A 72,089-nucleotide genomic window follows, 5' to 3' on the forward strand; every position below is an offset into this window, starting at 1 on the left:
CCTTGTCAATTTTTATTATGTAGGATGTATAGTATGATGCGGCACCATGTGGGTTCATGACAAATTGGATGTTCGTGTTTGCTTGCCACATGCTGGAGATTGATATATTGAAATTGTTTGTGTAGGTGTCCTTTGGTTCTCTTCTTAAGAACAAAGTTGGCTCACTGATGTTGCTTTGAAGCGTGAGTATGTAATCCTCCTCCGACAACACAGTCTTTGCCAGAAATTGGTCGAAACTGAGCACCGTTGTTTGCTTGTCAAGTAGAAGTTTTGATAGTCGCTTGAAGTCACTCCTATGGCTAGCTCTGTGCATCGAGGTTTGTAGAGGTTGCAAGATCCACATCGTTCTAATTGATGCATGTGGAAATCCAAAACGGCAATCTTTTTTACTTTTTTTGCAAGTTTTTATGTGGTTGTGGGTCTGTATGTCACTCAGATGGGAGGGTAGAGTGGCACTATTTGTGGTGATATGCAAATCCACAAATTGTTCTACGGCTCCTTCTTCACATTGCTCGTGCACAGGAGCATCAGTTGCCCATAAGAGCCCATGGTCATGCTGGCTTCCTCGATTTTGGAACTCCGTAACGAAGGAAAAATCTTTCGTTTGGCCTAGAATAGTGTCGCCTTGCACCAGCAACGTTTTCATTGCTCGAAACTTGTGAGCGTAGTACTGTCCAGTTGTGACAGGGTCTGACCTATTTTAGTTGGTGTGTTTCTATCCTCGGGTTCTCCTGGGCCACGTGCCAGTTGTTGCAGTGATGAGAGTAGTGGATCCCAACACTTTTTGATGGCTGACAATGTCACAAAGAAAGTTGGAGGCCCTAGTTGTCGCAGCAATGAAAAAATGTTTCATTTCAGCCTTTGTTTGTAGTCTGCAAAGGTGCGAAGGTAGAAAAAGTCTCTGTAGCCCATGTTTGAATGAAGCAGCCTCTCGATGTAAGTGTCCTCTAGTGTAGTTCATGCTCATAAAATTGTCCATTGCAGCTGGCCTTTGCACATCCGTACCCAGCATGAACTTGCTAGACCAACACTTTCATTGTTTTAAAGAAGATGTTCTCAATGTTGAAAGCGAAGCATCTATCCTTGTGTCTTAGCTCCCACTTCACAAGGTTATTGTATGTCATCCCTTCTGTCTTGCCGTACGATCTCCTATGCTTGTAAAATAGTATTGGGAAACCAAGCTCTTCGCAATGCTCATCAAAGAGGATGCTCAAGGGGCTGAAGCCTTCCAATGGGGCCACCACTATTGTTTTGTCTTCAAAGTCAACGACTTGTTGCGCAGTGTATATTCCTAGGGTGCCAACTCCCTTTAGTAAGAAAACCTATCAAAATATTGAGTATGAGATGAATTTAAAAATATGCCATGAGTAGAAATTATTCAAATTAACATGGTTGTGTTCTACACTAAAAGAGCTTTAAATATGTCTTTAATCCTTGAAATTTGGGTAACACATGAAAAAGCTACATTAATTTGAAAGGAGATGGGTTTTCATATTTTAGTGTATTTTTTGTTTGACCCCCCCTCATCCAAAAGAACCCCCCCCCCCCCTTCCCCCCCTTGGGCCTCACATATTATGAAAAATATGTACAAATCTTAAAATCTTGCATTATTTTCAAGGTATACACCTTATACTTTGTGGGAAGGAAGACATGAAACTTTCATATTTTTCCCTTGCTTTTTTAAGAAAATACATGCATATTATGTGTAGACCTTGTCCCCCCATACCTTGGATTTTGGATGAGGGGAGTAACATATTACATATTGAGTTGGTGCCCCAGGTGTATATTCTGTGCACCAAAGTGTCTGTGCCTTCCATGTCGTCGATGTTGCCATTGTTGGGTACATGCGAAGAGGATGGCTCGGTCAATTCATTGTTTGAGAGATTCTATATGCTGAGACCAGAGCGTGTTTACACATACTTTGTTATCTTTGTATAACGGGTTGTCCAGTAGTTCTTGCAGCGCACACATCATCTTCATTGGGCAGACCATCCCTTTGGCATAGCTGTGGTTGTACTGGAGACAACGTTTGATTGCTATGACCACCATTGTGCTGTCGTCGATGAATTGGAGTATCAAATTTTGCGCTTTGTCGGTGTCAGCGAATACGTTGACAACAATTCCATGCAGGCCTAGTTGGCCCTCATAGGTCAGCTCTCTGATTTGTGCAAAGGGTATTATGATGGAAATGATCCATTCCTCTACTTTGGTCAATGTGGATGTGTGCATCGTTGGTGTTGGAAGGGCTACCACATGGCAACAAAATTTAGGTTGGAGCCTCTTCTAATCATGGCACAGGGAGCACAAGAGACAACCTACAATAGACATGTCCCGAACATAGTCTCTCTATTTTTAGCAATTGCTTGTGCTCTTCTTTGCCTAGTCTCATTCTGGACTTGAAAGATAGGCTCCCGAAGCAACAACATTCAAAGGTTGGTGTCTCTTTAATTTTTTGACGGTAACGTGTTTGTGCTTTGTTGCAATCAGGGATGTGTTCTACTTGGGTCTTTTAGATCTACTCATTCTTCGAGGGGTTACCTGGACACTGTTGTTGGATAGGTTGTTGACGCAAGTTATGTTTTTTGGTGGTTGCGTTTGCCAAGCTTTTGAGAAAATTTTGAAGAACTTGTTGCAAACACTCCTAGCATTGTATTTTGCCGGGTAGAATCTCATTGTTGAACATCTCGGCTATTCATCTTGCAGGCTCTTAAGGGAATGCCTCCATCGTTTGGCAGAGTTTGTCCTCGTCCTCGTGTGACCATGCAATGTATTTTTGCTTGGACTCCTTCGCGACGAGTAGTGGGACAATAGTGGCTGGTTTGCCGAATTCGTTCAGGAGCGGCAGAAGTTTTTTTTGCCCATGCGTGTGGCCCACTTGGATAGGCACCAAGCCCCCAGATTCAGTAAGGACCAGTACTTTGAAATAGTCGCCAATTTTTGCATGGAAAATCTTCAAGGTGTTGATCACCATAGGGCGCACGCACGACTGTTCTTGGAAAAGTGCGGCAATTATGGTTCTATGCTCTATCATTGCTTGGGTTTCCTCTGTAATGTTTTGAGGGCGGCCTGGCACCTCTGAATAGCCTAACCCCTCTTGAGTCACATGCTTCTCTACAATGTCGAACATTGTCGTGTACACTATTGTTGGGTAGGAAGCGAGCAAACACCTTAGGATGTTTGTGTTGGAAGTCCATGCGTTGTCAAATGCTGTGTTTAGGTTCGCGATTTGCAACACAAGATCGGGAAATGTGCCCATTGTTGTATCCCAAGCAAAAAGAAACTTTTCCTGGAAAGAACAATTGAAGGCACTTTGTGATCTACCTTCCTATTTAATGTATTTGGCACGAGAGTGGAAACCCCTTCGAAAATGCAAGCAATGCCTAGCTACACGTGTCAAGAGCATGCAGATTCTTTGTAAGTCTAGTGGCACGTAGTAGATAAAGGAAAGTAATGCAAAGCTCTATTGCAACAAAGAATATGTACAACTTTTTTTGTTATTTGTGCAAAAGGGGACGCAAAAGAAACTGGTGGTTGCTAGGAAGAACTACACAATCCGATTGGCGAAAAAACTATGTGCGCTTGTTTTTTTTTTAAAGGGGAGTGGCGAGCTCAAGTAATCGCTGTGATAGTAGCCATAGAGCTGGCATGCAACAAACAATGTGTACAATTTTATTTTATTTTGGGGCAAAGGGAAACATGAAACAAACTGTTGCTTGCCAAGGAGAACTATACAATCCTGTTGGCAGAAAAACTGTTGCTTGTTTTTTATTCTTTTTGGGGAGTGGTGAGCTCAAGCAGTCGCCATGAAAGCAATCACAAAGATGGCACTATTAACAGTGAACTACCCATTCGCTTCCTCTCGAACAACATATTCCGAGTGGCAACAATGTTGCAACTGTGGAACTCGATGAATGGACAACGCAAGCCCAGCATGTCATCAACATGTGTGCTCCAAATTTGAATGGCAACCTAAAGGCCCTCACAATCAATGACACAACCTTTCAGGCAAGGGACGTGCAAGACAACCTGTGCAATGTCGCAACTGTAACAAAAGGGTCACTGAGGGTCCTTGCTAACACGCGCACCACCACATTCACCGTACTGGTACTTGACTAGTGGGTTGTTCAGGTAGGGTTCAAGCCCACAACGTGGAGGACACTGCTAATCTATGAGCAAACAACAAATAAAGGGTGAGGGAAAGCAAAAAGTACTCTTTACAACTCTGTGTTGCACACTGTACCTTTTTCACGTAGCTTAGTTCAAAGACCTGGCTATCAAAAGTAGATTGCAAGGATGCACGGAGGTTGCCTTCAGGGAATGCCGCAAGGATAGTGAAGTCAAATACACCAAGGACATGTCGTGCACGCATGAAAGAAATGTTTTTGGCGACATACATCACGACACCATCATCTACAAACTCTTGGACCAAGCGTGCAAGTGTCGCCTCTCAGCCATAAAAGTCAACTGCATGGCAAGCAAACATAGTTAACGAGGAACGTCAAGTGAGATGTGCGAGGGAAAAGACCAAGGCTTGCAATTTCTTACTGTGGCGCGATCTTCAAGGTTGAGTCCATCGGCAAGTACGATGTGGTCAGATGGTGCACCATCTAGGTTCACTTTGATGACAGCAAATGCACCTGTCTCCATCAATCATACAAAGGACACTTTGGTGGTCTCGTCTTGGCTCCATGCCCATGGTACATACATTCATTGCTTTTTTTGGGATGAAAGAAACCGCACCATCGAATGGTTCACCCTTGATAATGGTTGTTGTCGCATCGACACGCACCGACACAAAGGAGGTACCACCCTCACCTGTAATTTTTTTGGTGATGGCAGATCCCTCAACCCGAAAAGGAGCATTCGCCTATAGGAAATCCTTAAGTTGCAGAAAAAAAGCGTGGGGGACATGAAGTGTGATTGTTTCACAACAACGTGAGTTAGTCGAGTCCACTCGCATGAAGACAATACATGTCGTGTCCCCTGCTTTGAAAGTGCCATACTTGGCCAAAATTTTCCTATCAAATGCAAATCGATAGGGCATGTACTCGGACAAAGATTCTATGGATAGCACTGGAAGGATGTTCGAGTTAACGAACCCAAGCTCCATGGGGGGGATATGGCTTTGCTTTGGCTAATTTTGGCTGCCAAGTTCGAGCTAGCTAAGGGGGGGAAAAAGGCGCGTGGTTAAACTTGGTTTGTGTTGGCTATGTATTAATCAGAATTCATTTCGACATGTTAACTAGGGTATGGTTCTCGCCCTAGTTAGAACCAATTCCCACAATTGGCCACGTTGCGATTGCTAAAGTGTGTTTCAAGCGAAATGCAATTCTTGTTCAAAATTAGGTTCTCATTGGAAGGACCACATTTTAAATTAAGGACATATATGATTTTTGGCGATGATTGCAAGGAGACAGAAGTAAAGTTGTAGAGCTTATTTATTGATACCCACGCTGAGGAAATTTTTTTATAACAGAAAGAATTATGGCACTCGTTGTTTGCATATCTTTTGGAGTGTGGGGAAATTGGCTTTGGAAAGTGAGAAAATAGAAAACGATGTAGCTATTCATTCGCAACCTCTGATTGACTGTCATCTTCTACAAAGGGTGGACCTATGTCCAGCAATGCATCGTTAAGATACAACCTCTTTTCCTTAGTTCTTTCCGATCTGCTCAACAAAAAAAACTTTTTTAATGACAGTGACCAAAAGATGCTTAAAAGCAAATGGACGCGACGAAATCAAATTTCACCTTCAACGTAGGCTTGCTACGTCGCAACACGAAACACAGTTTTGAGAGTTTTTGGCGTGTTCTTGTTTATCTTCAAATTTTTGAGAAGTGCTCCGTCTTTGGAAGTGGATTTCGATGATGCCAGGACAAGCGGAACGTCTGTCAAGTTCGTTGGTCCATGCGCAGTGGTTTTTAGCAACCAAGCAACCACCGGAGACCGAAACATAACCTTGACTGGGAAGAGCATGTACATGTTCTGTAACAATCACTGTAGTGATTTGCAGTGGAAACATGGGAAGCAATGGAGAAGGGGGATGGCTAAATCAAAGCTGCATATTATATGCCTCCAGCAAGGGAAATAGGGGAAGCAAATGGAGAAGGGGGACGGCTGAGCATATTACACGTGCGCAGATTCGGCTACGTGAGCGAGGATGTTTAGAGAAATCGAAAAACCCACGTACCGCGATAACGTGATGTAACTTCTTTAGCGCATCCTGGTCGAGGCTCAGCCATGCTCATCATGTCTGTAAGTCAGCCAAAAAAAAAACGAAACAGAACAAATATGAAAATCGAAACCAAAAATGATTACACAAGTGAAAAGCTGGGTATCAACCTGCACCTTTTTCAAACTGCCCACTAGAAGTGTCCATGGAATTGCCGAATAGCTATTGCTACGAATCCATCGACCCATGCTTTTCATCGCCTTCACCTCCCATAATCATAAACTGATTGAGCAAAGCACTAACGACTCTCAACATACAGCCAGGCTTTGGCCTTGCAAGAAGTAGCGAACACCTTATACAGCAAGGGAGGCACGGCGAACATGACTAGACGAAGGATCGGTAACCGAAATAGTACTTGCAGTATTTGCCCATGCCCTTCTTGCTAACAGAAAGGAGGACTCCGTGTCAATAAGGACCATATTGGACAGGTCACACGTTCCAGAGGTCTTTTGCAAAGACCTGCTACATGTATTCACTCGGAGCTTGGACTGGATGCGGTCTACGCATGGGGGAGCTTCGGTGCTACATTTACGGGTATCTAAGATTATCTTATGAAAAAAAACTTGCAGACGTCTCGCTTAGCAAAATTGCCATTGTCACTAGTAGTGTCCGGAAAAAGACCGAGAACGAGCGACATTACGCACCCACTCTTCGAGTATTTCAAATTCGTGTCTCGAGATGATATCGTGAAGGTTGGTGCTAGTGGCTCCTTTGATCAGGGAGCTAACAAATGACTCTGCCAACACCTATCTAGGTGAAAACCTGGGGAATTTCTCTCCAAAAGCTTCACAGATATCCAAAAAAGTAGTCGACCCAAGGTCCTCTCCGAGGCTATAAGATGATGGCAAAGAGCTACACATGTTTGTTTGAAGGACAAGCGCTTCCCCTGTATCCGAAGGTGGCTTACATGTCTTTGGAGGCACATATTTTGGAATGCCTAACCACAGCAAATGGATATCCTCCATGCACGACACACTACAAAAGATAAGGGCAGTTCACGACGCATGCACAAAACAGGTGGTGGGCAATAGTCAAGCAACCATGTGCAAGAAATCAGGCCAAGCAAATATCTTACGTGGCGGCAATGCATTGGACAAACAAGAAGCCAATTAAATAAAATCCAAAATTTTTAATTTTTGCTTCTTGGCACGGCCTTCAATTAGACCTGCTACTACGGCAGGCCTAAAAGCTAAAAAGAATATACTCAAGATGGTGTGTAGGAAGACTCCAAGAGATAAAGGAAGAGAGAGAGAGAGAAAGAGAGAGAGAGAGAGAGAGAGAGAGAGAGAGGGGGGGGGGGGGGGGGAGAGAGGGTAGAGAAAAAGATGGAGGATTTCAAAGGCAAGAAATAGAAAGTGGGGAATTGGACCAAAATTTAGGACTTTCAAAAAATAAAATTTTGAATTTTGTCTTTTAGTGAACACACACTGGTCACTATACCTTCCAAGATTCCCCCCTTCCCCCTAGGCAGGCCAAATAAGAAATGCACATGGATGCGTCCTCGCTGCTTATTTCAACATCTTGGATTATTGGGGTGCCAAACATGGCACTGACGTGCCATTGTTTGGTGACTGGTAGTAGCCAGTCGAAGGAGATATTTTCACCTCCATAGGGTGTGCAGAGTGCACTGTGCAGTAAGAAGGGGGGTGTAATATGTATGCCAGCAGCAGGCGGACGTCATTTCATCACCCAGGGAAGTTTTCCGTTCCAGGACTCCTCGTTTATTGTTCTAGTGCGCAGATGATGTAACGGCACAACTGTGGATTTCACCTATGGCGCTTACGCACTGTAGAACCAAAAATAAATTTGGGGTAGGCAGAACAGCGAGAGTACTTAGAACTGAAGGGAGAGGATTGCATGCCAGATATCGTGCATCGAGATGGATGTTTCTAACTATGGAGTGCCAAGTCCCAACTATGGGGATGCGTACGGTTGAAGAACTAAGAGTGAGTTCCCACGTTCACCCAGGCTAGCAAAAATGCTGGGAGGGCTGGCAAATCCAAGCATAGCATAGGGACTATTCTCACATATTGTTGACACCATGTCAGGCATAAATTTCGTGAATCGACATAAATGATTCAGACTTTGTGAAGACAAACAGCGAATGAGGGAGCTTCAATTAGCCTTTGCCCGAGTGGAGAACCCTTGAATCCGTCTCCAACAGGGCCAAAGAATGCCAGTTTTTGGTAGCAGAAGTTCAGGGGCTTCAAGTGGGAACGTTGGCCCCAATGGCAAATCCCAGCAAATATGCTGAGTTTGCTATGCGTGGGAACTCGCTCTAAATGTGTCCGTGACAATCGAGAGACAGAAAGAGGAATTAAAGTCGAAGTAGGTCTAGCTATTACTAATAATCAATGGGACGTGTTGCAGCCAAATTCAAGTAATTTGTCCCTAGTTGTCTCTTTAGTCTATAGTCTGTGCACTACGTCCATCATCCAACAACATGGATTTCTACCACCCCCACTCCCCTAGCTTCCATTCATTTCCATCTTGCCTCTAGGCTCCTGCTATGCTCCTTATAGTCCTTATCCTCCTCCTCAAAGTTGCAAAATGGCACATTCCTCCACCTGCCTCCCCGTCCTGGCGCTCTTCTGGGATAGCTTTCACGGACTCCTTGCGCTCATCATTGTTGTCGTCTCCTTCTTCCAACGATGGTCATGCCCTTTGTACCTCATGGATTTTGCATGTTACAAGCCTGGGGACGATCAAAAGTGTAACTATGAACTATCCGAGTTTTTCACGACAAATGATGGGAAGTTCACTATTTCTAGTGTGGAGTTCCAGCGCAAGATATTCCTTCAGTCGGGGCTTTGTGGAGAGACTTATGTGCCACCCTTCATTTTTAATGACCGACCCGTTGCTCTAGCCTAAGGATAGATATAGGGGGCTTACCCTTGTCATTTATACATGTGGTGCAGTGGAGCCATCGTTTTCGTATTTTTTGGCCATGGAGGGTCCAACCTAGAGCTAGCACACCAGCAAAAGTTTCTAGCGTTGAACACCTCTAATGGAAGGATCTTCAAAGGTATGGCCATGCGGATGGAGCCATGGCACCTGACACGCATACAGTTGTCTATCAAGGGCCAAGCTAGGCGGTTGCTTTGTATGTAGGAGCTCTAGGGAGAATAGGACCTTTGAAGATCGTCCCCCCATACCTACGGTTGGAGCCCCAACGAATTGTCCTCATCCTCCGTGTCGATCCACGGCCGACAAGCTCGAGGTATGTTGCAAATCCCAACTCCATGTCAGCATCTATACATCCCAAAGCTTCAAATATCCTTGTATATAGATATCCTGTCAATAGATATCCCATCAAAAATCCGTCGGCTATCCCAACTCCCTCGTCCCTTGTAGCAAGTTCTGCAGAGGGATCTCTACCATCCATTCCATTCCTCTCCAGTCCAAGTCCCCCTGACAGCAACTTTTATCATTGATCAAGCAGCGAGCCTCTGCAACCTTTCGAAGAGCCACATGATAGCAGTGGCTTGCAGGCAAATCTCCATCATCGATCAACCAAAGAGGGTGCGACGTTCCTAAGGCGAAGTGCTAGGTGTGACAGAGAGGTAGCTCCTAAGCCAGCTTCTGATCTAGAGAAATCCGTCTCCCCTCCAGGCCAAGACCGACTCCAAAAAGTGGGGTGTTCATCCATCAACTTACCTCGTATCGATTAACTAACGAGTGGTCGTCTGTGAATATTACTCAACCCTCCGAACAGCCGGAGAAGATTCAAGGCAGCGTAGCAAGAGTGCCCATGAGCCGGTATGCAAGCTCACTGCTTCAGAGGAATCGTGTAGTCACCGGTCGATATTCAAAAATGAGGTTGTTCCACCCAGGTCTCTGTTTCCACCACCATGCACAGGACAAAGCTCCAATCGTGTAGTCCAATCAATTTGAGCCGTTCATCCCCACAACTCCACTGGAATTTCAAATCTGGCATCTTGCTTAGCATCATCTCTCTCTTCGAGGGTGCCTGCAGATGTTAAATTACATGGCGCAGTGGAATAGAAACTGAACAAAGAATAGAGAGTACACAACAACTTGGAGAGGAACAAAATTTTCCTTCAATACTGATGTAGTACAGATGATGGCTCCATCCACCTGTGCCTCCCACAGTGGAGCTTAGATGGCGATCTAGACAGATACTAGGTGAAGAGCTACTAGTTGGAAGATCTGATCTGATTTGAACTGATCTGATACAATGGACTGGGGAGGTCACCTCTTTATAGCTATGAGGGCAGTAGTCAGATCAACCTAGTCGGTGGAGCCGACTAGTCAACCTAGTCGATGGAACCGACTAGTTATCCATAAAATGTTGAAGGAATATTCCCTATACCAAGGGGGCTAGCTGGCCCCCAAGCCCCAACAAGAATAAGGGGCTCCCACACAATCATCTTTCTACCATCAACAGTCTCATTGATAGACCTCATTTGACATGTAAGTCAGGATCCATCCAATGTCCCAGGCTCACACATGGCTTCTCCTCATATGGGTCCTTACAACTTGAGCACCTTGGACCACTGCTAGTGGTTACCAGGAGGGTGGGGCATTGAGCATATCTAACAGCGAACACTTCGTGTACACGAAGCTACAACATTTCAAAGGCTTAACAAGCTCATGATCATGGACAGAACGCGAAGTACTTGCACCCTTACCCGTTTGCGGCCACTGTCCCTCTGGCTCATTTCTTGATGATTCGAGACATATCAACATTGCGAAGAAGTTGGACTCGACTACTTTCCAGCACCATGATGACGATGCCATTATTGTGAGGATTTGGGCAGCGACTAACCTGGATCACGTGTTCATCTATACTGAGCAGGATATTCCAAAAGAAGGGCCGTTCATCATCTTGGGCATCCAGACAGCTTGGCAATTGGATATGTTGAACGCATATGGCAATGGTGGCCTAATCGCAATGGATGCAACGTTCGGCACTAATTGATACAAGGTATCTGTGTACAATTTGACGTGTGTTTCTTCTCAAATCATTACTCTAGAAGCAGATCTATGTCTCATCCAAGCTCCATCCTCGACTGTAGTTCCATCTGTACACCATGATGGTATTTGATAAGCATTGGAACAATTCCAATGGTTCCCATTGCATGGGTGATCACATCCTCAGCTAAAAATAGGTAGATATTCAAACTTGGATGATGGCTTTCAGTGACCGCCTCCTTGATCACAACAAGTCAAAGTGAAGTACAATCCAGATGGAAGTATTCAAAGATACAAAGCTAGACTAGTTGCAAAAGGATTTGCACAGCAATATGGTCAGGATTATGATGAGACTTATGCTCCAGTAGCAAAGATGGATTCCATACAGTTCTTGATATCACTAGCGACACTCAGAAGATGGAATGTGTATTAGCTTGATGTCAAGAATGCATTTCTCAATGGTTATCTAGACGAGGAAGTCTACATGCAACAACCAGTAGGTTATGTTGAACCAAGAAAGGAGAATAAGGTTTGCCATCTCAAGAAAAGTCTCTACGGCTTAAAGCGAGCACCCAGAAGTTTGCTATGGCCTTCTTTCCTAGTGAAAGGTCGCATAATTCCCAAGTATTATTCTTATACAAAGCATCCACTTCTTCATTCATAGTAGCAATTTGCCATTCTGGCTTGTCTACTGCATCTTTCGAAGTACACTGGCTCTTCTGTAACCATGATGGTAGTCATAAGAGCATAGTTGGTGGTTTCCACTTGAATTGCTTTGCCTTTTTGAGCATATGTCAATCTGGCTAGAGGTCTACTTTCCCTAGTAGACCGTCTGAGCTGCTATGGCTTTGCTTGGGGTGTTTCTGGCAATTCTTGCTCTTCTTCATCAACCTGTTCTGTAGATGACTGTGAAGTCGATGCTTCTATCTGTTGTGTATTTGAGGTTTTACATTCTGATTCCTCATCAAAGATTACATCTCTTGAGATAATGACTTTGCGGTTGACAGGATCATATGATTTGTATGCTTTGTTTTCTTCACTGTAGCCAACCATGATGCATTTGCATGACTTTGCATCCAATTTCTTGCGATGATCATCATGTATGTGGGCATATGCTATGCAACCAAATATGCGGAGATGCCCAATGTGTGGCTTGTGTCTAGTGAATGCTTCATAAGGTGTCATACCTTGTATCGGTTTGGTAGAAAGCCGATTAAGCAAATAGCTTGCAGTGGCTATTGCTTCTGCCCAATACTGATTTGGAAGATGCTTCTCACTAAGCATTGCCTTAGCACTGTCTACTAAAGCTCCATTCTTCCTTTCAGCTCTTGCATTCTACTAAGGAGTATCTGCCCAAGTGAATTGTCTTCAAATGGCATGATTTCTGCAAAAGTTCATTAATGCTAAAGACATGTATTCACCTCCTCTCTTTGATCTCATGACTTTGATCTTTCTGCCTGTCTGGTTTTCTACCATGGCTTTGAATTCTTGAAATTTGGAAAACACTTTAGATTTCTCTTTCAGAAAGTAGACCCAACAATATCTGTTGTAGTCGTCGATGAAAGTCAAGTAGTAAAGTGAACCATTTATGATGTGGGTTTGGGCATAACCCCATACATTTGTATGTATCAAATCAAGAATACCTCGTGCATGAGAGGTACTTCTACCGAAGTTGCTTTGCTTTTGTTTGCCGAAGGAGCATGCTTTGCAAACTTTTCCAAGAAACTGTAGCTTCGGAATCCCAATTACCATATTCTGATTCCTGAGATCTAACAAGTACTTGAAATTGACATGACCATATCTCTTGTGCCATTTTGTAGATAGTTGCATTTGTTGCAGTTGAGCCAACATGGCATGCTTTTGTGGTATTGTAGCTAGCATTCTGTATAAGTGTCCTTGACACCTTTTGCTACTAGCTGACATCTTCTAGATTTGTCTCTGATAGTGAATTCATCTTTGTAGAAGATGACTCGATAGTTGTGTTCCATCATTTGACCTACTAAAACAAAAGGTTATTTTGTTGAGTTTCGAAACATAGAGTACATCTTTCACCAATCCTTTCATACCAGTGAAAATTTTCATCGAGATAACACCTGTCCCTTGAACTAGATTTGGTGTATTATCTGTTGTGTAGATGACATTCTTTTGACCTTCTAATGGGTTCATCTCTGTGAACCATTCTTGATGATTTGTCATGTGAGATGATGCACAGCTGTCGATGTTCTCCGATGTCCTCATCATTGACCTCCTAGTACTGAGAGAGGAAGTCAATTTTACTTTGTCTTTCTGAGATCTTCTCTCTTCTTTTGTGCTCCTACTTCTCCTACTATTGCTCCTACTCCTACTTCTTCTTTTTCCATGTGTGTGCGTGTGTTTTCCTACCCTAATCCCCTCATAAGGACAAAAGTTTTGCAATGATTTGCAACTAGCTGTCCTCTTACTCTCCCCCCTAAAAAGAAACAATCTTTTCTTCATCTCTATGAAGGACCAGATGTATGAGAATTCAAATGGGTGCGATGCATGCAAAATTTTGTTGTTGATGGGGTCCTCCAAGGGGGGAAGAGTGCCCTCATGAGAGTACTTGTTTTTGTTTGACTTGTATGCAAGGTGAGAGAGAGATTGCGGATGGATGCAAGGTGGTAGAGAGAATGATACGTATGATCACAATGAAGGGGGAATACCCCTTCATTAATGTCTTTTGAGATCACTCAAGGTCCATCTTCCCATTTAGACCTACCCTTAGCCTATGACCCATGCACATACCATTCAATGCACTCTAATGCACCCTTCTTCTCTTTCCTATTATCCCTAGGACCTAAAAACATGTGCACATCTTTATTAATAAAACAAATGTTACATGTCCGAATTTGGTGCCTCTGAAGCATCTACTCAGATGATGCACTACCATATCAATATTGGTCGGTGTCCATCATAAATGAAAACAAATGTCGCACCATAAATACAAACAACATATGTTGGTGACCATCATAACAAACTTAGCCCAATCAAGTATAGGCTCTCTTCCCATTTGTACCAAAGACCACTACATTAAAGCATCATTTTGTAGATGCAATGTGGCAAGGGTAAGCGCTTTTTGATTGGTCTTGTCTCGATGGACAAAGTACAACTTAAAATGGCAAATCCAAATTTTATTAGCCTCCCTTGCTCCAGCATATTTAGGGAATTTAATTCTCTCTCATGGTGGGAACTTGACTTTTTTTTGAAGGCGTATTCAAATATTTATCTCCAATATTTAGAACTCATTATGGACTGCTCAATCATATTGCTAAGCTGAGAAACCAACTTATCAATGGAAGACCTGTCCTCTCTTCTCCTTGAATTTGGATTATAATCCATGTGTGTGGGATTTTGAGATAAGGGTGTAAAATCATCACCTTGCTCTTGGGTGGAATCATTTGTCTTCTCATTTCCTAAGGAGAACTCTCTATCAAGAGGTTATTGAAGGAAAGAGAGAGATAAATCTATTTGTGGGTTATCATAATCAAGATGTGTATCTGTCTCACCTAATCAATGCTCTGCAGGAGGAAGTGATGGTGTTCTTTTTTGCTCTTCTTCCAACAATGGGGGAAATGTGACAAGTTCATTATCATACATTGCTCCCCTTCCATTCTATTCTTTTATTAAAAATAGAGGAAATGACTTGCTACAATTTCAAAACAAAGGTTTGTTTTACAACAAAAGTTAAGTGTTATAGGGTTGGTGGTACTTATCCAACTCTCACTGTGTTGAAGAACTAACTAAAATGAGCCCTTCTTCCTTATCTTTTGGGTCCTTCTTCTTGTCTTTTGTTGTAAACTCGTACACACACTTGGATTGCCTAATTTGATTGAATCATATGTCTCAACACCTTTATAGGAGGTACTTGGTGTGTAATCACCTCCTTAAAACCTTATTCAGATCCGATTTTCGTTAGTGAGAATGAGAGGGGTCCCTTTTCTTCATGGGTTAAGGGTTTTAAGGATGCATTCACACTAGGGGAGTCACCATGTTAGGACACCCCATTCCCCATCCAAAAATAACAAAAATAACACAGTGAACATTTAGAGAAAGGGATTCCAGGGGATTCCCTAGCAGATTCAAAATTTTGCCTCTTCTTGTTCCCAAATTTTTGCCTCTGTTGCTGATGTAAGTGCTCCTTTTGGGATGAGTTTTGCCTAACGGACCTTCATTTGCTATGCTGACAAATTTGGGTTGGTTTACTTCAAGGCAAACCTCAAATCACCCTTTGCCTCTTGTAGATTCTTTATGTAATATTCCCATATGGTTGTCTGTCCTTGCACATGCCACAAGGTCTGTAATTCTCCACCCATACAGTTGCCAATCCTTGCACACAATTGCAATTTCTATTTAGATAGATTTTCCTCTTTCTCTTTTCCTCCCTAGAGTGGGTCACCATCGTTTTTGATGCCAAATGTGGAGAACTAGACTTATGAGAATAAAAACGGGTACAATGCATGTAGAATTTGATATTGATTGGGCTCTCCAACGGCGAAGAGCACCCTCATGAGAGTACTTGTTTACATTTGACCTATATACAAGGGAGGAGGGAGAGAGAGAGAGAGAGAGAGAGAGAGAGAGAGAGATTGTCAATGCATTCAACATGGTAGAAAGAATGATACATATGAGATCACTCAAGGTCCATCTCCCCATTTAGACCTACCCTTAGCCTACAACCATTCAATGCACTCTAGTGCACCCTTACCTACCTATTACCCCTACGACTCGCACATTGTTATTTAGAAAATAAGAATTACATGTCCAAATTTGTCTTTCTACATTACATGTTAGATTGAAACTGTAACATGTACAACACCATAGGGATTGTGAATCCTTGTAACTACAAGACATCGGCACTATGGAAACTCCCCCTATTTTTATGATCTATGTGCAAACTCAACAAGGTGGATGAGCATATAAATAAATGCATACAATGGAAGAAATGTTTAAAAGAATAAGCCAACAAATCAGTATGGCACGAGATACTACCATGGAATGGATGTCATATTAAGGCTATGAAGCACGCTATTCTTTGCCAAAGTAGTAGCAATCCAAACAATACTAGAATCACTCAATTCTCTCATGTTAGATCAAGGGTATTTGAGAAATTCAAATTTTAAGTGGAACGGGTAGCTCATGAGATGCACGGTGTGGAATTGATAGAATATCCCATTGTAAATCTCTCAAACCCATCTGAAGCTATGAGAGAATATAGCATCGATGAAGGCTACAAAGTGTGTCCTCCGAGGGATAGACTAGAGCCATTGAGCAGGCACCATGAGTAAAAACATACTAGAGGTTACTGAAGAGCATGCAAGTAAGGCATGTCACAATCCCACTTGGCTTCGATGAACATACTTTTCATTCCACATAAGGAAGTCAAAGGCTAAGGTTTTCTTCTATAAGAATGAGGCCCTTGGGACACATCATATACATATATGCAATGATCTTGCACAACACAAGCATTGATGATGATTATAAGATGGTAGATGAAGATTGAATTGTCATGCAAAGCTATTTACAAATGGTTGATTTTATGTTGTTTTCCTCACATTTCATCTTGCAAAATTCACAGCAGTCTCAATGTCGTGTGTAATTGAGTCATGACATTTGCTATTAGGTAGTGTGGTCACCAATATTTGGTAAATGCAAAGAAGAGGGACCAAGACTCGAGGGTGAATTATAGAAAGTGTAAATGAAGGGTACGATCGATGCGATGTCAATGTTACTTGGAATAAGAGTAGGGAGGATAGGAGCGCACCTTGGAACTATAAGTTGTAGCTTGCAAAAGCAACTTCGTGAATAGGGACTTTTGTGCATAAAGAAGTGTACTCCACAAGTAGTTCTTAACATCTTTCTTTTGGTTATTACCACTCATAAGTAACATCACCACAAGAGCAAAGCAAACATGGCAAGAAGCTTGTGTGGAAACAATGATCTACCTCGAGTAGATGATGTACCAGCTAGAAAAAAGATACATGTGGTTATTGACAAATGGACCCATGACTCGACATGGAACTTATGGAAGGTAAAAGGGTGAGCCCATTTGTATCTGCCACAAAGACATGCATAGCTACCCAAATTGCATGGAGCTACAAATCTGCAACCAATAGCAGCACAATAGAGCTAAGTGTGTGAGAAAGATGAAAGAGAGTTAGATGAAAGATGAGGAGTAAGTGTAATTCTCGATGGAAGTCGAACACAAGATGAAAGATGGTGGAACGAGTGTAATTCAATGATGGAAAACGAACACAAGATGAGACGGCATACCACCTCCAAGTTGTGACTGTTGCTGCATATCTAAAGACCACATAGAGCTTTACTAAGAAAATCCTAGCATCACTTACTTTGTAAGTCAAGAAGTGGCTCGCTCTTTTGGCGTCCAAAGAGCGAGCTACCTACCCCTTGAGTTGAGATTACCTAGTTGCTCTTTGTGTGAAGTCTAAATTATCTTTGTGGTCTCCATTTTTTTTGCGAGCTTGCTACCCTATGATAAACATGGTAAGAACAATGAGATAGAAGAGTCTAATTGAGGATGCTTGTAGCAATAAATCTAAATATAGATTGGGATTGCGTGTTATTTTTTTGTCAATGTGAAGTTTATTGAACCCAACAGTAGTGTAAGATAGGAAGAGGTGACAAAATTTTTAGAATTTTGCGTTTATGAAAGTTGGTCATAAATCTGTAAAGTTTGCTCTCAAGTTATCAAGAGTAGTAGCAACAATTTCTGGTAAATCACAGTCCTTTTTCAGGCAAGTCCTATGACAAATTTTGAATTTTATCATTGCTAAAGAATAATAAATGGATAGCATGTATTAATATGCTTTTGTTTTGAATGTATTTTTCATGTTTGTGACTTCTAAAATTTCCAACTTCCAATCTACGAATGGTCTACAACCAAAATCGATTGCAGTAAGTTTCTAATGTTATGTAGAAAATTCCCATTGTAAATCTTTACCCCCTACTTAATGGCTCTCTAAAATTACAAAAATTCATATTTCATTACTCTTCATTCAAAATTCCCATTGTAAATCTTTACCCCCTACTTAATGGCTCTCTAAAATTACAAAAATTCATATTTCATTACTCTTCATTCAAAATTGGCTGCAACTTTTTGCTACAGCACATTAATTTTGCCTTCTTTTCGTTCCACTAATAAGATTTGAAACAATATATAAAAAGGACAGACACAAGAACATTACCCATTACAAAAAGTTTTCTTTATATTATCCCAAACGTTGGTACATATTTATTTGCTGCATATTTATGCGCACGGCCATAGGCCTTACATATTCTCAAAAAAACAAAACTAAGAAGAGCAATCACATCTCAAGCGATGTGTATTCCATCTTTGTATTTGGTCACCAAAGGAAGAAAGTCTGGCACCATGACATTGTTGCTGTTGGTATCCCAATCGTTAGCTTCCAAAAGTGGCTCCTTACTAGGATGATGCATAACAACTGGGGTTGCATCACTGTCAACACTCATGGGGCTCTCCTGGCACAGCAAAGCGTCATCAAAAGGAACATCAACAAGACCATCAGTTCGCGCGGTTGCCAAAGGAGAGCACGGAGTTTCCAACTCGAAGTATCTAGGAGCAGGCACGTTCAGTACTCCCTTGATATGTTTATCCAATCGAGGCTACACTGATTGGGACTCAGAATAGAAGAAAATGGTAGCAACATTTGATGCAGTCAAGGCTTTGGGACAGATCATAGCCTTCCACAATGACCGCACTTTCTCTGCCTCCGTTCCTTTTTCGGCAAATGGAATCACCCACGCAGTAGATGGGTAATACTGACCGGCTCTCAGCATCTTAAGCATGCATTTGCTAAATGTCATCCCCAATCTGCACCGTAACTTATACTTCCAAAACATAAAAGAGCGGTCAAATATATTGGCACTGCTCAAACACACTCGATTTTTAATCTCATGAGCACCGTACCTTACATATAATTCAACGCCAGATCTCAAATCGCCAGAACTCACGTTTTTCAACACACTTTTGAAGTGTGGTTCTCCAAAGTCCTTCATGTAGTAGCCTAACATACCATGAAATGTGTGCATGTTACGTTGTTTCAATGCATGGCACATGATCACAGCTCCTACGGGTTTATTGCCATCCCACCCGATATATTTCTTTATCATCCTATTCACTGACACTATGCTACGAGCATACACACAAATAACCATCTGAAGATGCAAATGTGACAAAGCGCCTCCTCTTTCCACAGCATAGAACCCGACATGCAGGCCTCTTTCAGAAAAGCTTCGACTTTTGAGAGTATAACTACCCCCCACACCCACCGTCACACCCAGCTCAAGCACCTTAGGACCAAATAACTTCCCCTTCACCTTCGGAGGCCTCCCTCTCCCGCGCTTAATCCTACAATAGCCATGCAAACTTGCAAAGGTTATCTGCAAACTTACCGCGATACATAGACGCAAGCACCTCGAATCTGCGTTACTTACGTAGGGATGTCGTGCCCATTATCCTTGTCTTGCGCGTCATCCGAACATCAACATCTGCTTCATCCCTGTCAATCTCACAATCCTTCGCTGCAACACGACGCCTGGCCATAGCCTTGGCTCTCATCGTCGAATTGCACATCGCATGCCTCAGACTCCTCCGCATCAGTCGCTTTAACGAGCACCTCGTAGTCAGGAACATTGTGAGATGTACCGAAAATCATCTCTAGGGTGGTCAATCAAATGATCGACCCCCTTTACTCCATTCTCCTTCAGTGCTCACACTAGAATCCTCCAGAACACGTGGCCAGCCATGCACTTGCTACCACGCGTCAAAATGCCATGCACAAGCCTTTTCCCTCCCTCCCCCCACACACCCCCACACCGGGCCCTCTAACTAATTCGAATTTTTACTAACTGGGGGGCAATATTAATTGCACAAGTCTCGCTCTCTCTCGCTCTACCTCGCTCTCATTAGTTTTCTGAGCATCACCTTTAATTAGGGTGTTTACAAACTTGCCCATCATGGGCACCGCCCACAGATCACGGACGGGCAAGATTGCCTGCCCACGTCCAACCCACGGCGCAGATGCATTCAATGCATGATGGGCGGGCATGCGCGGCTTAGTCTTAGCCTAAACATACTTATGATTAATTTCCTTGTCTTAGATGGCGGCCCTCAAAGCAAAAGGAACCAGGCTCCAGGAGCATTTCTTTCGATAACAAAACACAAAGCAACCCTTTTCAACTGCGAGTCTCTCCTCAAGTCTGACCTCGTTTTGGCCTCAGAATATGAAATTTGACTCCCATGGAAGGAGAGAGGAGACACTGAATATGAAATATTCAATTTGACTCCCATGGAAGGAGAATATGAAATTTGACTCCCATGAGAGGAGAGAGGAGACACTGAATATGTGCTCTGAATATGAAATTTGACTCCCATGGAAGGAGAGAGGAGACTCCCTCAAAATATGTGCTCTGAACCGTGAAGTTCCTACCGGGACGCACTCTCTCAGGTGGAGTTCTCAAGCCCAATTCTTAATTTTGTTTTTTGAGCCATTGTTACCCCGTGTAGATGCATTACAAGGAACGTCAGATCGAAGATCTTCTTTCCGGAGACGCAGCTTGTCGAGACAATTTGTGAGTCCCTCGTTTCATGGATTCCTCTTCTTGAGAAATGCTAATTGCTCCATGCCCGCTTGGAGAATGCGTCTGCTATGGGTCTGCGAACCAAATGAGAAGGAACTTTTGGGCTATCTCAGCCCCTATCTCCCCTCTTATATAGGTGCTCGGGGCAACAGGAAATTTCTCGAAAAAGAGTTCTCACGAAACTTCTAGAAACCGACTTGCTATCTCGCCATCGCTCTGCTTCTTATGCTTAGGTTAATCGCCATCGCTGGACTAATTGCTAATAGCCATTTTTCAATGTCGGGGCACCTATTCAGCCTTGAGTCTTGGTTACTTATCCATCAAAATGGGTGATGGAAATTCAAGAAGTCCATTTTTCTTGAATGCTTGTAAAGAGATATATGGCTGTTTGGTTCATTGTTTATTTGAATATTGGGAAAAGTGTTTTGGTGGAAGCCTTAGTAAAGATGTAGAGGAAAGATAGGTAAGGTAATGCATTCAAATTGGTCATAGTGCTGCCATCAAGTTGGACTCGCCAACCATGTAAAGTTTTATTTCAGCTTTTCCATGGGCGAAGCTTATGCAAGTCAAAATATGATCTTCTGGCCTTTGATGCTGTTTTCAGGTTTAAGTGGTGTAGAAGGGATCTATAATGCTAGTTCACAAACAGAAGCATTTTCGAAAACGAAGCCACAGTGCTGATGATGGAATTAGTCTCTCTGATGAAGAAGATGAGAGGAGGTACACATTTTCTTATGTTTTGCAGTTGTTTGATATCAACTAGGATTTTTGTGACTCTTGTATGAATAGAATTGAGCAAGGATTTCTACATTTCTATTTATCAATGTGCTAGAGTTCTACCAATACAGTGTGCACCGTGTCAGTCATCTAACTTTAAGAAATCTATAATGAAGTACAGCAATTTAAACATTTTACAAAGTGGTGCTGTGGCAGACAGTTGAACTAGTTTTATGGTTAGAAATAGACTAATGCATGGTGTTGGAATTGTAGAGCTCAGGTATATCTTTTCTATGGTTTGAGGTTTTAGTAGGACACTAGAACTTTACTAGAAATAAATAAAGAACTTGTACAACTAGGCTGTAAAGAGTAGCTGAGCATGAAGGTGATACTTCGTTGCATTAGGGAATAGTATTGGAGGAGACCTTATAATATGCTTTGATGGTCGACGGAACTAGGAGCTTGACAAAGCTTAGAAGGAGATGGAGTGCCTAGTTCTCGCCCTTCGGTTCACCAATGGGCAACTTGCCCTAGGGAGTCGATTAATTGTCAGCAAAGATGTGACTTTTCTTGCCCATGGGCTTTTAGGAAAGGTCCTAAATGGTGGGAAAGTTGTGGCTTGCATGCCACACCCTTTTCGTGCAGCCTAGATCCACATGCAGCCCACGCATGGCATCACTTTTCACACATTTTGCACAGCCCATCCAGCCTCTCACGTCAGCCTCTTTCCCACCTCCATAACTGTGCCTACACTTCTCCAAATCACCTCATTTCAGCTGCAAACAATTGCTCTCTCAGGCCTCTTTCATCCTAGCTCATCTACTCGGGAGCTGATCCAGGATGAGATCGGAGCTGCTGTACTGCCCAATGGAGTGTGTGCGCGCTCGCCTTCACAAAAAAAAAGTGTGTGTGTGTGTGTGTGTGTGTGTATAGGAGGATAACCTGTCAAACATTTTTACCATGGCTCTCTTTAGAGATCAGTTGGAGCATCTTATCAGACGAATGGGGCCTGGGCATTGGTGCATGGTCGTGTCATTGAGAGGGAGTGCTGCAAGTGTCACTGACCCTCCTGTGAGCCCCCACCTGTCTGCACAACTCTGAAGGTGAATCGGAGATCAGCAACATGTGCAGCGATGACACGTGGACGACAGCAGCACCTGTACAGACTGGTTTGTGGCCTGGAACAGATCTGTGATGCATGGGACAGTCTGCGTGGACCTTCTGCAGCAGATGGAGCATGATTTGACAGTGCGGGGTGACCAAGATCAGGCCGGGGTAGAGTCGACCAAGTCTGGAGCAGGTTTGGGCACAAAGTACAGGAGATTAGGGCAGATCTGGGTCACACAGATCTGCTCTTCTAAGTTGGAGCAGAACCAGTCTGCTGATCGTTTTTTACCAGGCCCAAGTTGGCTGACTTAGGGCTTGGCCACTCCCTATCAAAACCCTCACCATTTCAGCCAGGTACTCATGCAAACTGAAGCCTTCCACAAGGCCCCAAACAGCAAGAGAGTGGCAGAGAGTTTTTTCTGATAGTTCTCAGTCACAGCAGCATCCTTGTCTGTGATTTTGTATCCAGCGTCCTGGGTGGTGATACCCGTCAACTTGAGAGTGGATTTTGCCCACACTTTGTGGATGAATAAACTGAGTGCTATTCTTCTCTGTTGCTGTCTATTCTTTGAGTTATTCCAGTGAGTATTTGCTGAGTTCCTGGTTTGAGTGCCGAGAGTTCATTCTGCTGTGCTTCCCCAACACTAAACTAGAAAAATTCAGTATGTCGAAGTTATTACAAGATTGGGGTGTCAACACGACAAACCCCCTAGCTCACCCCGAACTAGGGTTAGAGCACACACACACCTACTGACTCAGCCACTACCCCTAACCTTCTAACTGACTAATACACTTACACTACCTTAATATTTTAATATTTCCAACAGTTCCTGTGCGAGCATGTGATCGTACTATACTCTGCATCGACTGTTGGGTGCTAATGACGTCAGTGGGGATGCCGTAGTAGTTAGTCCGTGTTTATGTACCTTGTGGGTGATTATTCATGAATTGAAAACTGCATGATGAGTTTGGCTTCGTCTTGGCAGGTAATATTTCAAATTAAAGGACTCGAGGCATGCAAGGATGTTTACAATCTTTGTGTGTTTTTGTGTGCCGGTGTACACACATGTATAATAGAACTTGTTTTAAAATGGTTGAAATTCGTATCTGTCTTCGAATCATGAGTTTCTTTTTTAATGTCTCATATGTATGTATGCTTTTTTAGCATGGGTAGACTGATTGAAGGTTTTGTTGGCAGACTAACTTTGGAAGAAATCAAATTCCAGCAAAAATTGCGAGAACGTAAGCCAGGAATTGTGACTGCTCAATTGATTCCACCAGTGGGGCTCATTAAGGTGCAAGAGAAGCCGGATGGAGAAGGGAAAAAGGAGGAGCTCGTCTTGCAGGACACCTTTGCCCAAGAAACAGCAGTTACAGTTGAAGATCCCAATATGTATGCTTAACTATCCTTTTTTTAATGTTTACATTTGCCTATATGCTGCCTAAGTTTTGTGAACATGTGGGTTTTTGGTGCTTATTGTTTGTTTCCAAAATTTTCCCATTGTGCATGATATTATGGATCTGCTTGTTTCATCAAACTATCCGTATGATACGGTCGATGTCATCTCGCAGGATCGGGGGGGATGGGGCATCCAAACTGTATTGGGAGGGGGAGAGGTGGTCCATCTGAATACCCTAATTGGCAAACCATGCTATTGGGATCTGAGAATCTCTCCATCCTCTGTAGTCTCAAGAAGTGGTCGTGTGGAACTGGACCTTGGTGTAGAGCTGGAGTAGATCTAACTGTACGATATGGTCGACCTCATCTCTCGGGATCAGGGTAGATGGGGCATCCAAGTTGTACTGGGAGGGGGAGAGGCAGTCCATCTGAATACCCTAATTGGCAAAGCACCCAAGTGCAGGGGTGCATGTGACATTCCCTCCTTAACTTGGTGGTAGGTTCATTGCTTCCAAGTAGTCTGCCAAAATGTGTGGGAATTCTTGGAAAAAGTCTTCATCCAACCACACTACTTCATGGGTACCTCGATCATCACGGAACTTGGTGTAAAACTCCTGGATCTTGCGTCCTGACCATGCTTGAATTTATTATGAAGGATCTGCTTTGGTTGCAAAACTTCGGCTTCATCAAGAACTTCAGGCAATCTCGGTAAGAGGCGGTCCAAAATACGGCTTCAACTAAGCTACATGGAACACATTGTGCAAGTCTTCATAACTAGTGTTGTTGTGGCCAACCATTGCAAGTCATGGAAGGCTTGCAAAGCTTTGCTTGTAACTTGAATCTTTTGTTTGTGTGTCGTTACCCCTTTAATAAATCTATCAAGGGGGCTGCGTGTGTTGAGAATCCATCCATATGCGACCTGTAGGCTTGACACAAACCCACAAAGGACCGGATCTCTTGAGCCGTCGTGGGGACAGCCCAACTGGTGATAGCTTGAATCTTCTCTGGATCTAATCGAATCCCTTAAGCACTAATGATGTATCCCAGATACTGGATTTCCAACAACCCAAACTCACTTTTCTTTGCGTTGAGGTATAGCTGGTTATCGCGCAATAACTGTAGGGCACATCGCACATCCTTAATATGCTGCTCTGTTGTAGCGGAAAAGATAAGGATATCATCTAGGAAGATGAACATGCACTTCCTAATATAATTTGCAAATACCCGAGACATCATCTTGTTGAACGTCGGTGGTGCATTTTGCAAACCTGTGGGCAGTGGTTTGCCTATGGTGCAGCTTTCAGGAGACCTTGTGATTAGCCGCTTGGCTTTATATTAAGATTAAAGAAATACCGCAAGGGGCGATCGCGTTTGGGGCCAATCGGTGTCCTTGTTTCTGAGTAGGAGCGCTCTAGCTCCCTGTGATTAAGTTTGTGGTGATTGATTGTTTGGTTAATTACTGTGTATGCTGTAGTTAAATGTTGGCTATGGCAAGCAATGGAAGCCCATAAATGAGTGAGAGCGACCGCGTTTGGGGCCAATCGGTGTCCTTGTTTCTGAGTAGGAGCGCTCTAGCTCCCTGTGATTAAGTTTGTGGTGATTGATTGTTTGGTTAATTACTGTGTATGCTGTAGTTAAATGTTGGCTATGGCAAGCAATGGAAGCCCATAAATGAGTGAGAGCAAAAAATGAGTTGCCATATTGAAAATGCTGCTACAATGAATGGAGGCTCAAGAGAGAGCCAATATGACAAAACCCTAGGCTAAATGCCCTAACTGGACTAAGTGTCCTAGCTGACCGGACAACTGCTCTAGTACGGGCTGGCAGAGGAGTATCTTGTTGGCTGTCTTTTAATGTGTCAAGGAGCCAACGGGGGAACTTTTTGGGCTCCTGGATTTCAGCGCTTTCCTGGTCAAGTGCCCTGTGCACATGGTTCTGATCAATGGGAGGCACATCAGGCTGAATATCTGGCTGCACATGTGGCTGCAAATGACCAACAGATGGAGGAGGTACAACCTCATATGGAACATCATCATGAGCATAAGACGGAAACAAAGACATCAAGCTGTCAAAGATATCTGGGGCATCAACAACGGGCTGTTTTTGATAGTCCAGCAAAGGCCCTACCTTGCTCTCTGAGCTATACCTAGTAAAAATGCACTTGACAGCTTTATCATCCAACTTGGTGCGTGTCTGCTGAGAAGGCACATGGGCATAGGCCAAGCATCCAAATGTCCTCATGTGAGAAATGCGGGGCTTACAATTTATCCAAGTCTCATAAGGTGTGATAGTCTGCAATGCCTTTGTGGGACATCTGTTCAAAATGTAATTAGTACACATAACGACATCTAACCACAACTTTTTAGGCAAATGTTTGCCTTTCAACATGCACCTGGCCATCTCCATCGCTGATCTATTCTTCTACTCAGCCACAGGATTGTGTTGAGGAGTATAAGGCACTGTGCATCGATGATGTACGCTGCGTGAAGCCTCCTTTGACATATATTCACCCCCCCTGTTTGTATTAAGGTGAGCAATGTGCAGCCCACTCATTCTCAGCCAAGGCAATAAAATGCTTGAAGCATGAAGAACCTTCAGATTTGGATTTCAAGGAGAAAATCCAATTGTACCTGGTGAAGTCATCAATAAATGTGAAAAAATAATAGAATCCCCCAAGAGCTGCAACCCGCATGGGTCCACAAACATCACTATGAACCAGATAAAGCTTGCATGAGGAACCAACTCTCCCATCCTTGGGAAACGTAGAACGGTGCATATTTCCAAGCAAGCAAGGTTCACAAACATGCTTTGAAGGCATATGTATTTTGGGAAGATCAACAACCATACCATCCTTATATAACTTCACCAAAGCCCCAAAGTTGAGGTGTCCAAACCTCTCATGCCACAAATGGGTATCGGCCATGGTAGAAGAATCAAGAGCAAAGGCATGTGCATCTGCAAGTGCAGCATCATCAAAACATCTGTCATAAGTATCAAGTCTATGAAGACCTCTAGTCAATGTGCCAGTCAAGACCATGGTAAAGGCATGTGTAGCATCATACACTGCACACCGAACACCATAAAAAAGATGATAGCTACATGTAGCTATGGCTGAAATAGAAATGAGGTTCTTGCGAATGCTTGGAACATAAAGCACATTCTATAGAGTGACAAGACCACCAGAAACAGAAGTAAGAGCAACTTGCCCAATACCTTTCACGGTATATGATGCATTATTGGCACATGTGACACTGCCCCCCTTAGATGTATGTTGTAGTGAGCCGAATAACTTCTGGTAGGAAGTGATGTGCTTGCTAGCACGAGTATCAAAGAACCAGGCATCATGAACATCTGAAATTGCCATGTAGGCATCATGAACACCATGAACATTAGGATTATACTAACATGTAACCAAGAAATCCCAATGCTGGTCTTGTGCAAAATTAGCTGACTCATGTTGATCTTCTGCACTAGGAGAACCAGATACTGCAAGACCTGACTCCTTTTAGATGCTTCCTGCATTTAGAAATATCATGCCCAGGTTTCCTGCAATAGTTACATCTTTTCTTCTTTTTGTTATCCTCCGAAGAAGAGGCACCATGAGAATGATCAGCATGTGAATGAGGGGGTTTACCAGCTGAAACCTTGCCTTTGCCTTTGTTTTTATGCTGGGCAGCAAAGGCTTGATCATTAGCCATAGAAGCATTACGATTTGCACGACTTTGCTCCTCCTGAAGGAGAAGAGCAACTAGTTGGTTAAAAGAGAAATGGTTGGCATTGCCACTTGCAACCAACCTCAATGTAGTAGCAAAGCCCTGATAAGAATCAGGCAACCCATCAAGTGTATTAGAAACAAGCTGAGAATTAGGCATAATCTCATCAATATTGGCCAATTGCTCTTTCAAATCCTTCACATTAGTAAGATAGGCATCCATGTTACCACCCTCTTCAAGCTTCAAGTCCTTCAATTGCTTGCGGAGATAGGCAACCCTTGCCTCATTCTGCACGTGATATAAGGATGCAAGCTGATCCCATGCTTGCTTAGCTGTCTTGCAAGACCGGATATGAGGGATAATAACCCTTTTGACTGAAAGAGCAATCAAGGCATGTGCTTTGGCATCACGACCATCCCACTAAATGTGCTCCTGTGTAGGAGGTGAAGTACCTATGGTAGTAGATGCAGCTGCTCTAGAAGAAGCATTAGAACCATCACGTGAAGACCCATCATTTGAAGTAGTACCAGAGGCAGAAGGTGGAGCACTAGCAGCTGCATTACGTGTAGGTCTAGCCTCAGAACCTGAAATAACCTGAAATAACGTGCCATAGATTCTTGGCAACCAAAACATGCCCCATCATGTATGGCCACATGGGGTAATTTGTGCCATCAAGCTTGTCATCAACCCCAAGCATCCCAAAAAGATCATCTTTGCTGCTAGCCATAGTGCCAAAAATGCAAGGCAAAGGCACCAATCTGACAAAGCAAATGAGAGAAGGGCACTCTCCCAAAATCAAAGGCAAATTTCTGCACAAGCTTCAAAGCTTTTCACTGCAAATGTGTAGCTGTCACAAAGGGTACCTGCAAATGATGTAGACCCAAAAATGCAGCAAAGAAAGAGCTCCAAATGCGAGCACAAGTGATTTGCCTCGTAGGAGAAGTGAAAGGGACAGCAAAATGTTCCGGCCACTCTTTTCAGGGCTACTTACTTCTCGGTCGACTCTCCATGGCAGATCCTAGCTAGCATTGCAGCATGGCACATTTGGAGAGCCAGGTGCACTGAGGCTTTGGAGGGTTCTCAGGTTCACCCTTCTCAGATCTTGGCCAGTACTTGGACAGATACGATACACACTCTGATGGCCATTTGGGCGACCATGCAAGGATCATCTTGAGCAGCCTCCTCCAGGAGAGTTACTTTTCTCAGAGATTGGAGAGACTCTCCCTTCTTTGCTGAGACTTCTACAGGGTTGAGATGGCATTTTCAGCCTCAGCCTTGGTTTCTTTCTACCTCATTCCTCTGAGGTGTTTTTATTATATGCTTAGCATGGTGTATTTCCGCACAGAGCTTGCTCTAGCGGGTTTCTTTCTTACTTAATAGAAGTCTCTTTTTTGGAAAAAAAAAAAGGGGACAGCAAATGGCAAATGAGAGGGCTGTGAGAAGCTGAAATTTGATGTTTCAGCAAGAGTAAATGCTCCCTGAAGCAGGATAACACTCGAAATGATTGCAGCAACAGCCAGAGGTGGAAAGCTCGCAGCCCGAGGTGTTAGAACAGCATAGGGCTTCAAAAAACGCTTCCAAACAGCAGCAACAGGCTGCAAACCCTAAAATCGGTGGCTGTAGTAGCAGCAGCAGTGCAAAGTCGGTTGGTGTAGGTGCTCCAAACTGCAGCAGCAGGCCCGAAATTACAAAGGTGGCTCCTTCAGGTGCTCCAAAACATAGTTACTATCAAACGCATTTGGTTGGGTTACCAAACGTTTGGAAACGTTTGAAAAAGGGGCATTTGGAAACTCCAAACAAACCCTACTTTGCAAGCCCACGTTTTTTCAAACGTTTGAAAAGTTTCAAACGTTTGAAAAGTTTCAAACGTTTGAAATTTTGGACGTTTGAAAAAAACTGCGTTTGAAAAAGCCCTAAAGTCAAAAATTGCATCGATTTTTGTGTTTTTTTGGTGCGCGCGTACTTCTGCCGTTTTGGACGCCGTACTTGTGCCCATACCTCCTGCACACCTATGCTCCTCGACTTGTCCTCAAGCTGTACGTACTACGGTGTACCTGTTCTTTGCTGCTCTCCAAGCCTCAAGGCCCTACATAGTACAAGGCTCAAGCCTTGTCCTAGCTACTGTTTTGTAATTTTGTTTCAATTTATGGCTAGGGGCGTACGCTTCACTTCCAAGCTTTAATTCAAGTTTCAACTATTTGAAAGTAAAAAATGAGAATGTGACTGATTCACTAGTGGATTGTGGTCACTGGTAACTTGTAAGTTGTAACTTCTAACTAGTAACTAGTTTTTGGTTTAAAAGTCTAAATTTTCATGAAATTTGAAGCTTGTTTGTAAGCTGTGTGCTATTACTTGTAATGTTAGACTATAGTATGCCAAAATATGCAATATAGCATATTTTTTATTGAAATTATGACTTTAAAAAAAACCCACGTTTCGAAACTCCGCCTAATTTTTTCAAACTTATCAAACGTTTGGAAACTCCAAACGTTTGGAACCTTCAAACGTTTGATAGTAACTATGCTCCAAAAGCTGATGCAGTTCAACCACTGTTGGCTATGGCAAGCAATGCAAGCTCAAAAATGAGTGAGAGAAAGCAAAAAACGAGTTGCTATATTGAAAATGAATGGAGGCTCAAGAGAAGCCAATATGACAAAACCCTAGGGTTAAATGCCCTAATTGGACTAGTGTCCTAACGGAACTAGGTGGTACATGAACTAAATGTACCAACAGTCCTAACTGACTGTAACTAGTCCTACCAGGCACATACCAAGGAACAAGTGGCTGGATAGCCCATAGAATGGCCTAAAGTGGATCCCACCACCCTTTAATATGTGAAGGCTGGTTTCAGAGACCAGTGCCTATGGATTACACACGATGGCTTCATCGATCTATGATACACACGGATCCACCTCCACCAGTCCTTGAGGATATCAATCATACAGTTCTGCATGTCATCACAATGCCTCCACATTGAGAGTGGTCAAGCCAAGGGCATACCCAGAGAGGGTCGCATTTGCAGTCTATGCGATCACTTGGAGATCGAGTTAGAGTAGCACTCCCCTTTAGATGCCCCATCTACTATGACAACGACAATTCACGTGAGAAGTGGGTTGAGGAAAACGATGAGGCAGATTCCTTCTGTTTAATTCTGAAAGTTTGTATCCTTTAATGGTAAAATTCGCGGGCATGGAGGATCTTCAGCTTATTGATATCGGAAAAGTGGGTCTCTTTGTTGCAGGTCAATGCTCCACCCTTGTTACCCTTCATCAACAGACAGTTTGTTGGCATGGCAAAACTGCTACATGGCCTGTGGGCTAAGTGATGTGGCAGTTGGCTGTTACTCGGTTACAGATCAGGTCGGCTGACCTAGTGGGATGGTAGGTGATGTCAAATCCTCCCAAGCCCACTTGCTGGGCTTTAAAAATGGGAGTTCCACTCCCGAGTCCCACTCTCCATCACATCCATCATCTCTTGAAGAGAGCTAGAGTGTTCAGCCATATGCATTCCAGCTATTTTTTCTTCACCTCCCATTTTAGGAGTCGTGCAAGGAAGGCAACTGACATCGAGTAGAGGAGGTGTACTTGTGGTGTAGAGAGTTGTTTCCAGAAGATGTACTTGTGGTGTAGATTCATTTTCAGCCTGTTTGGGCTGTTTTATACAAATCTACATTCTCTCTTCTACTTGGTTAAAAGACTGCGTCCACTTTGTGCACCACATGCACACTGATGTCTCTCACATGGGATCGGAGCCAAGTGAGTTCTTTTGAGAGATGAGACCTAAAGAAATTCACAGATCCGTCCACCCTCGGTTCACGCCTGTTCCCACATGAAAGTTCATGATGTACACTAAACTGGTTGAAGGATTCAGACCCCAGTCCAAGAAGGCTTATGTGGATCAATGGATTAGCATAACGTAAGAACAAGTCCATAATGGAAATGGCCAGGCATTGTTGGATGGCAAAGGACTCCCCTAATTCTTTTGGGCAGAAGTAGTACATATTGCAGTATACTTAATCAACAAGAGTTTGGCAAAGATTCTAAATGCTATGTACATGTTCTGGATGAAAGTGTTAGAAATCACCCAACAGAGGGTACGCACAGCGGAAGACTGATGGAATAGCCCAGGAGCTCACACAGTGTGGTGTGGGGTGTGGAATCACAAACTTATGTGCATAGGATAGATGTGCAGACTCATCAATAGACAATGAACCAGCCAGATATAGAAGACACCAAAATAATATATTTCCGTCCAAAGCTATGGACACAATACAAAAGAGAGAGATCCAGAGTCCCACCAATGGCGTGGTCCTCTGATCTTACCACAAGGTCCTTCTCCTATCTGCTGGCTATCTCTAGACTCGAGCCCACGTGCTCCACCTCAAGCTTCTATAGACTTTCCGTCCAGATCACAACACCTTGCTGCCCTGAGAGACAGCCAAGGTTCAGCTCTCGAGAGCTCAGTCTGCAGCACACCTACGCCTCTCCTTCACCTGCAAGATGAGGCCCAAGGAATTGTCTTTTGGCTGCTCCTGTCTGCTGCCTTTTTGCTGAACTGTTGGATGATGAATGAGTCCCAGGGCCTCTCCTTTTATAGGCCCAAGGCCTGCTGCAAAAACTGACAAGGGGAGGGGCAAAATAGCTGACTCAGCCCCTCCCTGGCCAACTTGTCTGCCACAAAATGCCCCTTTTGGGGCTCTCTTTCCAGGGCCTTTGGCCCACACTCCAAGGGCTTTAGCCCTCCTTTCAAGGCAGGGTCCCAGCCCCTTCTGTCTGCCTATATAAGGCTTGGTTGGCTGGCTCCAACCAGCCCAACCAGCCTCTCCAAGATGGCCGACCCTCCTGCTGGTACACCCGCCATTAATGCACCTCCTTGCAGGACCTGTTGCAGGTCATGAACCTGCCCACATTCTCTAACATGTGTGTCGCCATCAATGTGCCTATGATCCTGCTGGATCTGCCCTCTGCCAGGCTCTCTCCAGCCACGTATGCAGCTCCGTACTGGTCCGTATTGCTGCTGAGGTCAGCCGCCCGTCCACAGCCCTCTTGCTGGTTTCCCTGTACAGGCCTGTCCTCTCCATCCATGGACAGCCACATGGCACGGCTGTACCATTTCTGCCCACCATGGTGGCTCTGATCTGCCAAGTACTTTCTCTCTCTGGGCATACCTTGCCCTAGGTCTCCCTCCCCCATGTTCCCCTCATTTGGGGGCTTACAGATGGGGAGGTGACCTTTCCTACAGAAAGAACGATGAAACTTGAAATTAAAGGTCAAGAATGTTCTTCATTGAATACGTCCCAAGGAGGAAGAGAAGGAAGGAGTGGAAGAGGTCGAGGTTTCCAGAGTTCTGGAGTCACCAAGACTGAGAACCACAAAGGAAAGAGAGACTTCGTAGAAGGTACCTGTCACCAAATTGCTGAGCTCGCTAAAAAACCTGGGAATGTCCTCTAGAGGTTCGGTAATGTCTCCCATGTTGCATCCTCCTCAACACGATCCTTCCACTTGATCTTGTATTCCGTGATAGTTCGGTTATCGGAGAGATTGGGTTCCCACAGACATCTCCGACAGTCATTCACAGTGACAATCAAAGTTGTATTGGTCTTGTCCGGAACCCTATGTTTCATGCATGTATCAAGCATATTGAGATCCAATACCACTATGTCCAGGAGAAGGTTCTCGATGACGTGATCCCACTGACATATTGCAAGACAGAGGACAAGGCGGACCTCTGCACCAAGCCCTTGGCACAGCAATTGCTTGGCGATCATTCCAACTCCCTTAGGATGATTCATGATCCAAGAGCTAAGAGGGGGTGTTAGAGTTCATCTGCTGTCTCCTTAGTGAGGGCCTTGGTTGTGGGTCCGCCCAACCAGGTTAGGGAGTGTCAGTGCCATTGTTGTGGGTTTGGCCCCCCCAGAGAGGCAGAGCGGGTTCATCATGGAGGCCTGCATCTACACGGACCTGTGCGGGGCTGTTTGCCTCTGTTTGGGGGGCCGCCATCTGACGTGGAGGGTGCGGGGGTCTGCAGGTCCATCCCGGGCCTGTTGGAGGCCTGTTTAGGAGGTGCCATCAGCCCGCCTTGGGGCCTCACACCAATCTGCTACAGCCAACCCATAGGGTCGGCCCTTGCAGTTGGCCACCTATCCCCCCCCTAGTCAGTTCTTTTGGGGCGGGGTGACCCTATAAATAGGCCCCCCTCCCTCCCTTGTTTGGCATCTCAGCAGCCAGGTGTTCTCTCATTGGTTGAGGTTTTTCTCCAGCAGAAGAGGTTGTTAAGCCAGGCAATCTCCAATTCTCCAGGACCAGATAAACAGGTACAAACACCACTGGTGCCTCTCCAAATCCTGTCAAAGAAACCTCGAATCGGAGGCAAAAACCACAACCAAAGAAATGTCAAAAGCCCCGGTGCAGAGGAGAAACAAAATAAAAAATTATTTAAAAAATGTTTTTTTTTTGGTCTGACCAGATCTGGCCGACCAGATTGACCTGGTCGGTCAAATCTGACCAGGTCGGTCAACCTGCTGGTTGACCGACTTTTCTGCCCCTTCCTATTTAAAGGGGGGGGGGGCTAGGTATTCATACATTACCTCTTCTCCAGCTCCAGAGGTTCCTGCACACCCTGAGCCACTTCTGCCTCCTGGCTGCCTCCTCTGCTGCCTCAACTTCTGCCTCCTGGCTGCCTCCTCTGCTGCCCTTTTTCTGTCCCAGATCTGCCCCTCCTTTCTGCTCAGATCTGTCCTCCTTTTTCAGCTCCAGATCTGTCCTCCTTTCTGCTCCAGATCTGTCCCCTTTTTCAGTTCCAGATCTGCCCTCTTTTCTGCCCCAGATCTGCCCCTCCTTTCTGCTCAGATCTGTCCTCCTTTCTGCTCCAGATCTGTCCCCTTTTCAGCTCCAGATCTGCCCTCTTTTCTGCTCCAGAACAGCCTTCCTTTTTGCTTCAGTTCTGCTCCTCTTTCTGCATCAGATCAGCTCCAACTTCTGCTCCAAGATCTGCCCTCAACTTCCGCTCCAGATCTACCTGCAACTTCCGCTCCAGATCTACCTCCAACTTCCGCTCCAGATTCCGTTCTTTCTATTCCAAATCTGCAGCAACCCCTTCATCAGTTTGTTGTCTCAGATTTGGTTCAGTTCCAACTTGTGGAGCTAGTGCAGAAGTCCACTACAGTTGTCAGGACTGAAGTTTGTTTCAGAGCTTCTCTTCACTTGTACTAAGTTCCGTTTGTGATATATATATCTTCTTCAGCCATTGATTGTCTTCAGTATTGTTTTTATTTGTCTCCAAGTATTTTCTTTATATGGTATCAGAGCCAGGTGTGCCAATCGACACCTGAGCCTTGATCTGGAAAGCTTGGAAGATAAATCATCACCTGAAGATGTCTTCTCCCTCTTCTCCGAAGCGATCTCAGCCTGAATCAACCTCTATTCAACCATCACCTTCGACATATGTCGAGAGAGAGTCTGCTAGGATTGAAGGTGATGAATACCTCTCCAAACTCTTTAAAGAATTTGCTGAATTCCAGAAATGGAAGGAACTTGAAGCAGGTACCCGCACACCTCGTGCCTCTACCTCTCCACGGTTCTCTCCAATACGTCAACAAGGACCTCTATTCAACTCAGAAGAAGCTGAGCAACATCTCAAGTTCGGTGCCAACGAAGAACAAGTATCCCCTGACGAAAGAGGACAGGCCGGCATGAGAACATTGGATTATTCGACAGTGCCTATTTCACAAGAATCAGTGCAAGGTATGATGCCCTATTCCCTTAGTGCAACTCCTTCTGTTATGCAAGGCATAGGAACAAGTAATCACGAGGACACAGATCCATACATGCATGTGAACACTCGCAGACGAGAAGGGAGAAATGCGTCTGACAATGAGTTTGCTTTCGGTTCACATCCCTCCCTCCCTCCCTTCCCTCTCATCTCTTCCGCTGCCATCTTTCCTCCAGTGGTTTCTCATCCTCCTCCTTCTCCCATGCCACTGGATTCCTATAGTTTATTTCCCTCTATCTCTCCCGCTGCCTCTTTTTCACCTCTCATGTCTTATCCCGCCTCTCATATTCATCCCTCCCCCTCAGGACCTTTTTCAAATTCCTTTATTCCTCCGGTGATGCCACCTCTCTCTTCTTCTCACTCTGCTACTATTTCCAATTCTCTTCTGCCTCCACCGGTTGCTTCTCCCTATCATTCTATTTCTTCCCCTCACCTTGTCTCTGCAACAGCCAAACATGCTTTCACTGATATGACTCGTTTTAACGGGTCTAATTATACCACATGGTCAAATCTTATGCGCCATGTGCTTGATTCTCAAGACCTATGGGAACTCGTTCAAGGTACCGAATCGCCTCCTGATCCTCATGTTTATCCTCCTCAGGTAGTTCGTTCGTGGCGACATCATAATGCCACTGCCATTGTTGAAATTATGCAAGGTCTTTTACCTGAATTTCACTCTCAATTACAACATTTTGATCTTGCCTCTGAGCGATGGGCACATCTCACTGACCGCTATGCAGCTCGAGATCGTACTCGTCGTATCAATCTTGACCATGATCTCCAACAATTCCAGATTCTTGCTGACGATGATCTCAAAGTTAAACTAGCCGATTATCGGCGGTTAGTTGTTGAATTTGCCACAACTGGTCCTCCCAAATCCGAGGATGACCAAGTTACTTTCTTTTTAAATAAACTTCCGCCCAAGTATTTCAGTTTTATGCAACAAATCATTTCTCAACCTTCTCTTCCTACTTTTTATGAGTTTGAATGTCAACTTTTGCGTTATGCTCGTCTTTACTCTCAGGTCCACCAAAAACATAGCATTCCTGCTTCAGAGGGGGCTCTTCTCTCCGGGATTCCAAAAGATCAACCTAGCTCCGGAAAGCCCTCTCCTACTCCTAACCCCTCTAGTAGTAAACCCGCCTGGCACTCCCTTCCCAAAAAGAATAGGTTTTGTCAGCATTGCCAGAGAGTTGGGCATATTGACGATGAATGTCGCTCCAAAGCCAAAGGCCTTCTTCCTCAGCCTCCCACCATGACTCCTCAACCACCCCGTTGGACTCCTCAGCTCCCTACCACGACTCCTCAACCACCCCGTTGGACTCCACAGCCCCCTACCACGACTCCTCATCCACCTCGTTGGCGTCCTAGGGGTGGTCCTCCTCCTCCTCCTTCGAACACTGGTCTCTGGAGACCCCAGGGCCATGTCACTAATCACTTCACTCCTTCTCCTCCCTTTATAACTCCTGAAGGTCTGTCTGACTGGTCCACCGGAGATTCTCTAGACTTCACTTCTCAAGCCTTGATCCATATCACCGAGCTTGACTCCTCCTCTTCCTTATCTGGGTCAGCTTTTCATACTCTTTCATGTGACTCTAAATCTTCTTGGATTGTGGATAGTGGAGCCACTCATCATATGACCCCTCATCCTGATCTCTTCATTTCTCGCCAACCGGCAACAGGGGGAGTTCGTTGTGGCAATAACTCTGTTGCTACTATTCATGGTGTTGGTTCAATAACTTTTGATACTGACAAAGGTCCCAAACTTGCTCAATTGGATTAAGTGTTTTATGTGCCCCAATTAGGGGTCAATCTTCTTTCTGTTCATCAACTTTGCCTCCTTGGTCGCACAGTGCTATTTACAAAGATGCATGTTGACATCATAGATGAGTCCTCGGGACTCCTTCTAGCTCGAGGTGATGCTCAACCTAATGGTCTGTACTTTATAAATCAATTTCTTGCGACTCCCTCCCCTTGCGGTTCTGAGTTTCATCGGCTTTACGGTAATGCTACCCTAAAAGATCCAACTGACACAGAACGATTATGGCATTATCGTCTGGGACATTTGTCCTATGACTCTTTATATGAAATGTCTCGGGATCATCTAGTTGATGGCCTACCTAAATTATCGCGCGCTAAAGATATTTGTCATCCCTGTCAATTAGGTAAACAAAGCCGCACTCCTTTTCCTTCTCATTCCACTTCTCGAGCCAGGTAGATTTTGCGTCTAATTCATCTCGATATTAGTGGCAAATCTCCTGTTCCTTCCCTCAATGGTTCACATTATTTCTTCTTAATTGTGGATGATTACTCTCGCTATCAATGGGTGTTTTTCATGAAAGAGAAATCCGACACTTTTTCTTTCTTTGCTACTTGGGCTCGCTTGGTTATGAACCAAACAGGCAAGTCTATTGGGATTGCTCGTAGTGATAATGGTGGTGAATTCATTTCCCATGAATTCACTCAATTCCTTCAAGAGCATGGTATCCAACGCCATCTTACATCTCCAAATTCGCCTTCCCAAAATGCTCGTGTTGAACGGCGACAACGTACTGTCATGAACATGGCCCGTTCCATGCTTTTTGCAGCCGAGTTGCCTGAACGTCTCTGGCCCGAAGCCGTCAATACTTCTGTCTATATCCTTAATCGCTGTCCTACTCAACCCATCCTGAACATGACGCCTTTTGAGGCCTTTTATGGCTATCGTCCTTCTATTTCTCATCTTCGAATCTTTGGTTGCCGCGCGTACACTCATACTCCCAATGATACTCGCGGTAAACTCGAACCTCGTGCTGAACTTTTTCTTCTAGTTGGCTACTCGGCAGAAGCCAAAGCTTATCGATTATTTGATCCTCGTACAAACAAAGTTTTGGTTCGCCGAGATGTGGTCTTCGATGAAAGAGCAGTGCTTAAAAATTCCTCTATTCTCTCTACTGATGACGTCTCCACTCCAGTTCCCTCCGACAATTCTCCACCCGAAATTCCTTCCTCTCCTCCCGAAACATCTCTCCCCCCACCCATTGCTTCTCCTCACGACCCACTGCCACGCTGGTATCGTCAAACTATGAAGGATTCCGGGATTATTCCTGTCGAACTTCCTCCTTCTGGTCCTCGCCGCTCTACTCGAATAATTTCTTCTACTGCCACTGCCTCCTTTTTTACCACGGCCTATATCATACATTCTGAACCTGCCACTTGGCAGGAAGCAGTTAAAAATATTGCGTGGCATCGTGCTATGGAACAGGAGCTTGAAAGTATTGATCGCAATCAGACCTGGATCTTGGTCAATCGACCCACTCACAAAAAGGTCATCGGAACCAAGTGGATCTTCCGAACAAAACTCAAAGCCGATGGCACCCTGGACAAATACAAAGCCCGCTTAGTAGTGCAAGGATTCCGCCAAAAACATGGTATCGATTATGAGGAAACCTTTGCCCCTACTGCTCGGTTAACTTCCTTTCGTCTTCTTCTTGCCTTAGCTGCTCATCACCACTGGACTATCTATCAAATGGATGTCAAGAGTGCCTTTCTCAATGGCTACCTTGATGAAGAAGTCTATGTGACTCCCCCACCAGGTTTTTCTCCTCCTGGCCATGAAAATAAGGTTTTCCGTCTCCGCAAAGCGCTTTATGGTCTCAAACAAGCACCTCGATCATGGTTCCACCGGATAGACACTTTCCTCAAAACTAATGGTTTTCATTCTACTCCCTTTGATCCAAATTTATATATCCATCATTCGTCAGAGGGGGTCTGCTTTATTTTACTCTATGTCGATGATCTTTTGCTTTTAGGCTCCACTCCCACTACACTTCAGTACATTAAAACTCAACTCAGCATTACTTTTGAAATGACTGATCTTGGTCGGCTCTCCTATTTCTTAGGCATGGAAGTTGTACAACATTCTGGTGGTACTTTTGTTTCTCAACAGAAATATGCTCTTCAACTCCTTGATCAAATCATTCCTCATGAGCCTAAGCTGGCTGCCACTCCCTTAGATCCCACCGTAAAGCTCTCAAAAGACTTGGAATCTCCTCCCTTTGATGAACATCTCTATCGCCAGGTTGTTGGCAAACTCCTCTGGCTCCTTCACACTCGTCCTGATCTTGCTTACTCCGTCTCTATTCTCAGTCAGTATTTTAATGAACCCAAGCTCACTCATTGGCATGCATGTATTCGTATCTTGCGGTTCATTCGTGGTACTTACTCTTATGGTTTACATTTCAGACCAGGACTAACCCTACAGGGACACTGATTCTGACTGGGCTGGTGACCCGGACAATCGTCGTTCTCATGGCGGCTATATTTTCTCGTTTGGCTCGGCACCTGTTTCTTGGTCTAGCCGTAAACAAGAGACTGTTGCTGGTTCTTCTACTGAGGCTGAATACCGGGCCTTGTATGATTGTACCACAGAGGCCATATATCTCCGACAGTTTTTGGCAGAATTGCACTTTCCTTGTACTGAACCCACGATCCTCTACGTCGACAACAAAAGTGCCATTGCTCTCGCAGGCAATCCCATTTTTTCCAACCGCACCAAACATGTCGGTGTTCACTTTCATTTTACTCGCGAGCAAGTGGAACTAGGTACTATTCGGTTGATCTATGTTCCAGCTGCCGATAATCATGCTGATATTCTTACCAAGCCGGTTAATCGCCCTACTCTTGAGCATCTCTGCCCACGGTTGGGGATTGGTTTACCTCCTCCTCTTTAACAGTTTTTTTTTTTTTCTCTTTGTGTACTTAAGGAAGTGAACAAATCCCCTGCGAGGGCACTCCTTCAAGTCTTTCTTCTTTGTACCATCATGTGGGCATTTAGTGAAGATGAAAACCTACTCTGTAGGCCTCTCCATCTAAATGAAAACCCCCCAAAAAAAAAAAAAAAAAAAAAAAAGAAGGCTGATGAAGATGATAGATCACTCATGGAACACCTCTTTGCTTCTCCTGTCTGCATTGGACATTGAGAGGGGGTGTTAAGCCAGGCAATCTCCAATTCTCCAGGACCAGATAAACAGGTACAAACACCACCGGTGCCTCTCCAAATCCTGTCAAAGAAACCTCGAATCGGAGGCAAAAACCACAACCAAAGAAATGTCAAAAGCCTCGGTGCAGAGGAGAAACAAAATAAAAAATTATTTAAAAAATGTTTTTTTTTTGGTCTGACCAGATCTGGCCGACCAGATTGACCTGGTCGGTCAAATCTGACCAGGTCGGTCAACCTGCTGGTTGACCGACTTTTCTGCCCCTTCCTATTTAAAGGGGGGGGGGCTAGGTATTCATACATTACCTCTTCTCCAGCTCCAGAGGTTCCTGCACACCCTGAGCCACTTCTGCCTCCTGGCTGCCTCCTCTGCTGCCTCAACTTCTGCCTCCTGGCTGCCTCCTCTGCTGCCCTTTTTCTGTCCCAGATCTGCCCCTCCTTTCGCTCAGATCTGTCCTCCTTTTTCAGCTCCAGATCTGTCCTCCTTTCTGCTCCAGATCTGTCCCCTTTTTCAGTTCCAGATCTGCCCTCTTTTCTGCCCCAGATCTGCCCCTCCTTTCTGCTCAGATCTGTCCTCCTTTCTGCTCCAGATCTGTCCCCTTTTCAGCTCCAGATCTGCCCTCTTTTCTGCTCCAGAACAGCCTTCCTTTTTGCTTCAGTTCTGCGCCTCTTTCTGCATCAGATCAGCTCCAACTTCTGCTCCAAGATCTGCCCTCAACTTCTGCTCCAGATCTACCTCCAACTTCCGCTCCAGATCTACCTCCAACTTCCGCTCCAGATTCCGTTCTTTCTATTCCAAATCTGCAGCAACCCCTTCATCAGTTTGTTGTCTCAGATTTGGTTCAGTTCCAACTTGTGGAGCTAGTGCAGAAGTCCACTACAGTTGTCAGGACTGAAGTTTGTTTCAGAGCTTCTCTTCACTTGTACTAAGTTCCGTTTGTGATATATATATCTTCTTCAGCCATTGATTGTCTTCAGTATTGGTTTTATTTCTCTCCAAGTATTTTCTTTATAGAGGTTTTTCCTGAGAGCGTTGTGCAAGTCTCTCTTGTTTCCAGTTTTCCTTCTGAGTGTCTGCTGTTTTCTCTCCATTGTTGCTCCACACCACTGCACGTCTCACAAATGTGGCATGCGGGACAAGTGGCAGATGTACAATGCTGATGTGGCACTGTACGGATGCTGCAGAGACTTGTTTCCAGTTTTCCTTGTGAGTGTCTGCTGTTTTCTCTCCATTGTTGCTCCACACCACTGCACGTCTCACAGATGTGGCATGCGGGACAAGTGGCAGATGTACAATGCTGATGTGGCACTGTACGGATGCTGCTGATGTGGCAGATAGCCGCATGGCACTCTATGGGTGATGACATGGAAGCAGGCACAGTCTGCTGATCTGGCACTGTGTGGGCGATAATGTGGCAGTATGCACAGTGTGGCAAAACTGCTTGTGGCCTATTGAGTGCAATGTGACAGTTGGCTGCTGATAGGCTACACATCAGGTTGGCTGACCTGGTCGCCTGGTAGGTGAGGTAATGCCCACTTGCTGGGCTATAAAAGTGAGAGTGCAATCTTACTACATCCATTGTCTCTTCCCTCTTCATCACTTGAAGAGAGGCAGAGCGTTTAGGCAATGTGGATTCCAGCATTTTGTTCCTTCACCTCCCGTCTCAGGAGTTGTGCAAGGAAAGCTACTGGCATCCAGTAGTTTCCAGAAGTTGTTGGAAATTCATTTTCAGCCTGTTTGGGCTGTGTCTGTGCACATGTACTCTCTCTCTCTCTCTCTATATATATATATATATATATATATATATACATAAGAACATTTGTTGGTTAAAACATTACTTCCACTTTGTGCATCACACGCATGGTGAGTTTCTCTCACACGGTTGCGTTGTGAAGGGTGTTAAAAAATTATTGTCTAAGTTGAAAGAGGCCTGCAATTCTGGGCTCAGGTTCTCGCTTGCCTTGCATAGCCTGTAAATCTTTTTGTCTTTTGCTCTTCCTGTTTTTGTCTATTAGATGGCTCCTTTGCTTAGGGTGCTGATGAAGAAGAAATAATTCTGAGGGCTTAGATTGAGGCACATAACTTGCTGTTAGGAGCCTCATGAAAGGATCATGTGTGATATATTGATTCATGCTGGCTCATTTCGACTGTTTATTTCATAGGTTGTCTTCAAAGACAAATGTAAGGCTATACCCTACATTATTAAAAGATAGAGCACAAGTAGATGTAAAAAGAAAAAAAAACGTCATTCCAAAGTGGAGTATACTTAAGAGCGCTTCATGAACAATTAAGAGTGACTCAAAACCACTTAACAGTACTTTTAGACCACATAGAAGCACTTAGTAGTACTGCTGGACCACTTAGAATAGTACTTCTGGACCACATAATAGTACTTTAGAAGTTAGGGTCGGTCAATGTCAACTGCCAAACCAATCTCAAGGAGAAGGCCAACATGTTTCAAAACGGCAAGATTTTGTTACAATGCTAGGGCGGCAAAAGTGGAAGTGTAACTTTTGCAACCAAGTCTTTATAGGATCGGCCATGAGGATAAGAAAACATCTGATTGGCGATGAAAATAAATTGATAAGAAAATGTGATGGACCAAATGTCGAATCAATTGTTGCTGCTGGCATCCTACGAGGCATTAACAATGCATTTTTTTCCAACATGAGAGTGGAGAGACATGCTACAACTTGAGCATCAGGACAAACATTAATATTATAAAGGACACAATTGTATTTTTTCACCCCCGAATGTGGTAACAACTCCTACATTTAATCTTAGGGGATGCGTTTCCAAAACACCAGCCACACATCTTTCATTGGTCAAATGCTTGTTTCAAGTAGATCCAAAGGTTCCATATAGAGCACTAGTTGGAGATGCGTGCTTTTGTTATATACATGCAGGTGTGCATTCTAGTCTTATAACATTATCTTACCTTTACCTGATGTGCAAATGTTGAGATAATGTCATAAGACATTTGTTGACAGTCTTGTGACATTATCTCTACATTTGCACACCAGGCAATGGTAAGATCCAAAGGAAATAGCATATAATTTACCTAGCTTTGTTGTCCTAGCTTTGTTCTCATGCCAGTGATGATGAAGGCATATCGACGCAGATGATGTTGAACTTTTTAATTTGAGCTAAAACAACAGGTTAAAGTATGTCGAACAAGAGCTGGCCAAAAAGCGGGGCAGAGATTTGGGAGTCAAAACTGAAGAAAGCAAGCCTGCTGAAGATGATCTATATGTCATTCCTGAGCACCTTAAGGTAAGCCTGTGGTGCTGATTTGCCTTGGATTCAGATGAGGTCTGTGAATTGAACTATTTATGATGAAAGTAAGAAAAATTGAAATGGATAATGAAATTGCTAAAAGCAGTTTGCTAGAGAACCGACGATTTGATGAAAGTAAGAAAAAACGAAATGGATAATGAAATTGCTAAAAGAAGTTTGCTAGAGAACCGATTATTTTATTAGCACTGTCTATTCTCTAGCTAAGTGCTGTTAGCAATTTCAAGATTATGTTGCATTTTCAGTGATAAATGTGTAAGTGCCCTTTCTCATTAATAGTTTAGTAAGGGAAAATGCCTGTCTGCTCTTAGTTTTGTGGAAGCAAATGATCAGGCGTGACCTTTATCTGTAGACCCCATCCAACAAGCCCTTTTTTACTGAGTTGTCCTTCACGGCAAGATTGATGATGACTGTCTCTTGCATGCATGGAATGGTGTAGCAATGTGTTGCTCAACAAATGTATCTTTGGAAGTCCAGCGCAAAGTATCCACATTGAGCTGAATGTGCTGGGCATGCTCTCCATGCCGTGTAGTACGACCAGGGTCAAAGGGAAACTCGAGGCCATCTCCAATTCCAGCTTTTGGAGTTGGCCCTGCATCATTTGCTCCATCTGTTTCCATGTGGGTCGCGTCAAGGTTTTCAAAAGCATCCACCAACTCCTCATCATCAGACTCTATGATCATGCTAAGTTTGGCGGTCCCAACATTTTGCATACTTCCCTGTGCTAGAGAGCCCATGTCTGACTACCTTTTAAGCATAAGTTTGCCCTCTTCCTTCTGTCCATGATGGATCTATTATGCTGTCTGATCTGCTGCAGCTTCCTTGCCTGAAACCTCTGTTTGGTGTAGAGAAGCCTGGTCATCCTATTGATCTCCATGCTGGGGTAGAGACTGCTGGCCTTGTCCTTAAATGCTTGTGGTCCATTTGTTTGTCAATCTGTTGGGAGATCTATTGGCAAAGTTGCTGTCCCTAGAGCACAAACGTATCTTGAAGCATGATAGATAAGGTCTCTAAAAGCTATCTCTATAGCAGTAGATGCATGTGATAGGGAAAGAAAAGGTTTCCCTGTGCTAGCAATGGGTGCTCCCACTGTGAACGACACTTGCTCATGCTGAGCAGCCTCATCAAATCTGATGGCACATTTTGGTGCTATGAAAGTATGTTGAGGTTGCGCCAAAATTCACAAGTGTGCTAACATGTAATTTGTAATATGTGATCCAGGTGAGGACATGAGATATAAGATCTGGTGGTTGACGTGGAATCTAGAATCCAAGATCTGGGTGTTTGGAATCTGGAATTGGGACTTTGAAATATGAGATCTTGACCTGAGATTCAGGTTTGGGATTCGAAAGTCGGAAGTGCCGATGTGGATCTAGGGTGTATTGATGTAGAATCCAAGCTTTGCAATCCGGGATCTTGACACGTGTGGGGGTGAGTCTTGATGACGGGTGCCATGGCACCAATAGCTCCCTAATTAGAAGATGGCAGGGAAGGTTATAATTGGATTGAGATGGAGAGAGTCAAACACAATGGCCCATATCCATTGGCATCAAGATCTTGCAACGAACTGATGACGAGGAAGCAAAAGGGTATGAATGAAGGACGATATGACAAGGCATTAAGGTCACGAAAGGTCTCCTCTCTAGTAGATGCACGGGTAAGGAGAAGACAGAAGCAAAGGTCAACGGAAGGCGCGAGGGGCAGCGAATCGTCGAAAGAGGATGTGTACGAAGAGCCAGAGTGTGACCGGGCTCTTCGTCTCCTCTTTTTGCTAATCAGCTAGCTCGTCCTCCTCCACTTCACTGTGACCTAGCGCGGACTCGAACATGTAGAAAAGCTGACATGCCGCAGCTCTGTCTCCTGTGTCATCGTCACCTCTTGCTGTCTGATCAATCTCAAGAGAGTTTGTCTATTGTCATCACATCACGGCTGAGGCAAACTCGATCATAAAAATGGATCAGCCGAGAAATTGGTCTGAACTTGTGTCCCCTCCTAGAAAATGCATTGATATCGTCCACAAATCTCATAGTAAACTAGGCATGTACATAGGAAATGCTCTTTTGCCTCCACCATAGTAGGCGGGGAATTTCGAAACGCTACCACTAGAAGGCCAACACTTCAAAAAAACTCATGAAAAATAGTGCAAAAATTGTAGTTTTTTAAACATTGGGGGGTGTTTGGTGCCCCTCGAAATGCATGCTTCAGAGAAACGTTTCGTATGTTTTGGGCCTAATACGGTCTCCACCTCCAACGGTGTGCGTAGCCTACAGATTTCCTGCACTCAAGGTGTGCCTGTAGCTCTCCTTATATCTCCTCTGTCCACTAGTCACTTGAATGACTTAAAGCCAACCTCGTTGGGTAAGGCCCAAACCCGATGGAGATATGTCATTGCCTAAAAACTGGCATCGGTTTGGACTGGTCTCTTGGCAAACTTGCCTATACTATCTAATGAGGGAATGAGGGATTGGTCTAATCAAGTGGGACTCCATAATCACTTGTAGCCCTCTTAGAACTTCTCCACTCGATCGTTGAGAGATCACTCCTCTAAAAGGGTATTGCATAACCATCCCTTTTCAAGGGCTTGGAAGCAGTGTCACTGTGGTTTAGCCATACGTAATCTGTGTGCTGGCTGCATAGTCATCATGAACACCAATTTTGTGAAAACTGTCCCTAGGTTAGTGTAGGACTGCACAATTTTGACCAGCGCCCTTCGATAAGTAAAACCATGCCAATGCAATACTATGTTGGAAATCATAACCTTGGTCTTACCAGTATATGTATCATCAAGTCGGCAAGGAGTGACCCCTCACCTGCAAGGCAATCAATGAAGGTTGTGATCTCCAAAAAGCGTTGGTGGGTGGGAGCATTTCTACTTAACTCCGATCGTGCTCTCAGTTAAAAATCAGACAGGCCATTCAAGGTTTGTACTCTCCCTGTGACTGTCTCATAGAGACTCATCACCCCTCAGATCATGACTTCGTATCTGCATCTCTTGAAGTCTCCTAATGATATGAGTGTTGAGATATCGAGCTCCACGCGTGATATGACAGGGTAATCGTTGTGTATTTATGTCACCGACTTGTTAGCTGCAGATGCGGTTGGTACACCGCCCATGAATAATAGCTGGATGACAGCTAACTTTATGTACTCTAGTTAGTGGCTCAGTTAGTATGCCACCTTAGTTAGCTGAGTTTGGTTTGAGACCCACATATAGGGTTTACCTATTCTTTTGTACTTAGAGTTTTTTTTGCTTTCACAACTAAGAAGAGCAAAACTGTTTTCAGCCTCCACCTTTGTGTATATTCTCCCATTGTGTATGTGAGAAAGCTGCAAGTGAGACTCCTTCCTTCTCTCCCACTCTCTTCACATGGTATTAGAGCTCGGTTCATGGTAAGGAGCTCAAGAAAGCAAGCCAAGTTTGCGATATCCTAGTAAGAGGATCAATGTTGCTTTCCTTTTTTTTTGAGTTTGGGAGCAAATCTCTGCAGGTAGCACAGCCAGAAAGTGCAAGAGTGCACTCTCAGATTGGGACGCCCTTCGCGGTGTGACGAGAGGACAGTATATGCCATTTTGGGATCCGTTTTGGTGACGGAAGTTTTTCGCAGGTACTCAGGAAAGTGTCATGTTTTTGCTGTGCGATCACTATCCTGCAGGTCGGTGAAAAGTTATCGCAGAAATTACATTGTATGCCTGTGCGCAGAGATATTATGAGTGACAGAATCATTCTTATTGCCTGTTGATGCATAATCGTCACTAGGAAGTGACTGTGTGGTCAAATACCACTCTCATCAGTTTTGCAGATTTATCCTTGTGAGGCAAAAGTTGTGTTTTTTTGTAGTGACATAATATTTTGCAGTGACATAATATTTTGCAGTGTTCTGTAATGGCGTCTGATGCTCTTTCACAGATTGTCACTGAAAAGCTTGACAAGAATAACTTCAAAGTATGGAAGTTTAGAATGATGAATTTTTTTAAGGAAAAAGGCTATTGGGAGTTCATTACTGGAGCTGAACAAGAACCAGTTATTCCTAATGTTCTCAATCAATAGGAGTTGCATGTATTTAAAGGTTGGCATGAGAGAGCCTGAAAAGTTATGTACTGGTTGTCTATCAGTATTTCAGATTTTATGATTGTGCATATTCAGGATGCAAGCACGACGGAGGAGGCGTGGGATACTTTGATAAAAATGTATAGCACAAATACGCAAGCCAGGAAAATGCAGCTCAAGCAGAAGTTGCATAATGTGCAGAGAGAAAATATGAGCATCAATGACTACCACAGGAAGGTGAAGAAGATTGCAGATGCACTTGCTTATTGGGTCGCCAATGGAAGATGATGATCTAGTTTCTGTGACCTTGAATGGTCTAGGAAAGGATTATGCACAATTCCGGACATTCATTGCCCCCGTGAGAATTTTTCTAATTTTGAGGAGTTGATTGCTCTTCTAATTTCTGAAGAGCAGAGAAATAGTGGTGCATCTTCTTCAGGAGGAACTTTAAAAGAAGTTGTCTTCTACTCAAATGCTGGCAGAGGCAGAGCAAGCCGATTTAAAGGTCGTGGCAGAAATCAGAATATGCAACAAATTTAAGAAAACCAGTCCTATGGAGGAGGACGTGGTAACTTTAGAGGCAGGGGGAGCCAAAGAGGTCGTGGTGGATGGCAAAGAGATCAAAATGCAAACAACAATATTGAATGCTACTATTGTGGTAAAATGGGTCATATGGTTAAAGATTGCTATAAAAAGCAGAATGACATCATGACTGAAAAATTGCAGTAAGGCAATTATGTATCCTCTAGTAAACAAGGTGATGACAGAAATGAGCATCTGTTTATGGTACAACACATGATCAATTCTATGACAAGTGCAGAAGAAAGCAATAATGTGTGGTATGTTGACTCAGGTGCGTCAAATCACATGACAGGTCATGCAGAATGGATGCAGGATGTAAGAAAAATAAAAAGATCAGGATTTGTGGAGACTGGTGATGATACTGCAAAAGGGAATAAGAAGGGCATAATGTTTACGTTGGATGCGGACATGCCTGAATTGAGTGCAGAAAATGTTTGCACATGAGACCGGTATAGTTGTAGATATTGATATCTAGTATAAACGCATTGGTCATGTTAATGTACGACGACTTAAATTAATGCAGGTCCAAAATATTGTTGCAGGATTGTCTAAGTGTAAGGTTGCAGAAATGCATAAAGTATGTGAAGCCAGTCGATTTGAAAAACAGGCAAGGAAATCATTTTTTAGACATGTTCAAGAGAGTAAGAGGCCATTGGAATTAATCCACTCTGATGTGTGGACTACTAAAGCTGCATCTATTGGAGGCTGTCATTATTTTGTCACTTTTATTGATGACTACAGCAAAAAAGTTTTGGTGTATTTTATGAAAAAAAAAGTGAAGTATTTGGGCATTTCAAAGCTTTTAAAGCTATGATTGAAAAAGAAACAGGCCTGCAAATAAAATGCTTAAGTTGAGATGGAGGGGGAGAGTACCTCTCAAATGAGTTTACAAGTTTTCTGTAGGAGCATGGCATAAAGCAGCAATATTCATGCAGTCATACCTCACAGCAAAATAGACTTGCAGAAAGGAAAAACATGCATATTGGAGAGGTATCTCGTGCCATGCTCAACAAAAAAGACTTGTCAGATTATTATTAGGTTGAAGCAGTTGCTACAACAGTCTACATAATGAATAGGACTTCCACTGCAACAATACATGGCATGACGCCAGAGGAGAGGTATACTAATAGGAAATCAGATATTTCTCATTTGAAAGTTTTTTGTTGCATTGCCTATGTTCATGTGCCAGATGAGTTGAGATCCAAGTTGGATCCAAAAGCTGAGAAGTACATCTTTATTGGTTATTCTTTGCAGCAGAAAGGATATAGATGCTATAACTCTTCTACTCGTAAGTTTACAGTGAGCAGAGATATTTTTGATGAGATGAGCAGTTGGTATAAACCAGTAAATATGATTGATAATGTAGATACACAAAATGGTAATGCCGCACAGAATTTACAACAGCAATCACAAAATATTAATAGACTTGTAGTGTCCTCTAGTAGTGGTTCACATACTTCGTCATGGACAGGCAGATTGAGATCAAGAGGATCTCCTCAAAGCAATGCAGATAGTGGTATGCAAGTATCACGAAAAGGAAAAGAGAAAGTAGATTAGTCCATGGTTGATGTGAACGCAAGTTACTCTTATGTGGATGGTGAATCCAGTGGCTCAAAATAGAGCCTTGATTATGAGTTGGGTATTCATTTTGTTGTTACACATGGAGTAAGGAAGACAAGGGATGTTTTGAGAGCACCTGGTAGTGAGCCTATTTTGCGTAGGTTTACTAGAGCTTGGTATCCCGTGGATAGGCTGAAATATGATGGATTTACAGCCATTCACTATGTCTATATGATCAAAGTGATACATGAATCAGAATCCACTTTTTTTGAGCAAGCTATGGGAAAAGAAAAATGGGAGAAAGCCATGGATGAAGAAATGGATGCCTTGGAAGCAAATGCTACATGGGAATTGGTGTCTTTGCCTAAAGATAAGAATGCAATTGGTTGCAAGTGGGTTTATAAGGTTAAGCACAATGCAAATGGTTTTGTGAACAGATACAAGGCAAGATTAGTTGTCAAGGGGTAAGCACAGACATATGGTATTGATTATAAAGAAACATTCAGTCCGGTTGCAAGGATGACAACCGTAAGAGCAGTCATTGCTATGGCTGCATCAAAGAGATGGTCTTTACATCAGATGGATGTAAAGAATGCTTTCTTGCATGGTGATTTGCAAGAAGAGGTCTATATGGAGCAGCCACCAGGTTATGTTCATACGGTTGCAAGGATGGCAACCGTAAGAGCAGTCATTGCTATGGCTGCATCAAAGAGATGGTCTTTACATCAGATGGATGTAAAGAATGCTTTCTTGTATGGTGATTTGCAAGAAGAGGTCTATATGGAGCAGCCACCAGGTTATGTTCATACTGTTCATTCTGAGTTTGTTTGCAAGTTGAAGAAAGCCTTATATGGCTTGAAGTAAGCACTCAGAGCATGGTCTGACAAGATAGGGCAGTATCTTGTCACTATTGGCTTTCAGATTTTCAAGGCAGATTTCTCACTTTATGTGAGAAAAACAGAGAAAGGCATTATACTGCTTGTCATTTATGTTGATGATTTGATCATCACAGGTGATAGTGATGAAGATATCCTTCATGTAAAAATGCTATTGAAGCAAAAGTTAAAGATGAAGGATTTAGGAGAGCTGTGTTACTTCTTGGGCATTGAGGTGATTAGATCCACAAGTGAGATATGGCTCTTGCAGAGGCAGTATGGATTGGACATGCTGTCCATATGAGATGACATGCTATAAACCTATTTCAGTTTCTTTGGAGCAGAATGTGAAATTGTGCGCAGATGCAGGTGAGCTTTTAGAAGACCCTACTATGTACAGATGCATAGTAGGAAGTTTGATTTATATGACTATTATCAGGCCAGATTTGAGCTATGCTATTGGGTTGATAAGTCAGTTTATGCAGGGTCCAAAGAAATCGCATTTGGATGCGGATAGACGCATATTGAGGTATGTGAAGTCCACATTGCAGTATGGACTATTTTATGAGACCGGGGTTCAGATAAAGTTGTATAGATACAGTGATGCTGATTGGGCTGGTAGTATTTCTGATAGATGATTTATAAGTGGATAATGTTCTCTTTTGGGAGTGCTGCAGTCACTTGAAGCAGCAAGAAACAGCCTACAGTTGCCTTGTCGAACACAGAGGTTGAGTACAGGGGTGCAGCAATAGTTGCATGTGAGGTAGCTTGGTTGCATAAGCTACTTTATGATATGCATCAGTCTACAGATGGGTCAGTTATTATTTATTGTAACAACATGAGCAGTATACACTTGGCACATAACTTAGTCTATCATGCTAGAACAAAGCATATTGAGGTGCATTATCACACTGTGCGGGAGAAGATTCTAGTAGATTTTATTGATCTAGTTTATGTCAGCACAGAGGATCAGGTAGCTGACATATTCACGAAGGCATTGGGTGTAGAGAAGCTGCGCAAGTTCAGAGACCTGCTTGGTGTGCAAGAATTGGGATTAAGCTCGAGGGGGAGTGTTGAGATATCGAGCTCCACTCGTGATATGCTAGGGCGACCGTTGTGTATTTATGTCACCGACTTGTTAGCTGCAGATGCGGTTGGTACACCGTCCATGAATAATAGCTGGATGACAGCTATCTTTATGTACTCTAGTTAGTGGCTTAATTAGTATGCCACCTCAGTTAGCTGAGTTTGGTTTGAGGCCCACATATAAGGTTCACCTATTCTTTTGTACTTAAGAGTTCTTTCGGCTTTCACAACCAAGAAGAGGAAAACTGTTTTCAGTCTCTACCTTTGTGTGTATTCCTCCATTGTGTATGTGAGAAAGCTGCAAGTGAGACCCCTTCCTTCTCTTTCACTCTCTTCACAATGAGATCATGGAATTGCGTCAGAAGCCTTCAGAAACTTATGAGTTGCAGATGCGGTTGGTACACCGTCCATGAATAATAGCTGGATGACAGCTATCTTTATGCACTCTAGTTAGTGGCTCAGTTAGTAGGCCACCTTAGTTAGCTGAGTTTGGTTTGAGACCCACATATAGGGCTCACCTATTCTTTTGTACTTAGAGTTCTATTGGCTTTCACAACTAAGAAGAGGAAAATTGTTTTTAGCCTCCACCTTTGTGTATATTCTCCCATTGTGTATGTGAGAAAGCTGTAAGTGAGACTCCTTTCTTCTCTCCCACACTCTTCACAATGAGATTATGGAATTGCGTCAGAAACCTTCAGAAAGTCTACAAAAGTCTACAAAGCAAGCACATCTCGATCTCGCCGCCCGATGATGGCCCGTAGAGTGAAGATGTGATATAGAGGAGAGTGCTATCTCTGGAACCCAGCTTGTCCCAAAATCCTGCTGCCCGTGCCTTTGTGAAGGTGCTGATCTCTCTCTAGTATAGACCCATAGATCTTAGCTAGTGTGTGGCCAATCATGAGAGTTTGGTAGTTCCCACGATGCGTGGCATTTCTTGCTCTATATATTGGTACTATGGTGGTGGTAGTCCAAGTGGAGGGGAGCCATGGCGTCGAGCATGATTGAACGTTTCTGCTAGATCGGGGCAAGACCTCCTGCCCATGCACAAAGTGCTTTGTCCATAATCCCAAATGGTCTTGGACTGTTCTGTTATGGAGTCAGCATAGTGCAGCCCACACATTCCATGTGGTAAACCAGGTGGATGTAGTGGGCTTGGGCAAGGACATATGAGGTGGTGTGTGGTCTGGAGCGTCATAGTTTGATGTGGCATGTGTGTGCTGGATTGCCGGGTCCATGACGAGAATTGGTGGCTTTCCCTCTGATAGAGGTCCCTATGTAATGTGGGGTTTTGTCTCAAAAAAGAGCAGATCACCTCATCAAGCCTATGTGAGAAAAGCCCATCTCTTATTATGGCGTATATGGTGGTGTGAGATCCGCTGTGCCTCAAACATCATCAAATGCCCAAAGAGGTGGGATCTCATCTCTCGGCACTCAGAAACAAATCATGAGTTTTGGGGCATCTTCTCAGCTAGGGGGCATTTTTTGTGAATCGAGTCGCGCATGGAATGCTTTGGAGGTAGCATCTAGAACCATTGATACAAGAGTGTATGAGGTATAGGTGAGGTCTTCATGGATAGCTCATGAGATAGGTGGCTCTCATACACCGCATCATGAGAGAGGTACGGGATGGGACGGAGGTAGAAAGCAGGAGGACTTTGTAGATTAGATAAGGAGTGTCACATCTGAATGTACCTACACAGTAAGGAGTGACACACAAAAGCATAACTACACAATGAGGGAAATAGGACTTATATAGTCCCTCCCACATCGTCTCCTTTTTCGCCTTGTCAGCTCTGCTGTTTGCCCCTAGTTCTTGCTTGAGTCAGCATCTATATCGAGCTCCCTTGTACAACATCTTCTTCATGTGTGTAAACTCGTCTTTAGTTTGTTTCTTATGTTTTTGTGCATATGTGCATGCTAATTTTCTCACAGCCAGTACATGGCATATGCATAAAAACATTGTGTAATAAAGGGGGCGAAAGAGGTCCAGTTAGCGGTGGCGGAAGAATCTACAGCGGGCTTTCAAAATGGCCATGCTCAGATGCTGAAGGTTAGTAGCCTCTCTAGTCCTTCTTTCAAATGATGTAGTGGTAGGAATACCAAGTAATGTTTTAATGATGAAGAGGGAGTGCAACTTCTAGTGCTGATGGAGGCCGACCAGTGTGGAGGTCCAATACCAAGAAGTGTCTAAGGTAGTCATGTGTCTCACTACTAAGAGCCTTAGTGAAGATGTTTGATGCATTCTTGTTGGTTGGACAATAAACAAGACGGACGGATTACTGAGGCCCTCGTCTTGTTTTAACATAGGCACTGAATCTTTATGTGCTTTGTGTGAGCATGGAACACTGGATTCCGTGTAATTGCAATGCAGTTGTGGTCATCGCAATTCAGGTTAGTTGATCATCCAAGATCCATCTCAACCATATTGCCTTGCAAGGCGCAATGCAAGCACCTGGTTGACCGGATTTTGTGGGAGAAAAGCAAGTGTGGGTTGCTTCTTGCCAAGCCAAGAAACATAACTGCTTGCTAGCTTGTACATTACCATATGGAACGTTGGACTCTCTGTAGTTGCAATGCAATTCTGGTCATCGCAATTCAGGATAGTCGATCATTCTCAACTAAATTGGTTTGCAAGCCGCAATGCAAGCGACTGGTTACCCGGCCTTTGTGTGGAAGAAAAGTATTTGTGGGTTGCTTCTTGCACCGCAAAGAAGCATAACTGCTTGCTAGCTTCATCCTGAATCAGTTTACTTGTAGAAAAGCTCAAATTCTAAAGCTTATGCTTGGGCACTGATGACGAGTATGTCTACCTTTTGTTTTTCAAAAAAATTTGTTACCTCATTTTTCTTCTCTTTCGTTTTCTCTTTTATTTTCTTCATAGAATTTTGGACTTTAGAACAACAAAATCCTAAATTTGTACGATTGGATATATTCTAGTCTTACAAAGGTATAGTTGGAGGCTTTTGGAACCTCATAAAGAGACTGCGTAAACCACCCTGAACAAAATCCTAAATTTGTACGATTGGATATATTCTAGTCTTACAAAGGTATAGTTGGAGGCTTTTGGAACCTCATAAAGAGACTGCGTAAACCACCCTGAACATGCAGGCGTGGAATTGCAATTGAAGTTTCGTAGCCAGCAGACTGCGTAAACCACCCTGAACAAAATCCTAAATTTGTACGATTGGATATATTCTAGTCTTACAAAGGTATAGTTGGAGGCTTTTGGAACCTCATAAAGAGACTGCGTAAACCACCCTGAACATGCAGGCGTGGAATTGCAATTGAAGTTTCGTAGCCAGCAGATAGTGGTAAGTTGTAGCCTTTGTGGTGGTTTTTTTGCCGAGCCCATAGGTAGATAGCAGTAATGAACCTGCATATTCTTTGGGCAGATCCTTTTTCCTATTTTTTTTCTTTGAAATTTGAGAAACAGGAAAGTGAATCTATTTTTAAATATCTTGATACACAAGGTTATATTCCCTGTGTTAAGGTTAACTCCTCTCTGCTCATTTGTGAGCTGGTTTCTTGGATGAAATTATGGATCCATTGAACATTCGACTGTTGGAAGTTGCAGGTCTTCACAAATGTGACACTTAAAAGTGTTTCTTGAAATCAGTTCTAAAACATGGACTCTAAACTCTTGAAGGTTTGAGTTTTCAATATTACAGCATGCTCCTCGCATTTTGATGGGATACTTCAAATGTCAAAGACAATTTAGTGTTTGTAAAATATGAATCTCATTCAGAGTTGGAAACTCTTACTATTAACAAGGTGAAAGTGGAATGCACGGCAAAACTTCCGATTTAAATTAAGTGGAAATAAGCAAATCAATAATCCCATATGCAATGCCTTTTTATTCTTGTGTGGGGGCCAGGGCTCTTATTTAAGGAACATCTAGAGGATGCGTTACATGATACCATGCGCAAGTGTCCTATAAAATGGCGTATTCTTTTTTTCTTTTTTTGTACTGCTTTTTTTTTTGGGAGGGGGGGGGGGGGGCTAAATTAATGAGATTAGGCTTTAGCCCTGCTGCGTTTCTTATTACTGTGAGGATGTTCTTTTGTTTCTTTCAGGTTCGTCGGAGAAATGCAGAAGAAAGCTCAACTCAGTGGACGACTGGTATTGCAGAAGTTCAGCTTCCAATAGAGTATGGGACATGTTTGGATTTGACCTGTCTATGACTCCTGACATCAATGGAGCTGAGTCTTTGTGGGTTGTATATTCTAGATTTGGAATTCAACTTTAAGCTATATTAATGATGTAGCTCTGTTCCAAGTCCAGATTCAAGCTCAAGAATATTGAAGAAACTGAAGCTGCAAAGAAACAACTGCAAGATAAAAGGCCTTTTGTAGGGAGAGGAAGGTAAGCAATCTTCCTTGCATCAAAAGGTATTTTCCTGAGGTTTGCCTGATGTGAGCTCATTCTTTATTACTTTGTGCAGAGCTCAGTCCAGCATACCAGCAAGTTACAGTGCAGACTATTTTCAGCGGGGTCGTGAATATGCTGAAAAGCTTAGACGAGGCAAGTCGGCCAGAAATGTTTATCTGAAGTTTTCGCGAGGTCTTTTCTATAATTAAAAATATTTTAAAGGGTCTCCAACCTGAAGTTAAGATTCCAATCCTGCCTTCTTCTTGAAAAATCAGACCACCCAGAGTTGTACAAGGACAGGGAGGTGCAAGATAGTGGGCGAGTACAAGGAGACAATTCTACAGAGGGGAATATGGGGAACAGACGACAAGCCGCCACAGACGAGATTATGCTTGAACGCTTTCGCAAAAGAGAACGAAGCCGGCTGATGCGTCGCTGACTGAAACCCATTTGATATCCTTCTTGATACGGACTGACTCCCATACATACGTTCATGTGGCCTGTGATCTCAAGGAAAATTTTCAGGGTCACATTACTCAACAGCTGAAAGTACAATTGTTTTAGGGAGTCAGGGTTAAATCTTTTTTATGTTCATTGTCATATATTTCTGTCTATCAAGATGCTGCATCAGTTTGTAAATCCTTTTTTCTTTAGAGGTCTTTTTCTTTTGGCATGCTAAGTTTTTTAATACTGCCTAAAGCCTTGTTAATCTCTGGAGGTCTCTGACAGAGTGAGAATGCTAAAGCAGCAGCGAGGGTTCTCAATGTATATGTAGAATTACAGTTATTCAATTGGTTTGAACTTGTTTAAAGGCTGATATGCAGATCCTCTCCTCAAAAGGGTCTTCTATGACAATTGTAGTACTTTGCTCATAGGTCAACCAAAGATGGGGTTTCCAATCAATGTTGCTTACTGAAGACAAGTGTCTCTGCATCTTGTCTTCAGCTGGGCTGTCCCATATCTTCTGTTTCTGCTGGAAAATTATCATTTTCCTACATGCCAAGTCATTATAAACAGGACGGTTTTGTTTTGTTTTTAGGATGGAGGTTGTAGCATGTTTGCTATTTCTTGGTATTGTTTAATCTCAAACTTGAGATCAACAACAATGTCCTTGATTATCACATCATAATCCAAATTTCAAATCAGGCAACATATGTAGTCAATTAAATAGTGTCGAGTTCGATATTTCCTTGTACAAATGTATGTACCAGCAGATTTGGAATCAGAACTCCACGTTTAAATAAAGAAAAGGTGATTCCTTAATGGAATGCAGTGGAGAATACCGTAAGTTGTATGGAGTCTCTTTACTTTGTTTGAATGACCTGCATTTATTAAGATGAAGTAATAGCTACAATTGCAATGAAACAAGATTGGCAAGATCCTAAGAGTTTCCAAGACCAAACAGAAGAAATGTATTCTCAAGTCAACTAACACTCTTCTTAGGGCTTTTTCGCTTATCTACGAATGGTAGCTGTTCTTAACTGGTCCAAATTTGTCCCAAAAAAGAAAAGAAAAAGACAAAAGATGAAGCTTGTCCAAGATTGAGATCTTGTCCACCAGTAAACTTTTCAAGCTTGTGAGCTTTTGGCCAATGGTAAAATAAAGAAGTATTGAGCAGTGAAACATCAAGAACAGAATAGTAGCCATTGACACTTATAAGAGAGAATCTGAAAAGATAAGTCTTGTCGAGGATTAATGTTGGCCACGAGCGAACTAATCACATTGTTAAGTTGGAGCCTGATTGGTGTTACGAGCAGTGAGATTGGAGTGAGATCGAGACTGTGGATTCAACTTGTTTATGAGAGAGAGAGAGAGAGAGAGAGAGAGAGTTTTTTCTCTGAGCATGAGATTGATCACTTGAAATCTTCTTAGTTAGCTGAGTGTTCTTAAGTTGATGCTAAGCTTTGTATAATGTTTTGAAGCTTCAATATTGGACAATTGAAGAGCTAGAACATTTTGTTTTTCTAGCTGTTGTATGATTGCATCTGCTAGAACTATCTACAAGAAGCTTTGTTTGAGATAAAGATGTGGTGGAACTTTTAGGACAAAATTCCAAAAAAGTTTAGTTGACATTTGAGCCCTCTTGGAAGGGTTATGCTCCATTTTCTACTTTCGGATGCTTATAAAGTGACAACCATAAGAGGAGTATGAGAAGAGTTAAAAAAATAAGTTTGGTAGTTAAGTCTACTGGAAGGCTTCTTTAAACTGAGTTTTCAGCTTGATTGGATTAGAATCCAAGAGGTTGCAAGAGTTCTAATATTTTATTAGAGAGAATTTACAGAAATGTCCAAGATGAAATTTCTCCCATTTGATTATGAGAGACAACTTTATAAATCTAATCACAATTTGTGGCAAGGATGGGATTGCAGTGTCAAAGACTACATGGAGATTGTCTAGAAGGTGAGAATATTCAAGGGAAAAGTTCATAAATGGGCTGAAATAGTCAATTCAAAGGGAACTGGTGATGGTTAATATTGAATTGCCGCTTTTGAAGCCTTAACCTATGTAAAGGTATTAAGGATATAGAAGAGTTAAGAGGAAGATATGCACCCCATGGAATTTTAATAGAGGTGAATTAAGAGGAATGACAACATGATTCCTACAAATATGGTGATAATAGCCATAAGTCTTTCAAATGCCCAAACGGAAAGGCAATGACACAACAAAGGGAGAATGATAAAAAGGATGAAACGAAGCCCAAGACGAAAGTTATACAGGAGAGAAAAAGCACATCAGTGGCATTGCAAAGGCTTAAACAATTAATGGATTATCTTTGATTTTCAAAGAGATGTTGCAAAGCTATGAATGCAAGCTACCTATCATAAATGCACCTAAAACCTCTTATAATGGAACTTTATTACGCTAAGCTCTAGTAATATGTAGATTGCCTCTACCTATTTTAAAGGCACCTAAAACCACTTATGATTTCAACTTTACTACCCTAGGACCTAGTAGTATGTAGATTACTAATTAAGTTTGAAGTATTTAATGAAAAGACTATTCCATTCTTTACAAGGATTTTTTGAGATCCCAAATGTCTTGTGATTAGTAATGCCAAAAAATTTAAAGGGAAGACGTTAAATGTAGCTTTACATTAGTCTTACCTACTCTAGAAAGACCATTTAAGGTGTTAGGTTTGCCAAAGACTATGAAGGGAATGCTAGCATTATGGTTGTTGGGAAACAATACATTATGGTTATTGTGGGTAGATATAGTAAATGATAAATTTTGGTATTGCAACAAGACCACAAATGCTCTAAAAACTAAAAAGCATTGCGGGTTGTTTGTGGATTGATTTAGCTAATGGCACATTTCATTCATTAAGGAGAGTAGGATTGTTCCAAGACCTTTGATATTTTCTTCAAATAATTAGTGAGAAATCATTGTTTGCCATTGAGGATTACATTAGATAGGGAGATGTTTTTTCTAAGTTATTTTTAGAAGACTCTTTAGAGAAAGTCAAGAATTCAATTGCTCTATAGTTCAAGCTATCATCCATAAACAGATGGTCAAACTAACGTGGTATGAACAAAAGTCTCGGAGACATGGTAAAATTTGGGATACTTAGTTGAACAAGTTGAATTCACTTACAATTGTAAACAATGTCATACTATCATGAGATTAGTGGATAAAGGCAAAGTGTAGTAGTAAATTGATTCTTTAAAAGTGTAAATATACGAGAGGCTAGAAGAGAAAAACTTCAAATATATGAAGTTTTTAAGTGAAAGAAGAAAAGATAATCAATTGGAAGAATGAGATCTCATCTTAGATGCTTTGAAAGTCGGAAGATTTTTTTACTAAGTTTTTAGCATGATGGGATTGGAATCCAAGAAGTTTCAAGAGTTATAAGCATAGCATTGGAATGACACAAACTCAACTAGCATCATTGCTGGACCCACCTAGTGTACAAGTAAATCTAAAACTCTCCAATGCCACAAAGCACAACTTTTGTTTGTTGCCTCGTGATATCTCCCAACATTGGCTACACTTATGGATCTTCTACAACATTGCTCCATGTCCACTCTAGCCTCGTACAGCATTTTGTGGCTACTAGTCACACCTTCATGTAGGCTCTCACAGAAGCAAAAGGATGTAGAAGAGTGGAGCAAGAAGTGGAAGCCGTCACATCAACTAGAAGAATGAAAATGAAAGTACAAAGTACTATAAAAGAGAACCCTAGAACCTAGTGTCCTAGTGGTACCACTAGGACTAGGTGTCAAGACACACTAAAAGTACTAAGTGACCTAAGTGCCAATAACTAAAGCTACATGGCACATACCAGGGCCCAGAGGGCATCAATACGATCGGGAGAAGATGGCCTACAAACCCCCCTCCATGGTATGGGCTGAAGTATTCTGGAAACATCTCAGAATACCTAGTATTTTCTGGTCATGGTGGCACATGTTCATCCAAAAGAATATAGCCACCTATGAATGCACAAGGTATGACAGATCATGTAACAAAGGGAACCAAGTGTAAAGCCTGTCAAAAGACTTTGAACTTGGGGCGAGGAAGTGCCTTTGTAAACAAATCTGCTATGTTGTCCTTTGTGGGAAGGTAGGACAACTCTCTGTCTCCTACTGACAACCACTCTCGAACATAATGATAGTGAGCTGTGCTTGGTACGTGCATGAAACACTGGATTACGCACAATGGCCAAACCACTCTGGCTGTCAGTGTAGACTATAGTGGAGGATGTCTGGCGAGTACCAAGATTTGTAAGTAACTATCAAAGCGGCAATGACACATATAATAGTAGTAATCCTGGAAGTGGGAGCAAAGGTCTCCTCAAAGTCAATGCCTTGTTGTTGGGCATATCCTTTTGCAACAAGACGGGCTTTGTGTCAATCTATGCTGCCATCAGATTTCCTTTTTAATTTGTAGACCCATCGGGTACCAATGGCATGCTTGTCGGGAGGGAGATCTACTAATTCCCATGTGTAATTTTTGGCAATAGATTGTAGCTTAGCTCTCATTGCATCCATCCACTCTTTGCTATCAAAAGCATCTTTATGGCACAAAGGCTCTTCATTGTTGCAAGCTGTAGTAGCAAGGAGTGCAAACTCAAGAAAGTGACTATGTATCTGTCTATTCCCTGATCTTGTTCGGACAGCAAGAGGTTGTTCTTGTTTGTTGTCCCTCAATGTGTCAAGAAGCAATCTGGGAACTTGCCTTTGCTGTCTATTGACAGCTCTTTGTTCAACCACTGCATCATGAATAGTGGGATCATTTTAAGCTGGAAGAGGAACTTGCAAATTAGCATGAGGTGCTGGTTTATCATTGCTTGTTGGAGGGCTTGCAGGAGGCTCATGTTGTTGGTCAAAGTCCCCCTCTGAGGGAAGCAAAGGTAACCAACAGTCAAAGGCATCAAACATGTCAACTTCTGGCTTAGCTTTGCAATCCACAAGAGGAGCCGAATGTTCAGCAAAGATTACATCTCTACTGACAATAATCTTCCCAGTATTTGATTGGTATAACCGATACCCTCTGCTCTCCTGGCTATAACCAATAAATATGCATTTGATTGCCTTGTCATCAAGTTTATGTCTCAGTTGAGATGGTACATGAACATATGCAAGAGACCCAAAAACTCTCATGTGTGAAAGTGAAGGCTTCCTGTTGTTCCATGTTTCATAAGGTGTAACAGTCCTCAATGCCCTTGTAGGTGATCTATTCAGCACATAGTTGGCACACATCCTTGCATCAAGCCAAAATTTATTGGGCAAGGACTTGGCCTTAAGCATGCATCCGGCCATCTACATAGTGGACCTGTTCTTCCTTTTGGGAAGATGATTATGCTGAGGAGTATAAGGAGTAGTGCATGAGTGAACAATGCCCCATGAAGACAAAAATGCATCAAACTCCTTTGACATATACTCCCCCCCTATCTGTGTTGAGGGTGACAAGCTTGCATCCTGATTCATTCTCAACCATATTCAGCCACCTTGGAAAGCATGAGAACACTTCATATTTGGCTTTTAAAGCATATACCCAGCATTATCTGGTGAAGTCATCAATTAGAGTCATGAAATATTTGTACCCCCCAATGGCATTTGTCCTCATTGGGCCACAGACATCACTGTGCACTAGGCAATTTCCTTTGTGAGAATTTTGGAGAATTCTTTTGAAAGGAAACCAATGCATCTTACCCAAAAGACAACCCTCACACACATATTTGGAAACTGTGTGAGTTTGAGGTACATCATTTGCCATGCCCTTAGCAAGAGCTCTATAATTGAGATGACCCATTCTCTCATGCTAAAGATGAGTTTCAACAAGCTATGAATCTGAAATAGAAAATGCTTCAATAGAAAGTGCAGCTGAGTGATAATCAAGGTGATAAAGCCCCTTTTTCAAAGTGCCAGTGAGAACTATGGCATTGTCATCACAAAGATCATATACTAAGCATCTGTATCCATCAAATATCACTCTGAAACTTGAAGTGGCAATTGCTGAAATTGAAATCAAGTTGACTTCCATTCCAGGCACAAAAAGAAAATTTGTCAAAGTGATAGGATGGCTTGAAATGGATGTGAGCTGCACATCTCCAATACCTTTTATAGCATAGGAAGCATTATTAGCACATGTGACAGTCCCCCCTCGAGGTGCATTAGCTAAGGAATGAAACAACTGTCTGCAAGAGGTGACGTGCTTGGAAACACCACTATCAAAATACCAAGATTGAGCATCATTAGCAGTAAAGAATGCATCAACTTTAGTGGAGCAAAAGAGCAATGGATAGCCCATACCCAATCATCCTGGAGAGCATGTGCATGTGAGGCATGTGCTGGCTTATGGGATTCAATTGCATGTGAGGCATTGACTGTCAATTCTGCTTTCTTTTTCTCTGAAGCAATGCGATTCCTGCATTCTGAAATTTCATGCCTTGGCTTGCGACAATAGTTGCATTTTTTCTTCTTTGACTTATCTATTGCTGTATTTTGAGATGCATTGGAGGAATTGCCACTGTTAGGTGCATATTTAGGCTTGCCCATAGGCTTGGAAGCCTTGCCTTTTCCTGTCTGCTGTAAAGCAAATTCATGATTAGGAATAGTAGCTTGCCTATTAGCATGACTTTGCTCTTCCTGCAAAAGCAAAGTGACTAACTGATCAAAGGAGTAGTGGTCTAGATTACCCATGGTTGTAGCAAACCCTTGATAGGTATCTAGTAGCCCATTCAATGTGGTACTGATAAGCTGAGAATTTGGCACCACCTCATCAATATTGGCAAGTTGTTCCATGAGGTCCTTGACCTTGGTCAAGTATGCATTCATAGAATCACCTTCATTCATGCTGACTTCCTGCAATTGCCTTCTTAAATATGCAACACGTGCCTCATTGCGAATCTGATAAAGAGAAGGCAATTTATCCCAAGAATCATTTACTGTCTTGCATGACCGGATGTGTGGAATAATGATTCTCTTGCATGATAAAGCAATACAAGAATGTGCATTTGCATCTCTTGCATCCCATCTTGTTTGTTCCTGAGTTGGAGGAGCAGCAACAAGAGTGCTAGAGGATAAAGCATCAAGAGGAGTCCCCTCTGCAGCGGGACCAACATTAGGGGCAGCCACTGTAGCATTGGCTTTCAGATCAATCCCAAAAATAATGTTCCAAAAATGCCTTGCAATAAGAATATGTTTCATGAGATAAGACCACATCGGATAGTTGGTGCCATCCCAACTTATCATCTTCACGAAGAATGCCAAATAAATCATGATTGTTGCTAGCCATTGCAAATAGGACAAGTCATGCACTGACAAAGTGACCCAAAAGATAGCCTCAAGGCTTGCAACTGCAAGAAAATAGGACTTGCTGTCCAAATCTAGAAAAGCCCCAAAATAAGCTGTAATTTGCAAATGTGATCAAATGGCCTGCAATTTCTTGCCAATTTCACTATAAATCTAAAAGTATCATGCAATTTGCCTGCAATAGACCCAAAAGCGCCAACTGAGCAAAATTGAGCCAAAAATGGGACAAATTCAGGAAAAGCCCCAAATTGTCTACAAATCTGCAATCTACCTATGCAAAGTCGTAGCTCGAATGCAAAATCCCCAAATGTCACCAAAAGTTGTAGATTTATAGCAATGTCTGCTCCCGAAATTGAAGCCAAACAATGGTTGAATGCACAATTGAGCCTGCAAGTACAAAACAATATGGACGAAACTGACCGGTCAAAGTCGACGCAGAAGTATGGACTGTACTGATGACCGTACGAAACTATATGGACATGTTTTTGATGCGCAATACAGATTGTATGGACGGCCATACGGAACTGTACGGCTAGATTTTTTGATGCATAGTATGAACGACCATACGGTATTGTACGGATAGTTTTTTGGTGCGTGGTACAAAAAATCCGTACAACTGTACGGACGAGCTGATGCACCATACGAAAATCCATATGATTGTATGGAATTGTATGGACAATAGGTCGTGGGGTTGCATCGGAGCTATGCGGGACGTCCGGTAGCTGAGCATGATGATGGAGTTGAAGTGTGGGAGCTGGAGCTGGAAGCAGGAAGCTAGGAGGAGGGAGCAGGTTCGGGAAGGAAGTGCTCTGATACCACTATAGGCTCACGAAAGCAAAAGGATGCACAAGAGTGGAGCAAGAAGTGGAAGCTGTCACATCAACTAGAAGAATGAAAATGAAAGTACAAAGTACTATAAAAGAGAACCCTAGGACCTAGTGTCCTAGTGGTACCACTAGTACTAGGTGTCATAAGACACTAAAAGTACTAGGTTACCTAAGTGCCAATAACTAAAGCTACATGGCACATACCAGGGCCCAGAGGGCATCAATACGATCGGGAGAAGATGGCCTACACTTCAATAGCTTGCTGAGAACTTTCTCTAGTGTATAATCCCTCCATGGCGATGTTTGCTACTACTGCTATCATATTCTAAGGAAGAGGGCCAAGTCATGATTGGATGTAGCAAGTTTTTATGAGGTTCAAGGAATATACTATGTATTGGTAACTTGCTCCATCAATAACTTATGGTAGGAATCTGATTCTTGGAGGAGAATTGGGGGCGGGGGGTGTCATTAAGCCCCTCCCCTAAGGCAAAAACCTACTCTGTTGCTCAATAGAATTTGATAAACTTGAAGGGAATGCCTCAGGCTATGTCAAGGATACATCTAGTCTCATAGTTTCTCATGCCATCTCATGGTGGTCAAGGATAAATCTATGGCTAGCAAGGGTTCCCATGGGTGTAAGGTATACAAAAAGGGATACAAAAAGACCTTCCAATGGTTATCACCCCTGCATGTACATGCACACAATGTCTGCTTTGCTACCTCTTCCAGCATTTGAGTAGAAGACAGTTTCTTTTGAAGTTCCTCCTGAAGAAGATGCACCACCATTTCTCTGCTCTTCAAAAATTAGAAGAGCAAACAACTCCTCAAAATCAGGAAATTTTTCACGGATGGCAATGGATGTTTGGAACTATGCATAATCCTTTCCTAGACCATTCAAGGTGACAGAAACTAAATCATCATCTTCCACTGGCGACCCAATGGAAGCAAGTGCATCTGCAATTTTCTTCACCTTCATGTGGTAGTCATTGATGCTCATATTTTCTCTCTGCACATTGTGCAACTCCTGCTTGAGCTGCATTTTCCTGGCTTGTGTATTTGTGCTGAATCCGAAATACTAATAGACAGCCAATACATAAATTTTCTGGCTCTCTCATGCCATCCTTTAAATGCCTGCATTTCCTGTTGATTGGGAACCTTAGGAAGAACTGGTTCTTCTTCATTTCTTGTAATGAACTCCCAATAGCCTTTTCCCATAAGGAAATTTGTCATTCTAAACTTCCATGCTTGGAAGTTGTTCTTGTCAAGCTTTTCAGTGACAATTTGTGAAAGAGAATCAGATGCCATTGCAGAACACTGCAAAATATTCTGTCACTGCAAAAAACACAGCTTCTGCCTCACAAGGGCAAATCTGCAAACTGACGAAAGTGGTATTTGACCACACAGTCACTTCCTAGTGATGATTTTCCATGAACAGGCAATAAGGAGGATTTTGTAACTCCCAATATCTCTGCACACAGGCATACAATGCAATTTCTACAGCAACTTTCCACTGACCTGTAGAACAGTGGTCGCACAGCAAAAACAGGGCCTTTTTCTCAGTGCTTGCGGAGAACTTCTGCCTCCAAAATGGGCACCGAAATGGCCTCAAATCACAAAAATATATTGCCCTCTCGCCACAACATGAAGGGAGTCTCAATCTAAGACAGTGCACTCTTGCACTTCCGGCTGTGCTACTTGCAGAGATTTGCTCCCAAACTCGAAAAAGGAAAGCAACACTGGTCCTCTTACCAGGACACTGCGAACTTGGTTTGCTTTCTTGAGCTCCTTACCACGAACCAGGCTCTGATACCATGTAAAGATAGTGGGAGAGAAGGAAGGAGTCTCACTTGCGGCTTTCTCACATACACAATGGGGGAATACACACAAAGGTGGAGGCTAAAAACAGTTTTCCTATTCTTAGTTGTGAAAGCCAAAAGAACTCTAGTACAAAGAAATAGGAGGAACCTATGTGTGGGTCTCAAACCAAACTCAGCTAACTAAGGTGGCATACTAACTGAGCCACGAACTAGAGTACATAAGGGTAGTTGTCATCCAACTATTATTCATGGGCGGTGTACCAACCGCATCTGCAACTAACAAGTCGATGACATAAATGCACAACGGTCACCCTAGCATATCACGAGTGGAGCTTGATATCTCAACACCCACTTGTAACAAGTCTTGCACGCGTGCATGAATGTTTTAGTATAAGACATGCATGCGAAAGACAGTCATAAAAGCATAATCCTATATTATACATGTAAAGACACAACCACGTACCTGCGCACTCTCCATATCCTGGGTAGTCATGCATGGTCCACATCAAGATACCCCTGATCAAAATATCATTGGTATGTCTAGGAGCTCTGGAAATATCAAAGACCCACACTTCTCTCCATAAGATATGTAAGAGATATGTAACTCCTCTATCAAAGGTGCCATGTACATGTGCATATTTTTTGCCTTGTACTTCCCTGGCACAAGTAGTGCAAGCATGAGGTATCCCTTCTTTATTGTTAGCCATGGTGGGATATTGTAATTCACCAAGACTATGGGCCATGTCGACCAAGATGTCGAGTGTAACCCGAAAGTATTCATGGAATCCATGGCGAGCCCAAGATGTAAGTTGTGTGGCTCCCTCGCAAAGTCCGACCACTGATTGTCTATGTGCTTCCAAGATGCATAATCTGCAGGAATCCTCAATGTGTCATTAGTGGACCGATGAGATGCATGCCATGTCATCAACTCTGCTATGGATAGGCATCAGAACATGTGCTGTATTCTTGCAATGATGGGAAAGTGTCTCAAGACCTTTACCGATATTTGCTCACCCTACAAGTCATCTCTATATCATTGTTCCCCCTCGGGGGGGTCACTCATCATATGTAACCCTATCACGTGAGTTCAACAGAAGGACATTTTTAATATCTAAATTTTACAAAAGTTAATTTACATAAGGGAGTATTTAAAACAATTTTGGGAAAAATTTACAGATTTGTACTGGGTAGAGCCATAATCCAAGATTTTGTGGATAATAATTTTGAGCATATGCCAGTTTGCTATGTACCCACCACGATACATGTGTTACATGCATCACCATCGTAAAGTAGAGGTTCAGAACCTGTCATCTCCTATTGTCAATAAACGCCCTTGTTGCCTTTTCTTTGGCGCACTTGTAGATTAGGTGTTTTCAAAATGTTTCCGTGTTGCCTCAATATTATTGATCCAGACTTGTAGTGTAGAGCCTTGCTCTGCAAGATGGTGGTCAGAGGTTTGATGCCTGGTCTGGAGCCTTGGAAGGATTTTTTCGGCCCTTACTATTTGTTTCAAAGAGGCTGAAAAGTTCCAAGAGCCAGGTGAAGCTGCCTTCCAGCTGACACAGGAAGCTATGAATCTCTCAGCACTATACACGGAAAAGCTTAAAGAAGAGGCTGGACTAGAGGGGAGAGGAATAAATCTTTGGAAAGATGAACTGCTTGTTGCTGATGAAAATGAGAAGGTATGATCTTGTTACTTCAAATCAAATACTTTGTCTTCTGCTTAAATGTTTTGTAGGTTGTGTATTGTCTGATTTGTTATGGAGCTTCACAAAAACGCATGACAGAAGAAAAACACAAAGAGGGAAGATAGCCTTTTAAGGTGAGAATTTAATTCAGATCAAGGGACGGATTTGATACATTTTATCTCCCTTGTTACTTCCATATGAAGTAAGCATGAGCTTATGCTTCTCTCATTCTCTATTTCCGCATAAGCTCATGCATAAGCATAAGCTTATGCGGAAATAGAGAATGAGAGAAGGGGGAAATAGAGAAGCGGGAAAGAGAGAAGCATAAGCATGAGCTTATGCGGAAATAGAGAAGGGGGAAATAGAGAAGGGGGAATGAGAGAAGCATAAGCATAAGCTTATGTGGAAATAGAGAATGAGAGAAGGGGGAATTAGAGAAGGGGGAAAGAGAGAAGCATAAGCATGAGCTTATGCGGAAATAGAAAAGGGAGAAATAGAGAAGGGAGAATGAGAGAAGCATAAGCATAAGCTTATGCAGAAATAGAGAATGAGAGAAGGGGGAAATAGAGAAGGGGGAAAGAGAGAAGCATAAGCATGAGCTTATGCAGAAATAGAGAAGGGGGAAATAGAGAAGGGGGAATGAGAGAAGCATAAGCATAAGCTTATGCGGAAATAGAGAATGAGAGAAGGGGGAAATAGAGAAGGGGGAAAGAGAGAAGAATAAGCATGAGCTTATGCGGACATAGAGAAGGGGGGAATAGAGAAGGGGGAATGAGAGAAGCATAAGCATGAGCTTATGCGGAAATAGAGAATGAGCTTATGCGGAAATAGAGAAGGGGGAAATAGAGAAGGGGGAAAGAGAGAAGGGGGAGGGAAAGCTTATGCGGAAATAGAGAATGAGAGAAGGGGGAAATAGAGAAGGGGGAAAGAGAGAAGCATAAGCATGAGCTTATGCGGAAGCTAGAGAATGAGCTTATGCAGAAATAGAGAATGAGAGAAGCATAAGCATGAGCTTATGCGGATATAGAGAATGAGAGAAGCATAAGATCAGGCTAATGCTTCTCTCATTCTCTATTTCCACATAAGCTCATGCATAAGCATAAGCTTATGCAGAAATAGAGAATGAGAGAAGGGGGAAATAGAGAAGGGCGAAAAAGAGAAGCATAAGCATGAGCTTATGCGGAAATAGAGAAGGGGGAAATAGAGAAGGGGGAATGAGAGAAGCATAAGCATAAGCTTATGTGGAAATAGAGAATGAGAGAAGGGGGAATTAGAGAGGGGGGAAAGAGAGAAGCATAAGCATGAGCTTATGCGGAAATAGAGAAGGGGGAAATAGAGAAGGGGGAACGAGAGAAGCATAAGCATAAGCTTATGCGAAAATAGAGAATGAGAGAAGGGGGAAATAGAGAAGGGGGAAAGAGAGAAGCATAAGCATGAGCTTATGCAGAAATAGAGAAGGGGGGGATAGAGAATGAGAGAAGGGGGAATTAGAGAAGGGGGAGGGAAAGGAAAGAGAGAAGGCAAAAGAGAGAAGGGGGAAATAGAGAAGGGGGAAAGAGAGAATAAGATTCAGCTTTCTAGACCAGATCAAAGAAAGGTAAGGGTAAGGACTCTGGTAACCCATCTTCTTCTGATGATAAAAAGAGAAAGAAGAAGATCAAGTGCTTCTATTGCAACAAGGCAGGGCACAAGCAGAATGAGTGCCGAAAGAAGATTGCAAATGAGAAGAACGGAGTAAAGAAAGAGTCCAACAACAGCATGCAGGTAGCACCAATAGAGCTGTTCGTAGCAATTGAGGAGATTTGCATGGAGGCAGTTCATGTACCTATAGATGAACCTTGGATCATTGACAGTGGTGCATCGCGCTACATGACTAGTCAGAAGGACATTCCCTCATCCTTGAAATCTTCCTCGTTTGGAATTATTTCCTCGTGGATGCTGATGCAGATACTGCTCCAGATGTTGATAATGATGCTTATTTTGATGATGCTGTGGGTGCTAATGCTAATGACCACTTCGTTGAGATTCTCTACCTCTGCCTCTGCCTTTGCCTTTACTCTATCTAATGGTTTCCACATCTACAGTAGATCCTTCCATTGCCCGAGTACAGGTAGAATGGGACAAGCAAGACAAATATGCATATCATTTGATCAAGTAGAATCTCCAAGATGTCATGCTAGGGTAGCTCAACATAGTAAAGACATCAAAAGAAGCATGTGATATGTTCTCTTTACCAGTCTAAGAGGACTTCCAAGATTCTCACACTAAGAAACTAGATCAACCAGAGTTTTTGCAACAGCAATGAAATCAATCATGCTTATGTACTCAAGATCAAGGATTACAACAATCAACTTGCAGCAGTAGGAAAGACCATGAATCTCACATAAATGGTTTAAGTAATCTTGAATGGACTAGGAGAGGGATATGAGAATCTAGTCTAGAGTATTGCCATTCAATGGCAAATTCCAACATTGGAAGAGTTACAGTCAGCGTTACTTGGTGAAGAACTCAAGAATTAGGCCATTCAAGCACGCGAAGATCATTCCAATGATCAAGCATTCACACCATCATTGAGCTTTTCTTGAGGGCATGTTAGTTGGTGTTTTAATAGAGCTTGCTTATTAACATAAGCACATCCATAATAATTCCCACTGCCATGGCAGGGATGTAAACCTTGAGACAAAGTAGAATCCATAGGTTGATTTAAATTGGGAGGAAGCATTATCTGACCTCACCCAATGTTGTTTTATATTTTATTGTACATGGGGTTCATCTCATCATTTTTTAGCCATTCCCAATGCAACAGAAATTTAGCATGCTACACAAACAAGGTGTCGTGTTCCCTATCAATCGAAATATAGAAACGGTATGTGCGATGCACAACTCCAAGTTAGCAAGCAAATTGGCATCAATCATACAAGGAACAAGCAAATGACTGCACTTGATATGCACTAGAATTGATATAGTTTGCTTGTTGTACTAGTGATGAGCACTTTGTATCTCATCTTATTTATGAAATGACTAATTTTTGGCAAAATTTATGACACCAATATCAAAACTCTCACTGAATAGGCATTGTGGTTCGATGTTGTCTACCGATGCTTCATGGGCACAGGCATGAAAATCGATGGTATGGTTGGTAGTGTGGATGACAAAATTATCATCAATATGAGTGTTGATATATATGTTGGTATAGGCATTGGTATATACCATACCTATATCGATGCACGTACCAACAATTGATAGTGCTTCCATCATCAGTGATACCGACTTTGGGTTAAAATTTTCATACCGACGTTTTTATAAAACATCATTTCCAAGGGACCTAGAATAATTTTTGACCATAAGTTTTGTCATTTGCATAAGAAAATAATACAACATCTGTGCTCAACAGATAACAGGATCTCATACACAAGAGAGAAAACAAGATAGTATGGAGAATAAAAAATTTGATTACTGTAGAGTTGATACAATAGATGGCGCTGCCTCCCAACCGTGCGCTTTTGTGAAAGACGCTTCGTTGGCATGCATGAAACAATAGAAGACGGAGGCTGGATGCTAAGGAATCAGGGTTGCTATAGCCAGTGATGAAATGGGCTTCACGGGCTTGCTCTTATATAGCCACCAGTCGTAGTCGGTTAGGCTCAATTGGGTGACTGACCCAGTCTGCCCAAAACGGTCGACTGGGGGTCGGTGAAATAGGCC

At 42.9% G+C, this 72,089-nt stretch overlaps 1 protein-coding gene across 2 annotated transcripts; it reads left to right on the forward strand.

The window, feature by feature from the left end:
* Positions 1–20,363: 20,363 nt before the first annotated feature.
* LOC147879596 (integrator complex subunit-like protein) lies at positions 20,364–57,468 on the forward strand. Of its 2 annotated transcripts, XM_087371731.1 has the most exons (8): positions 20,364–20,670; positions 21,408–21,523; positions 23,826–24,020; positions 43,647–43,761; positions 56,007–56,080; positions 56,215–56,295; positions 56,375–56,454; positions 56,577–57,468. In XM_087371731.1, exons 2-8 carry the CDS (start codon positions 21,435–21,437, stop codon positions 56,738–56,740), a joined length of 798 nt encoding a protein of 265 aa, XP_087227857.1. In that variant the 5' UTR covers positions 20,364–20,670; positions 21,408–21,434; the 3' UTR covers positions 56,741–57,468. The 2 variants fall into 2 exon arrangements, with proteins under 2 accessions (XP_087227857.1, XP_087227856.1); XM_087371730.1 differs by lacking the exons at positions 20,364–20,670; positions 56,577–57,468 and adding an exon at positions 20,676–20,794 and having other exon boundaries at positions 56,375–56,525.
* Positions 57,469–72,089: the final 14,621 nt, after the last annotated feature.

The sequence above is a fragment of the Dipteris shenzhenensis genome, chromosome 33, assembly GCF_047967505.1.
Source record: "Dipteris shenzhenensis isolate YYH24624 ecotype China chromosome 33, Dip_SZ_1.0, whole genome shotgun sequence".
NCBI classification, from domain to species: domain Eukaryota; kingdom Viridiplantae; phylum Streptophyta; class Polypodiopsida; order Gleicheniales; family Dipteridaceae; genus Dipteris; species Dipteris shenzhenensis.

Excerpts from the sequence above, each read along its gene's own strand:
- LOC147879596 (XM_087371731.1), top strand. The coding sequence starts at position 21,435 with ATGCTAGTTCACAAACAGAAGCATTTTCGAAAACGAAGCCACAGTGCT. Across the intron at positions 43,762-56,006 it reads TCATTCCTGAGCACCTTAAG|GTTCGTCGGAGAAATGCAGA; the intron begins GTAAGCCTGTGG and ends TGTTTCTTTCAG. Across the intron at positions 56,081-56,214 it reads GAAGTTCAGCTTCCAATAGA|ATTCAAGCTCAAGAATATTG; the intron begins GTATGGGACATG and ends TTCCAAGTCCAG.